Source organism: Microplitis mediator, chromosome 9 (assembly GCF_029852145.1).
Source record: "Microplitis mediator isolate UGA2020A chromosome 9, iyMicMedi2.1, whole genome shotgun sequence".
In the NCBI taxonomy this organism is placed as follows: domain Eukaryota; kingdom Metazoa; phylum Arthropoda; class Insecta; order Hymenoptera; family Braconidae; genus Microplitis; species Microplitis mediator.
Window position 1 is genome coordinate 16,115,755 of NC_079977.1, and position 72,089 is coordinate 16,187,843.

Here is a 72,089-nt window from a genome sequence, read left to right on the forward strand (position 1 = left end):
CTGATATCACGACAATTGATTAGGGGGTTAATTAGTGGTAGGTTTTTTTTATTGTTTATTTTGAAATAATTAGATGAGCGAGCACACACAAGGGTTATTCTATTAAATCACTTTATTTAATAATAACAACTATATATGTATTCTAAAGAGTGTTGTGGCTTTAGATATTTAATAATTTTGGGGAGCAAGACGTTCACGTATGAAGGTTGACTTGTAACTAACTAACTGATAGGGTGACTGTTTGTCTGTAAGTTTTAGGTACCCCTTTTGGATAAAGAATAAGTCTGTACTTGAGTAAAGAGGAGTGTTTAGATGAATTGCAATTGGTAAAAAACTTTGAGTAGGCGTAAAGGGTAGTGTCATAGAGAGGTGACATTTTAGAGAGAAAGACCCAACGGGTCAGCGAGCGTGGGACTTAGGTACCGAAGTAAGAGTGGGAGTCGCGTAGCGTTTTAGTTGCTGCGGTCATAAATAATATTTTATGACGGTTTGAAGGACGAATAAGTTGGACAGGAAAACTAAGAAAATATAAAGGTTTAGATGTTTACGTATATATAAAAAAAGGGTTTATGTGAGGACTCAAAAATAAATAATTTTACGAAAAGAAATTATATGTAGCTTTAGTGAGCGTGAGAGTAAAAGAGTTGTAAAATCATAAAATTGGAGAGCGTGTGAAACTAGGAAAAAAAAACTGCACATTTGGTTGGCAGATGTAAAAAAGATAAATTTTTCGAAAGAAATATTTTAGTTTTGAATTTTATAGTTATATTCGTTTAAAAGTATGTATTTTTCATAGTGTAAGTCTTGGTAAATCGTAAATTACTGTAAGCTAAATTATAAGTCTTGAAATACCATGCTCGAAAATACAATAAAATTCGTTGGTGCTTGTGACGTTCACTTTGATTTGACCCCCATACGAAAAATAACGTCTCAATATATATACTATTGGATGTATGCTATCAATTTATTCCGTGTATATTTTTTAAATGACGGTTTAAATTAAATTTTTTCACAAAATCTTTACCGCAAATAGAGCATGATTGATATTTTGAGTGGCGTAGTAAATGTTGATCTATCGATGATCGGTCTTTATAAATTTTATTACAGATTTTACATCTCCAATGTAACACTTGCAAATTTTTATTTTCTTTACTGGTCACGGTAGATTTTCCAGTATAAATATTGCATATGCAGCGCTTATCATCGAAAGTCAAAAAATTCAAATCGATGTCAGTAATATTTTGCGTATCTCGGGATATTGAACATGTCTCAAAAATAGTATTAGTAATGTAAAGTAGTATTAGCTGATGTAATAACAAGTGCCGCTCTACCTTGGTTTAAGAAAAAAAATTCACTAAAATTCTGTATATGAATAGCTTGACAGTAATCTTTATCAATGTAACTTTTATTAAGAAAAAATTTTTTATGTAACCATGACGGGCATTCACCTGGCAACGATTCAACCTCAGATTCAGCGCTACAATCCTCTAGTACTTTTTTAATTTTTTCAATAAAATTCTGTTTAAATATTAGATATAATATTGAACTGCCGCAATGATGATAAACTACAGTGTCATTGCTCCAATTGAATAGCCATTTATATGTTATATGATTTGAATACTCGATTGTCGGGTGAATCGATAAAAATTCACCTTTAAATACGGTTCGTCGCAAACTTGTTTGAGTGAAACTTGTGTTTACGTTTAATATAAGTTTTAAATTTTTTATATTTACACGGCAGAAATAATTGAAGATTAAATCAATAAGAGGTAAATACGTTTCATACCTGTATGCATTTCCGGTTTGTTTTATAATGTAACATAATGTTATAAACATATAATTAATATCTTCACTGACAACGCTGCTATTACTATCATCAAAAGACTCATTAAAAACCTTTTTAAAAATATTCAGGTAGTTTTCGTTTAATATATTTAATTGATTTCGATGATTAACACTAGAAATCGCGTCGATAACTTCTTTATTTACATCAAATGACGGTATTTTATTTTTCGTGATTTTACAATCAATTTGAAAGATATCGCGTGAAATACGATACAATGTATTATATTGAATGTTTATATTTTTTAAGCTATTACCAAAAATATCATTTATTAAACAATGCTCTTCATAGAGGAGTGTGCACGGTAAACTATAGGAAAATATGTGTGAACGAATGCCATTCACATAATATTGCCAAAGTATATTTCTCGAAAAGCTACTCAATGCGGGGCTTACAAAATCGTGCCAGAACTTGTTATGTTGTTCAACATTCGTCACTTGAATAACTGTTCATATTTAATAGATGGCTCTAATATATATGATTGGTGGTGAATTAAATGTATCTATCCACGAATCACTTTATTCTCATCACTCGATAACGACTCGTCTTCAAAAAAATTAAGAATCAATGAAATTGCCTCGTTGTTATATATTATTGGTTCGTCGATCGTCACACCACTAATTTTTTCTGTCACTATATAAAAAGAAAATATTACGTTACACAATAATTTCCGTAGAGAATTTAATATCAGACTGGTGGTTAAAAAATTAGATTTATTTGCGAATACTTGGTAAAAAGCTTGTTATTCATAGAAATACACGAGGGCAAAAAATTTGTATCCGAATATAGAGTTGATTTATTCAATAAAATTGTTTCCCTCTCTTTTTTTCCCGTAAAAGAAATGCTTCTGAGGCAATGTACTTTTTTAATAACCAAGCTATTATAAATATATATCACTCACTTTGATATAAAAAGTTTGCAAGCGTGGTGGTGATTTTAAAAGTCGTTGAAATACTGATACATAAATGCTCTGAATAACTTTGTTTTATATTGAGTCTATCAGCGTACACAACATGTTCACCAGGACGCCATCTCAGAGATTGTTTTTTGTGAGAGTATTCGGTTAAAACAACGTCATAGAGCAATGCAGAGAAAAAATAATCCGATTAAGATATGAATGATTCATAAGTTTATTTCCTGTGGTGCATATGATATTTGATCATTTTCTTAATTATCTCGGCGGTTGTTTAAAATAATGAGACTGAAAAAAATCTCCAATATGGATTAATATTACATTCAAATTAAGTAAAAGATGTAAACAGAATGTTCAAGGTGAATTATAACCGTTGATAAAATATAATGGCTGTTTATGACTATTTCTTTATCGTACATCCGGCGAGTTTTATTTTCATTTTTTTGTCATTCCTAACAGATTACTACGAGTTTCAAAACAATAATATTATTCTATGAACCGTACTTTTTTTTATCCATGGAGAGGAAAATCTGGTATGAGCGACTAGAAAATTCTAGTAAAAAAAAAGACTGAGTCTATATTTCTAAGTTGACAATACTAGTCGCTGCCTAGTAAAATCAATCACTCGAACACAATTGTATTGACTGTACTATAGTTGATGCATTTAAGTTTAAATAGTTCAAGACACCTGTGACCTTACTATATTTTTTTTGTTATTCAGACTGAATTTACTTAGTTTAGTCAAAAATTTATAGACTAAACTAGATAAATTCGTTACGCAAACAAAATATTTTTAGTTCAGCAGATTTTTTAGGTGCGGTTATGAATACTAAATAATATTAGTTGTTTTAAGTATCATCTTGAATTAGTAGTTATAATTTATTATTGATAAAATTTCATTTTGGTTCAAGTTTATGAGTATACTTCACAGAAATATGCTTTCTAAAACTGAATCAGCGTATATTCACTATTTGCTAGTGAATTTTGCTAATTCAGTTTAGAGAATGAATAGCAACTATAGAGTTGGCTAGCGATTTGTAGCAATCATACATCTAAGCAACTTAATTAATTGCTTAAGTTGAGGTATTTTAGATACTGCGACTCAAATTTCTCAGAGTGTGTAAAATTTTGGAGAGGTGCAGAAAGTCATAAAAAAATAATCAATTTCTATATAAATATTCAATTTACATTTTGACATCGATTTTCAATTAAAATGTTTAGCTTAAATACTTTAGGTGTCGGAAAATTTTAGTAAGTTTTAACAGTCACAGCAAAGAAACTAGAAAAGGATAAAAACGATACGTGGAAACTAGAAAGTCGAGTATTGAGAGTTACGTAGAATAATAAAAAAAAAAGGAATCATATTACAAATGATCTTTGTTAAAATTTTCAGACATCGTATGGCTAACATTGTAGTACCTAAATATGAGTGTTATGAAATGCTTTGAAAAATTTTAGGTTCTTAAAATTTTTAACAAGAACGAAATGTTTAAATTTTAGTATATAATAGGTGGAAGGATATACAAAAGATATTTAAAGTATAAATTTAATAATCATTAACAATTTCAACATACTTTAATACTTCAAATAATGTTTTTTGAGAAGTGTTTTTTTCCGGTGTAAAATTAAATATTTTGCTAGCGTAATTTATAAGAAAATTAGAAAATTTTTGAAGTATTCTATTTTATATCAAATACTCTATTGTGTTTATAAACCACTTGTATAAACTCTGAATTACAAGAAAAAATTTTTTTTTAATTTATTATCATTTTTAAGAGGACTTGAATGCTACCAAAACAAAAAACAGTAGTTTCGATAACTGTGGTACAATTAACTAGATAGATTACGTAATCTAACTGTACTTGTATAGTTACATTTACTATGAAAGATCAGTAGTAAAGGCTGACTATACTTTTGTTCCTTGCACATTAAGGTAAAGTACCTAGTAGTTGAACAGGTTTCGAAGTAAAACGTATTTGACCCTACTTTTAATACATAAAGTTGTAATTATTAGTTCAAATTAATGATTTTCATGAAAATATTAACAATTTTGAATTGATTGAAGCGCAAAATAACGCAGATAATTGAGTATTTATATTTTGACAACGTTTCTTAAGATAGACTATGAAAGGAGTAGTAGTTGATCGATCAACTCTGACAAGCCGCAGTAGTTGAACACTCCGGGAGCAGTAGTTGAACTAATAAAATATATGTCAATCGGCCCACCAAAATTTTTCAACGTTTTATTGAAATATCAAAAGAATTATAATATATTATTGAATAATATTAGAAATAATACTCTGAATACGTAATATGATGATTTAAAAATGAGAAATATTTGTATTTAATTTTTTAATTACATTTTTTTTTACTAATGAATTAATTATTATGAACTAAAAACAACACAAAAAATGAACTGTCACCTGAATTAAAAATCATAAATACTTTTATTTATTGATTATAAATATAATTTTTTTATTACAAGGACAGAACAAGAATTTAAACTTTAAGGATTACCACTATCAATGAATTTTTTCGTCTCAATTTTTCAAAGCCGGATGTCATCTATAAATCTTCAAAAATTTCCAGACTGATGTTTAGCAAAATAAGCCCAACTGGGCAAAAATTTTTTTTTCAATTGATAAAAAAAAATAGAAGGAATAGTCGGCCCACTCTAGGATTGGCGAGAAAAATTGCAGCATTAAATGAAGTTTTTTTTGAGAAAATAAAAAAAAAAATAAAACATGACGTACTTTAAGAAAATCACGGTTTTTTTTCGAAAAAACTGAAAATTTCATAGAGTTTATCATCATAAAATTTTTTTGTATTTTTTTTTTTAAAGTACATTCAATGACGAAAATTTTGAAAAAGAAAACGTCCCGATTAGTCAATTCTTGAAGAAGTTATAGCTATTTGATAAAATAAAAGCCTTATTTTCGAAAAACTCATAACTTTTTTTGGGTTGGGTAAAAAAATTTGAAAATTTTCTAAAAAATGATTTTAATCGGGTATAAAAGGAAAAAAAATTTTCAGCCAAATCGAAAGGGGTCGGGGTCAAAAGTGGTCGATTTGGCGTGGAATGCCCCATATATATATTTTTATTTGTTTTTCATCTATTATCTATTACTGATTATTTATTGATTATTTAGTTAATATTATTATTTTGTTTTCTTACATGTATATTTCATATATAAAATTCCTTTATTTTCCTTAATTGAAAATAGAGATGATACTCTTTAAAGGAATATGTTCTTATTTATTTACTCAATGTTATATCTAGAGTATAAAATTTAATTATTACATATATAACCAAAAATTTTTTTTTTTCTTTTGTTTGGGCTAAGACCCCCTTCCTCCTTTTAACATGGAAAGATACGAACCCCTAGCCACCCGAGCGTCACAGCTCCCGTTTGCTTTACAAAATGGACAAAGTGGGCTCGGATGGCCGGGACTCGCATCCTCCCTGATACTCCTGTGTAAAGAGAAAAGCAGGTCCGGTACCTTTGTTTATTATTTTGTAATTTTTTTTTTTTTATAATGAGTTGTGAATAGCTTAAGAAATATAATAGTTGTAACTAGTCTAAAATTCCTCTAGTTTCCAAAAGAGGAAATGGAGATGCTACTCCTAGGGTAATTTTTCGAAATTACTGTTAATTATTTCGCTATAAGTATAACTCAACTTTACTTTCTATCTATATTAATAATTAGCCCGACTTCATGAGGACCCTGTAAGGTTTGTTGTTTCTTTGGGTGCTGATCGGGATGTCTTTGGGTATCTCCTTCAGTAGCATCAGGATGGTGACGACTCGCAGACCGAAGTCATCCTCTCGTTGCAACAGGTTCCAAAGCGCTGGTTGGTAAGTAAAATAACGGATTCCCCTCAGATCGATGATCTCGATGCTTTCGTTAGCGTCTAGGATTGCGCTTACCGTATAGTTTGAAAAGTGGGACCCAGATACCACCAGTTTATTTATTTTAGTACGTAGTGTTCTATAGAAGCTACCTGGACGCTTATGAGGTTTCACAACGCTCAGGGTTCGTAGATTTATGTTTTCATTTGCTGGTAAGGTGATCCAATCCAGTCTGGTTTCCGAGATGATGAGGTGTTCCAGGCTTACTGCCACGGATACAAAGTTGTTGATCAGATCATTCCGGTGATGACCCAAAGATACTTCGAGGATTCTCAGTTCCTTATTCTTGGTGATCGTATCTGTATGTTGCCACCATTGATCATCATTGTAATTTCCCCAGCAGAAATGTAGTGTTTTGATAGAGGTACTCCCAACGGCGTTGATTAAAGGCAACATGTCAATATGTTCCAAGTACCGTTTCCTTGATCTGTCGCAGTCCCAGATGGTCAGTGCATTGAGCGTCTTATTCAGTGAGATGTTGGATCAGATGTTCGTAACTAATAAGATAACAACCCCTCAAAATGAGTCGTCGTAGTTTAGTACCGGATGTTTTTAATGAGGACCCCATGAAATATGTGTTGTTATTTACGCCAAGTTCTGTCAAATCAGGTAATGCCTCCAGTAACGCACTTAATTCCCTGTCTAAATGACCTTGTGATCTTCCGATAGCGAGAGATTTTAATCTATTTAAGCCTTGCAATTCCCCGATCAGGCCGCTGGAGATGGTGGCCCCGGATATATCCAAAGTGGTTAGACGATCGGGAATGCGATGCCTGATGAAGTTAGCAATCACTCCCGGTGACACTAGATGGCTTTCCGGCAACTTGATTTGGAACTTGAGGAGATTTAGCCGGTGTGTTTTAAATAACCCAGACAATAGTTCATCTGTATTTTTTGCTCCAGTGATGTTAAATATTCTGTCGATGTTGTTGATGTCGATTTCAAAGGTTCTCATCGCAGTTCTTATCACTCGGCACATACCCGGGGAATAGACGGATAGGGTGCACATATCGGTGGAGTCCAAGTACTTGAAGATTTCCATCCAACTATCCGTGTCCAGATATTCGTGTAGGTGAGAACCTTCTGAACTGCCGCTGGCTGATAGAAGGCCTGTCCTTAGTTTCTTAAATGGGACGATTCGTATTTTGCTCTTTTCGAGATTAAATTTATTGTCACGAGATTGAGTTTGAAGCCGCAAGGCTACCAAGACCGAGTAGAGCTTGATGCGCCCTACCGACAGGTGATTTCTTCCGGGGAAGATAACTAATTTCTGCACCTCTTCCGATTTGAGTTCTAGAATCTCCATCAGCTTCTTCTTTGTGTGGTCTTAGGCAGTCCGTATATGAACAGTTCAAGCATGGGCTGGTCGATGTCATCCCAGATTTCAGGCAGGGGTCTGGGTGTGCGTTCTCGGATTGTGATGTCGTGGTAGAACTCGAAGTCGCCATCCCGAGGGTCAATTGGATATATCCTTGTGCTATTCAATTTCTCGTGCAGTTCTTTTATCCGTTTTGTTGCAACCTCCTGCGCATGATGTTTGTACGTCTCCAGCTGTACCTTTGCATCGGTCATGGTCCAAGGGTTGGTACGTTTATTATCTATAATTAAAATTAACCTTGTATGAATTTTCCTTTTGTAGGGAAATGGAGACGCTGCTCCTCTTAAACGCTAAACTACAGCTAGTGGACCTAGTCTAAGGGGATTTGATAAGATATATTTAATACTAAAAGTAAAGGTTGTCCAAATTTTCCCTTGATAAGGGAATGGAGACGATGCTCCTTTGGAGTTTGTAAGTTGTGGTTATGGGGTTAAAATCCTGACTCAGCTTGCAGGTAAACTGCCCTATGGCTAGGAGTTGGCTTGCTGTTATCCCGAGCAATGGGCGCGGCGTTCTCGATTTCTTCCGGTCCCGTGGAGATCATGGCCTGAGTAGACTGGCGAATTTCGCGCATCGAAGAAACATTTTCCGCAGTTGTTCTCTCCTGAGTTCCAACACTTCATGTACCTCTGAACTTCCTGCATAGATGATAACTGTCAGAAAACTGGGTCTAGATATGCAAGAATCTGTTCTCGGCACTCTTTCCAAGTGCTGTATAATCCAGATTTGTGCCCATTTATAACCAGATATAAAGGCATTCTGCTGAGAACGAGGGGAAATGGAACGTCCGTAAACTAAAAGATGAATTTAGGGTGAATTAATTTAAAAGGAATTGACTCGGTCCACCATGGAAGGTTAAAAACGAAAGACCAAAGTTATGTGAGATATGGTTGTGAGTTTTGCTTTATAATATATATATATGTATGTATCTTATTCTAATTTTCTATAATCTTTGTAACTTGAAAAACAATAATATTCCTTTATTTTCCTAGAGGAAATAGAGATGATACTCTTTAAAGGATTTAAAATATTTAATCTAAATATTGAGTTTACTGGATACGCGATATGGGCCTATCACTAGAATAGAAGTTTTTCTATTGGTAACCTTTCTTTTTTTTTCTGGCTTCAAGATTTTTCGACAAATATTCCTAGTGATAGCTCCAAATCTGTAATAATAAAAACACATACGTTTCTAAAATGATTATTCTAGAAAGCAAAAGTGCTATACTACTAATTCCTACGATTGAATAGGTTAATACTTGTCTTAACAATGCATAAAGATATTCTTGATACTTATTTTTCTAGCAAAAATTTTCCTTCATTTTTCTTTATTGAAAATAGAGATGATACTCTTTAAAGGAATATATTTATTAACTAAAATTATTTTTATTCTAAATTTTTTTTTTTTTGGTTATATATTTTCTTATCATTTATTATCTATTTGGTCATTTATAGCTATAGCTTGTATGTATAGTTATTGATTATTTATGTATTATTTACTCAATATTATTATTTTGTTTTCTTACATGTCTATTTCATATAGAAAATTCCTTTATGTTTCTTGATTGAAAATAGAGATGATACCCTTTAAAGGAATATTCGTTAATGTTATTTCTAAAACAAATTCTTTTTTTTATCTACTATAATTTGTATATATAATTACTTATTATTTATTTATTATTCACTTAATATTGTTTTTTTTTTTTTTTTTTTTTATTATTTTATTATCTATTACCTATTATTCAACATATGTAACAAAAATTTTTTTTCTTTTTGTTTGGGCTAAGACCCCCTCCTCCCTTTTAACATGGAAAGATACGAACCCCTAGCCACCCGAGTGTCACAGCTCCCGTTTGCTTACAAAATGGACAAAGTGGACTCGAATGACAGGGCCTTGCACCCGCCCTGATACTCCTGTGTAAAGGAAAAAGCAGGTCCGATACCTTTGTTTATTATTTTATATATTTTTTTTTTGTTTTTGTTATAAAATTTTTTTTTTTTTTTTTTTTTTTTGTAACACTTAATTTGTACCAAAACTATATGCACTATCCTATGATTCCTCTATGTCTCTCGAGGGAGAATGGAGATGATACTCCTAGTGAAACCATAAAATAATACATCAACTATCTTAATTCTAAATATGACTAAATCTTATTTCTTAACTAGCCGGCCGCACTAGCACTCGGTAGGGTTTCTTGCTCCTCTGTATGTTGGTTGAGGTCCCTTTGATGGTCTCGCTGGATGGAGTTAGGATGGTGACGACTCGTTGATGGAACTCGCCTTCACTCGTTAGCAAGTTTAACAGTGCCGGTTGATGCGTGAAGTACCGGATTCCCCTCAGGTCAATAATCTCGATACTTTCGTTTGCGTCGAGGATCTCGATGATGGTGTAATATAAAAAATGTGCGCCGGTCACCACTAGATTGTTTATTTTTGTGCGAAGCATTCTATAAAAGTTGCCAGGACGTTTGTGGGGCTTCACCACGCTCAGAGTCGAGAGGTGTATATTTTCGTGTGCTGGTATTGAGAGCTGGTCAAGTCTCGTTTCATATATGGTGAGGTGTTCCAAGTTGGTTGCCATCGACACCAGGTTGCTTACGAGATAATTCCTGTGGGTACCTATTGATACCTCGAGGTTTTTCAGCTCCGGGATTCTAGTGATGAGATTTGGGTCATGGTACCATCCATCGTCCTGGTAATTTCCCCAGCGGAAGTTTAACGCCTTGATTTTTGTGCTCCCGATTGAGTTGATGAAGGGAAGCATATTTATATTCTCCAAATATCGTTGTCTCGATCGGTCACAATCTTGAATGGTCAGGATGTTGAGCGTTGGATTGTTCGTGAAAAACTTTGTCAGGTGTTCATGATTCAGCATGTAGCAGCCTTTTAATTTAAATTGTTGAATGTTACCTCCGGATTCTTTTAGTGATGACCCAGTGAAGAAGTTGTTGTTAGTAATGTGCAGTGTTGTCAGCTCGGGCAATTCTTTAAGAAGTGTGCTCAACTCTGTTTCCAGCGGCCCCTGTGATCTTCCAATAGCAAGAACTTTCAGTCTACTTAGTCTCTGCAGTTCCTGTATCAAGCCTCTGGAGATAATAGACCCAGATATATCCAACGACGTTAGGCTGTCAGGAATCCGGTATTTGATGAAACTGGCCATCACTCCTGGTGATGCTAGGTGATTTTCTGGCACGTTAATTTCGAACTCGCGGAGGTTGAGACGTCGTGTCTCGAATATCCCGGACAGAAATTCATCTGTGCTTCTGGCCCCAGTGCTTCTAAGTATTTTGCCGATGTTAGATGCTGTTATCTCGAGTGTCCTCAGTATCTCTTGTATTACTTGGCACATACCAGGTGAACACACAGACAGAGCGCAAACGTCTGTTAGCTCTAAATATTGGAAAATTTCAAGCCAACTATCGGGGTCCAGGCACCTGTGGAGATGGACAGAGTTTGAAGTATCGCTGGCCGGTGGAAGTTTAGCTCCCAGTTTTTTGAATGGAACAATCCTTAGGCTGTTCTTACCGATGGTGAATTTGTTGTCCCTGGATTGTGTTTGCAAGTTCAGCGCTGTTAGAACTGAGTATAGCTTGATGCGCGCCGTCGACATATTGTTTCTCGCTGGGAAGATAGCTAACTTCTTCACCTCCGTTGATTTAAGCTGGAGGATTTCCATCAGCTTCTTGTTTGTTGTGGTCCTAGGGATTCCGTAGATGAACAATTCTAGACTGGGTTGGTTATCTTCGTCGCAGATCTCAGGCATTGGTCTGGGTGTACGGTCTCGGATGGTTATATCGTGGTAATATTCGAAATCACCGTCCCTGGGATCTCTAGGATATATCCTTGTGCGGTTTAGTTTCGCGGAGAGCTCCTTCTTCATCTTCTTCGCTTCTTCCTTTGTCAGATGACAGTACTTTTCCAGATGCACCTTTGCATCCTTCATGGTCCAAGGGTTGGTGCGTTTCGGCATGGTTTCGGCTAGTTTCGATATTTTATCTCTAAACTAAGATTAGAGATTATAGGAATGTTCCATTACGGAAATGGGGTCGATGCCCCTCTTACTTACCAAAGTACTATTAGTGAATTTAGCCTAGGAAGGCTTATATGCTATATCTAACAATTAACCTTAACTCTAGCAGTATGTTCCGTTAAAGAAATGGTGTCGATGCTCCTATGACTTGCTAGGTTATTACTAATGAACTACCTATAAGGATACTTATAAACTAGGTTGGTTATTTTAGTATCCGGATCTCGCTTGCATGCAAATGGACCTGGAGCTTGGAGTTGGCATGGTATTAATCTGTGTACTAGTAGTCTTACCGTCAGTTTCGTCTGTTACCACGGAGGTCAGTGTCTTGATTGATTGGTGAATTTCCTGAACCAATGATTACTCATTTGACAAAAATTACAGTACTTTGTATTTTTATTGAAATTCGGATTTTGATTTGATCCTGGTCGGATATTATTCATTTTGCATATCTTGGCAGAATGTCCCATGTTGTTACATAATTGACATTTAAGGTTCGCGTATTTATTTTTATTATCATTATTATTTTTATATTAAAAACAGTCTTTAGCTACATGACCCGGTAAGTCCAGATTTGACATTTAATTTTTTTTTGTTCTAGACAGTTTTGAGCAAAATGACCGCGGTTTTTACAATTATGACAAATTACGTTTGTGTTTTGACCATTATTTATGTGATTATTATGATTAATAGGTTTGGGTGGAAGGTTTTCAGTTTGGTCATTTCTACTGTTATTAAAATTTTTTCCGTTATTGTCTGCAACATATTATACTGGTTTTTCAGGGATTTTTTTCTTATTTTCCGAGGTTTTTTCGGCGTTTGGATCGTATCTTATTTCTTTCCGGGCATTTAATTTTTTCTCGATTTGAATCGCACTCTTCAGGGCCTCTTCAACCGTCGCGCATCGAGGCATTCGTTGATCGATTTCATTAATTTAATTTCGGGTGAAGCATTCGGCTACCGATGTGTCAGTTTCATTCTTAAACGCTGTAACTTGATCGGCCGTCGCATCCGGATTATGATATTCGTACCATTCTGTAATTTCTTTAGCTTTCTTTCGTAGCCTATTCACGTAATTTATGACGGATTCATTTTCTTTTTGATAGATTCGGCCAAGTTCACCTTGGAGTTGAAATAGAGATTTAGTCGGAACAAAAACCTTTTTTAGTGGTTTTATTAAATCTTGTACCGTCGCGCAATCAGATTTATTTAAAGATTCTTTGACAATCGAACTTATTTTTGTCCCGTATAAAACTTTAACAAAATTTCCCTCCACGGCGTTAGGTAACATACCTTTCGCGTCTATACAACAATTTACGAAATCAATTAAATCATAGGGGTTACCGTCAAATTTTGGAACACACATAAGTGCGTCATTTAATGAAACCAACTGGTTAGCGGTTAAAGACATGATTTCTAAATTTATTTGCTCAATAATCAGATCGTTATTATTATCGTTAATCTAGTTAATGACTGTATCAGAACTCCCAGTGGTATTTACCGTTGTGACCGTATTATTAAGAGTTTCGTCGCCAACAGTGTCAGAATTATTTACTTCCGGATGTGATTCTTTATTATTATCGGACCCTTTAATTTTTTCGTCCTCTGAACTTTCGTCTGAAGTTAACAAACTTTTATCAAATGCACTTATAAATCCGGAGTCGGAAGGTTCTTCGAATTTAAAATTACGTTTAGTATTTTTTCGTGGTGGTAGGCCGTCTGAATGCGATGCGTTGCCCGTACTTCTTACCGAGTACCGACCAGTTTCTTTATCGAACATTTATAAACATTTCCATTAATTAAATCCTTTATTCAAAGATTTCAATCCCGGCTGAGCCCCCAAAAATGTTATGTCGGATTTGCAACAAAAGCAGGCTTTGAGTTCTGACTTTAATATGCCAACGCCTAAAAAAAAAAAAACACAAAAAAAATAATAATAAAAAAAACCTACAAAATTAAAAAAAAAAACCAAAAAAAAAAAAATTTTTGAAAAAGAAATTATATTTCACAAAACTTAACAAAAACATGAACGCATACACGTATACGAATAAGGGTAATGGGTAGAAAAGTAAGGAAACTATTTATAATTCATAAATCTAATAATAAATAAAAAATGCAAGGCACTAAGACAATATATTCAGGAATAAACAATAAAATATGAAGTGATTTAAGACGAATCACGATAAGAAATATAATTCAAAACTTGAAATACAATGTAACTATGTTTAAGTAAGACGGTAATTAGGTATCGTAATCCAATTGTTTAGTCTATAAGGCGCGTAAATTTTAAGTTAGTGTTTAAATTCAGTATATTTTAATTATGTTAATTAAAAGGCCATAGGAATATTAATGTAGAAGTTCAGTAAATGTTAATTATAAGGCTATATATATATAAGTATGAAATTAGATATAAGTACAAACAAAAAAAAATAGAAAACAAAAAAAAATCGATAAAAACAAAACAAAAAAAAATTATAAAATCGGAAAACAAAAAAAAAATTTTTTTATAAAATACAAACAAAAAAAAATTATTTCTCTACATATTCTTTCATTATGCAATCTTTTTTTTGCATACATAATTAATAATAATCATTATATTCTTATAAATTAGGCATCTTACACAATAAGTTTTTATTTTTCGCATTGGTTTATTCAAAATATACAACGTAAATTAAATGTTAAATACAATTAGTTATAAGATCAAGACTACGCAGGCGCAGAGAACTATTGGCGGCCATCATGAATATCAACGACCTAGGGTACGTTTTCCTTCACCCTCCGCCAACTTCGGAAACTCCCTAGAAACTAAGATCTACAATACAGACGCCATTTAAATATAGTGGAAACCTAACCATGCAAACCTCTCAATAAGACAATTTATAGATAAATTGAGAAAAATATTGATAGCCCGAACTGGGAATCGAACCCAGACCAATTCGGTAACGCGCCGAGTGCTCTACCAGTTGAGCTATCCGGCCCTATACTATATTCCGTTCAATTTGATCTATAACTTATTGAGCCACACCGTCCTTTGTACAGACACCTGAGACGATGAATTCCCGCATCTACAGGCTCTGTAGCTGATGCGACACCTATACTGCGCATGACGTCACAAGCAGCCATAACAACAAGGCCCAACAGCAAACGAAGAAATAATCAGAGGGGCCACTTAGAGTAAGCGTGCTTATTTTAACGTCCCTCATCTTCCCAAAAAGGAGAAAGGTCCCATTGAAACAAAAAGAGAGGAAAAATCAACGAATTACGACCTTTAAAATTAAGAAAAGGAAAGGTACCGGAACAGATATAACTAAGAAAATAATCAAAAAGTAAATAAATTCAATTTTTTTTTTTTTATTTTCTTTGCAAAATAATAAAATTTCTTTTTGTATTATAAGTTATACATCTATGCTTTTAAATCGGTCTATGACCCTGGCCGCAGTAAACGCAAGGCGCGACCGGCATTCGGCCAACCCTGCGCAGCTCCTCCAACACCGACTGGATCCTGGGTGGAGCACCATACATCCGGTCCTGGAAATGCTCTGGACATAAACAAATTACCACCTGCAACAAAAATATTATCACTAAATTAGAAATCTTAATCCAAAATTAAAGGAAAGAATAAATTAAAAAAAAAAATAATAAAGTCACCGACATCACCGTATCATGGCTGAAATGGCTCATCACTCTCCAGGGAGTACATTCCGTCAACCAGCTAGCCTCCTGTGACGTCATCGGCGACAGGACCCCCACAATTGGATCCGAGAACGGAATCACAAATTGATGGCCCTCCAAGAAAGTAACCTTGAAGGGAACTCGGAACGTGGGTTGACTACCCAAATATACCTGAGCCCCCGATAATGGCAACCTCAAGGGGACCGTTGGAGGCTGGGTTAGTATCGACCTCAGCACCGGAGCTGTCCCCGCCACACCGGAAACACCGCTAGAGGCAGCCGCTGGTTGGCTGGCTCTCTTCTTGCGAGGTTGTCCCTTGTCAGAACGTGGACCCCTTCGTTTTTTCAGGGGAACTGCCGGCTTCCTGCCTTGTGCTCCAAGCTCCCCGGAAACGGAAGGACCCTCAGGCTGGTTCTTCACTAGCTCCTCCAAGGATTCAACCGGACTCTTCGTCCCCGATTCTACGATCTGAAGAGATTCACCAGGACTCTCATTTCCAGTTGACTTTTCTTCGTCAACAATCACCAAAGGTGGAGTATCAACCACTTCATCCCGAACCGTCACCGCAAACGACGGACGTTGTCGCTAAAAACTATAATTAATAATAAAATAAATAAATATATATATATATATATATATATATATATATATATATATCTATATATATATTTATATATATATATATATGTATATATATATGTATGTTTGTATAATTATGCGTATGCATTAAAAATTGATACTCACGATATACTCCATAGTGTCAAGCCAGTACGAATTGATTGGAGGTGGCCTATTCTGCCACTCCAAAAGTTCCGGAGTTGTCAGCACCCCAGGATGCCGAAGCCGCTTCCTCTCGGACTCATTACCCTCTTCAAATTGAGGCAACTGAAAAAAAAAAAAAAAAAAAAAATATATATTAGAAAATGAATATTTTTATTCAATAAAATATATAACACAAAAAAAAAAGAAAAAATATATATATATATATATTTTTCAGTCAGGACTTACCATAATCTCGAGACCATTCGTAGAAGTCGATGGATACGGATCTACGTAGCCCATCACCACCTTGCTTGACTGCAACGATAAGTCCAAGGGCTCGTCCTGAGCCTCAGCCTCGTCACAGAACGCTGACTCGATCCTCTCATGTACTATCACCTGGACGCGTGGGTCTTCGCCAAGAAAGCCACCTACCAGGCGGTTACCCGGAGCACCACCCCCTTCAGTGACACTAAAATTCACTACTTCTTCCGTAATGAAGATGTCATCATTCGACTCGATCTCTTCAATTTTTATTTGATACATTTTTGTAAAAACTTTTTCGTTAACCGCACAGTTTAAAGAAAAATTGTAAGTGACGACTAGGAGGTTTTCAAACTCCGAAGAAAACTACTGAGGACCAAAAAGGGACGAAAAAGTGGGATCAAAATCCAATCAACGACCAGGAAATCCACCTATTCCCCCATAGAGAGGGATGGATCTCGATAGCCCGATCCGAGATCATTGTACTGCGACTTCCAAGAAAAGCAATAAAATTTGGAAATCATAACTAGGCGATCCCGTAATGATAAAAAGCAACAGGAATAACGGTCAACCAGCCAAAAACAATAAAAAAACTATAAAAAAGAAAAACATGAAAAACTAAAAGCATTTTTTTAATTAACTGAACAAAATTTGTAATACGAGAAAAATATAAAAAATTAAAACGACATCTCTCGAGAAAGAATATTTAAATACCGAGAAAAGCTCGAAAATTTCAAGATACATCTTATCAGATCATCTCGATAGATGAAAAGGGACCGAAACACCGAATGACCAACGAATACCACCTATAGATCCAATATAAAGCAAATCACATATATATATATATATATATATATATATATATATATATATATTGTAACAGATTTTTCACCACCGGGGATCTACTGGAGTGAAGTCGAATACACTTACGATTATTGGCAACCTTGTTCAAAATTTATACTTGGGCGCCAGGTGATTTTAATATCACCAAATAAACAATTATCAAAAATGTTGACTCAGGGTGGCGGATCGTGGAAAGGTCAGGCACTTAAGATTACGATAAATAATTGATCAGAATTAAACAAAATAATCAGTCGTATATTAATTGAACAAAATCATTGATCGGTATCACAAATCAGAAGTAATCGGTTTACAAAACAAAATAAATAAATGCCGTTGTCGGCTTGACTCGATATAAACAAAATTATCAAAAAAAAGTCGTAGTTGATCGAAAAACACGATTAGTTCATTGCTCGGAGAAAACACAGTCGGTTGACAAAATTAAAATAAAATCATTTTATTTTTCACACAAAATACTTGACGAATGACGTCAGAGTATTGTAAACGTAAGACTCGACTCGGTACGAATGAGACACGGATAATCCGTAATTCTCAGAATTGCTCGATGAAATAAAATAAAATATAAAATAATATTTTATTACGGTAACACGTTAAATTGCACGATCATATATTTTTTACGCGTAATTAATTATTTAATTAATTATTATTACGTACGCACTGCACATTTTTTATTAATTATTGCACTCGTACACTTTGGTCAGATTCGCGCCGATGCTTCGGCTTGTTCACTTGTTCACGAACTCGGTTATTGTCGGTCGCACTTAATTGTCGCGAATTATTGTTCGTTGATCAAACTCGGATTGATCTTAAATGTCGTACATCGTACGATTGTTCAAACGTCGGAATCGAATTCTGTTCATTTCGTCGGGTCGAATTGTTCAGATAAAAAAACGTGGCCGTTCAGTACGGCGTCTATCCCGGATCTTTCGTTTCAATCTAGACGTTGGGTCGATTGCTCGGTCGAAGTCGAAATTTTTGCTCATAGGTGTCACCAGAATTGGCTCACCGGATAACTATTTATTTTATTTAAATAATTTCAAACCTCGGGTCGATGTCGAATTTTTCCTCATGTTACAATATATATATATATATATATATATATATATATATATATATATATATGTCGGAAAGTCATTACAAGCTTGGGCGTTATCCCGAGTATTGGTCTCAATATTAATATCTCTCAATTTTATTTAAAATGTAAACGAATTATAATTATGCAACACAGTGATTTAATATTAAAAGTATTGTTCACGAATAATGATACTTAGACAAGTAATATAATGAAGATAGTGGCGCACAAATATCAAAATACACTAAATACTAATTAATGCAATAGTTGATTACAAAGGAAATTATAATAATTGTAATACACGACAGTCTCATAATATTCAAATAAAACCCGATCGAATAATTTACAAATACTACGGCAAACTAGGCTCGAGAACGATTCCACGGTCGACAGAACAACTTGAACTCGCACGACGAATGTTCAATCAGAACTGACCGACTCAACTAGTCTAAAAACTCTGTACTCTTCATTAGAAACCTTTTAGTCAAAAATGTTTAAAGAAGGACAACAATCTTATTATCTTACTATCTTGTCCTCTGTGTCTTACTATATCCATCCTGTGACCGTGGCTACGTTTGGTGAACAGATGTCACAGCGAGCCTAAGCTTCCCGTAATAAACATAATCTACTTAAGTTGTAAACAACAAGAGCTTAAATTTTATTTAATTGTTACTGTAAAAACTAGTCTCGACTGTTAGGAATTTCCCGTCCCATTGGAAAACCCCATTTTATTCTTCCATCTCCGACATATATATATATATATATATATATATATATATACAATAATGTAAAATACAAAATGTCAAGTTCAAACGCAATCCATATTAATCATTTGAATTCAGTTTTATTTATGCAGAATTGCATAAATTCAAGTCATCGAGGGCGATGACGACTTTAGGGGTAGAGGTGTAGCGAGTGATACATATGAATTGCGATTTAACTGCTAATTTAGGATTTGTTTTTTTTTTACTATTGAAACAGTAGACAAAGCCACACCCAATATCTTTGCGTTGAGATCTTCTCAGGTACCTATGTAAGTACATGCACGATAAGTAAGAAAACAGAGATCGACCGATATGACAATATACCTTTCTCTTTTTTTCTCCATCAAAAGGGGAGAGCCGATGCTCAAACCCAATTATGTCGTCTAGCCGTATACTCATCTTGCATCCACACTTACCTGCGTACACCTATTCACAATACATTTATAATAGAGTATGTGTGTGCGTACGGGCGTAGTACCCAAAAGTATGTATAGCTGTGACTCAGCGGGACACCTGCACGTGTGCACCGGACCTCTAATTAACTCAACGGTCATAAAAATTTTACGACCATCTAATTTACATATTTCGAAATCACTGCATACGTTCCCATGCTATGACTAAACGGATCTACGCACTTAGCCATTTGTTTTTCTATTAGAACACTTACTCATCCGTTGTTGTTGACAAAAACGATATCGTCCGATGTCCATATATGGACTTTTCTAAATTTTTAGAAAGTTATTCCCGGAATCGTGTACTTACTCATCATGTTAATGAGATGGACCCAACGATTGCACCAGAAATCTATGACTTTCCCATCAAAACTAGAGTATATAAACTGCCGAAAACCGAAGGCAGTCAATCGCTAATCACAATTAAACTCTGCCGGATCTCGAGTTGATCAAAAGTAATCTCTCCAAAGCTCTCCAGACTTTAACAAAGCACCGATTAGTTCTAACGGCTCAAGTCCGATTAGTACCGCGAATCAGAGGTAAAAATTTTAATCGTTGTCCACGTGACGGTCCATCGCCTAGGCAATCGGGTTCCTTGGCCAAATACCTAAATTTTAAACTCGCAAAAATCACGGTCGATTCGACTCACCCAAATCAGGATCATCGGTTTCGTGACGGTCTATAGCCTAGGAATCCAGACTCCTAGATCGTAATCCTAAAAACAAATTTCGATATCCGCATTCGTATTCGGTAGATAGGGAAGTGTATTCACTTGGCACCCCAGTAGCTCCAAGTCCGAATAGTGCAGTTAATTTCGCTGAGGTAAAATTACGACGTCACAGTGCAGTGTTCCGGCGAATGAAATAAAAACAATTTCGCGATCATAAATTCAAATTGGTGAATTGAGAGAGAGTGTGATCAGCGCAAATTTGCAAACCACCTCCACCTGAGTGGTAAGTCAAAAATATATATATATACATATTGTTAGAACCTATAATATACCCAATGTAAACCATATTACAATTTTATATCAGAATATACAGATTCTTTTCGATTTATCAAAAACATCTTCCTCTTATTTATACGTCTCACTCCAACATTCATAAGTTAACGGGTACAGTAAGACACAGACGTAAAGGAACAGGGACTTCTCGAGGGCCCATATTCACCAACCTGCTTCCCTCTCGCTTTAAAATTCCTGACCTACCCTGAAGCCACGCAGATCAACGATCGGGATTGTCTATCGTACTTCCGCTCGGTACGAAATAGACTTATTTAGTATACAAAACTTGCCAAATATTAAACTTTCTCACACTAGCCACGTGACGGTCCTATAAGGCTCCTTGGTTGAGTAGAAGAATAAATATTTTAGGTAGTTTTGCTAAATAATTAATTAAATATAACCCTTCACCCGTCGCCTTCACTTTCTCCGATCGTGACACGCGACTTACAATTTTATTTTCAAAAACTTTTCTCGTGAGGTCCTTCGCCTAGGCATCTGGACTCCTAGGTTGGATACCTAACTAAACTCCTTCACGTGACGTCCACCGCCGAGGCAAACGGAGTCCTTGTTCGGAAATAGTTAATCCTTTTTAATAAAACCCTTAAAAGGAAATATATATATTTATATATATACGATAATAAATTCACTCGACAGGAAAGCCGGCCTTTCGGTTCTGCGTGCAATGCGTTCGTGTGAATAGATTCAACCTGTGAATCTCAATTAAAACTGTCATAAAATATTGTAAACTCCTGTGTTCACAAATTCAAACTGGTGAATTTTGAGTGAGTGTGTGTGCAGGTATATCAACCCTTCTGGGTAAGTCTAAAATTATAATATTTACATGCAAGATTAAACTTGTCAATATACAACACATGTTTTTCTTTTTATACATTCGTCTTTTCATTTACTGTCCTTTTTCTCCAGCATTCAGGTGCTAGTAATTTGAGTCATAGTAAACCCTAAGTAAGACGGACAAAGAACACGGTCTTCTCGAGGACCCATATTCACCGACCCAATATCCCTCTCGCTCAAAAATCCCGGACCTATTCTAACGCCACGCAGGTCATTGAACGAGACGGTCTATAGTACATCCGCTCGGTACGAATAGACAAATAAGTTATAAAACGATAAGAAATTAAAACATTCTTATATCAGCCACGTGACGCCCATTCCTTGGTTGGATGACAGAATAAAATAATTTCATGTTATAACTTATAATTTAATGATCGGTACCCAATCACTCATAAGTTTTCACACTAACCACGTGACGGTTCAATCGAACTCCTTGGTTGAGTTATAGAACGAGGTAATTCGGTATTCCGATATTAAATAGTAAATCAAATAACCCTTTCACCCGTCGCCTTTACTCACTCCGATCGTGGCAGTCGAAAAATTTGGTGGCAGCGGTGGGATACGCTGGTGAATTGTTCTTTTCATTTAATTTTTCAAATTTTATTCGATTCTTATAAATCTAAAAATCCAACGTCCTGCCTTGTAAAATTTCCAAGTTAAATTTCAACTTGTAATTTTAAGTACCTATTTAATTCTCAAAATAAATTCTAAACATTCTCCAAATTAGAAAATTTTACATTCTGGAAATTTTAAAACTTTGAAATCAAAAATATTTATTATTTTTCTCAATGGAAATTTCTTTACAAATTTTTTTTTTGAAATTATGAGAGACAAACCCCAACGATGATCAACAATAGGAACAAACGAAGAAAAGAAAAACCCAACGTAAAAGAATTCAACTTAAAATCTAAAACTACTGATTAAATAAAAAGGAAAAGGAAGTCTAGGAGAACTTAACTCTATCAGTAAACATGAACAAAATTGAGATATAATTTTTCTTTCATTTATTATAAAAGTACAAATACGAATTACAAATATATATATGTATATAAAGAAAATTCTACCATGTATTAAAAATTAAGGTCATTGCTGTCCTTGGTGACCATTGCCGCAGTATACGCAGCGAGCCACTCCTGAGGAACATTGATCCCACAGTTCCTCTGTTATTATCCGGATACGGGGAGGCGAATTCTCCGCCAAACCCCATAAATGTACAGGACACATTGCCACGACCATCTGCAACAAAAATTAAACACCATGAAATGTAGATACAAAAAAAAAAAGGAAAAAAAAATATATATACATATATATATAATAAAATCAACGAAAGAAACTTACTGCCAACAAAGATTCAAAAATGAATTGATCCATATAGGGCCAAGGCATGGCTGCCACCAACCAGCTCGCCTCCATTGACGTCATCGGAGATAGTAGACCTATCAATGGATCCGTAAAAGGGATTGGGAAGGTGTGACCCTCCACAAACGTCACCCGGAAGGGCACGCTCACCGCCATGCTCTCGCCACACATCACTCAAACTCTGGAATGCTCCAAAAACTTGACGCCGATAGGACGATTCCTCACGGCAGGAGCATCACGGTTCTCCTCAGCTACCGGATCAGACCTCTTTCGTTTCCCCGACTGTTCCTAAAAACAAATGAATATATATATATATATATATATATATATATATATATATATATATATATATATATATATATATATATATATAAAGAAGTAATGAGAAATAATGATAAAATAATAGCTACCTGTATAATTTGGGCAGCCTCATCAGAAGCCGGCTGTGGGCATCGCACCCAACGACCATACGCAGTCTTGGGGCGAGCTGGTCGAGCTAATAAACCCCTCAATAGGGTATTCTCGGCCGACATCGAAGGAATCGGCTCCCCAACAGCCTGGTTTCCTGGCGGTGATAAGTCCACCGGCTCCAGTTGATGCTGCTGCTGCTGTTGTTGCTGCTCCAATAATTTCTGGTTCTGCTCGAGTAACTGCTGTAAGAAATAATGGAAATACCCAAGTTAAATAAATAAAAAGGAAAGAGACAGAAATTTTATATATATATATATATATATATATATAAAAAAAATAAATAAATAAATATACTTGATAATGGTATAATTACCTCAACTATAGATTGAACCTCAGGGTTCACTGGTCTATCAGTAGGGTGACTAGCCTGCTCCCTTGCCTCCACAGACGATGAATCTAGTGGGTCCACACCGAGACCACACCGAACATCATCCTGGATGATGATCTCCTCAGGCAATTCCAGAACTTCGGTTTTGATGATAAAAGCCATTTTTACTTTTCACTGGTTTTCACTTGTCACAACGAGAAGAAAACTTGATAATGATGCTTACGAGAAAATCACGGGTATTTAAATCCACGAAGGATTCAAGGATTCACAAGGGTAGGATCCAAGGAGAACCAATCGAAGTTTAAAATTTTCCCACTACCCCGAAATTGAGAAAAAGAAAACGCCTAAGACAACGCCTACAACGTAACACTAAGAAAATTACAAATGTGCCACCAACACCCTTAGATGCACTGTCCCTTAAGAAAGAGAGAGAAAGAGCCAACACATGTGCAAAGCCATCGACAACTTCCGCCCAAGGTCCAAGGATTCATCCAATCATCAAACATAACTGTTACAAATAACTTAATTTAAAACTATTGAGTAGTGATTCACGTTGACCTATACTCATTCACTTATATTTAAGCAAAATTTGCATAAATTAAAGTCATCGAGGGCGATGACGACTCTGGGGGTAGAGTTGTAACAATTGGTACACCTGAGTCACCACTCAATCGAACCTTAAGTTCAAAATTTTTCATTTTTATTTTTATATAAAATTAATCTAGAGAATTCGAAGCACACTCACCAGAATACAATGATGCATGGGGATACGTATATGCGTAATGTACATGTGTTTATATTTATATATGCTGCCCGTATATGGGTACTGACATATTTTGGGTTGGTCTGAATTCCCACAGACATGTGTGCAAGTATGAACGGTCAAGTTACAAGATTAAAAGACAAGCAACTAGAAAATAGTACGTAAAGCTGCACCGCTATGGCCGGTCCCTTACGAAGAACCTGCTGATTCAATGTTTTCCAGATGTCCCACGCGAGGATTTCTCTGGGTCTTCCGCGACCGCGAGTCCCTCGTCATCATAAAAGTCTTAATAAATATGTCAAAGCATTTCCTTGTTTTAGCTCGACTCAAATTTTTACGACTTTTCCAGTTAAAACATCTGTTACCAATAGGTCCCGCTGTTAAGCGGATCCTTACTATTTCTTTTCTAATGTACAAATCTCTCTCGAATTTTATTTTTCTCTTAATTTTTAATGACATTTCTCAGAACCGTCTAAGATACTGGTAGCAAGTGTCGTCATAAATTTGTCCGAGAGACGTTGTCTTTAAAAAATTACATGGTCCCCTGCAGAACCTCTCTGTTCTCTTTTTCTATCACCCAAATTTTTCCTCTCAATTTTTTTTTTTTTTTTAATTACATTTTTCTAGAGTACAAAAATATGTTGACCATAAAAGTCATCATATAATTGTCAAAGAGATGTCTTTTTTAAAATCCTACGATTCCCCGCGGATCCTCACTTCCCTCTTTACCACCATAGAAGAACTTTTCTCTGAAATTTTTAATTATATTTCTCAGCAAATGTCATCATATATTTTATCAAAGTTATTTTCGAGCAGCCCACCGCGGACTCATTTTTCTATTTCACATCCTGTTTACTATAAAATACCAAGAACTCCCGCAATAAATATGTCATTCTCAGCTGCCCGAAAATCAAACCCTTATATATAATTTTTCCTCTTTCTTTAACCCATACTTTATTTCATCTTCGGTCCTACTTTTCTTTCAAACATTTTCATATATAAACCCAGGAAAAGTACTCAAATTCCGTCATTACCGCCGCAACTAAAACCCTTGTCGGATCTATCCGCGAGTAAATTTCCAAAGTTCGTTCTCGTGACGCTCCACAGCCGAGGCAACCGGGGGTCCTAGATCGATAGTCGGAATTCAATTTTCTTTACTTTTGTAATTAAAACCTTTGTCGGATCCATCCGCGAGTAAGACTCACTGAGTCGACTTCAGAATTCGCTCTCGTGACGCTCTACGCCGAGGCAATCAAAGGTCCTAGACCGATAACCGAGTTTCGATTCTTTTATTTTAAATTAAAATTTCGCGACTTAAAATTTTATTTTTGAAAACTTTCCTCGTGAGGTCCTTCGCCTAGGCATCTGGACTCCTAGGTTTGATACCTAAAGTAAAATCACTTGAGTTCGCATTAAGATTAACTCAACTCCTTCACGTGACGTCCACGGCCGAGGCAATCGGAGTCCTTGTTCAGGAATAGTTAATCCTTTTTAATAAAACCCTTAAAAGAAAATATATATATTTATATATATCATAATAAATTTACTCGACAGCAAAGCCGGCCTTTCGGTTCAGCGTGGAGTGCGTTCGTGTGAATAGATTCAACCTGTGAATCTCAATTAAAAACTGTCATAAAATATTGTAAACTTCTGTGTACACTAATTCAAACTGGTGAATTTGGAGTGAGTGTGTGTGCAAGTACATCAACCCTTTTGGATAAATCTAAAATTATAATATTTACATGTAAGATTGAACTTGTCAATATATTACACATGTTTTTCTTTTAATACATTCGTCTCTTCATTTACTGTCCTTTTTCTCCAGCATTCAAGTGCTAGTAAACTAAGTCATAGTAAACCCTAAGTAAGACGGAGAAAGAACACGGTCTTCTCGAGGGCCCATATTCACCGACCCAATATCCCTCTCGCTCAAAAATCCCAGACCTACCCTAATGCCACGCAGGTCATTGAACGGGACGGTTTATAGTACATCCGCTCGGTACGAATAGACAAATAAGTTATAAAACGATAAGAAATTAAAACATTCTTATATCAGCCACGTGACGCCAATTCCTTGGTTGGATGACAGAATGAAATAATTTCATATTATAACTTATAATTTAATGATCGGTACCCAATTACTGATAAGTTCTCACACTAACCACGTGACGGTTCAATCGAACTCCTTGGCTGAGTTATAGATCGAGATAATTCGGAATTCCGATATTAAATAATAAATAAAATAACCCTTTCGCCCGTCGCCTCCACTCACTCCGATCGTGACGAACGCAAGTAACCATAAGTCACTCGGTAATTATTAGATTATAATGTAAAACTTCTTTTTTTTGTATATGAACAATTCTAGATGTAAGTTATAATAACCGTAAGGAGTGAACATAGGTTAAAGGATAAACATGACCTCAGTCGTTCCCCCGTACCCCTCTTCTCCCCGGAAACCCCCATGGCCGTCAACGAACCTGCTAGATGCATCGACACACGACTCAGTCCCAGACACCAACAACAACGAGGAAAGATTCATTGGGGCCACTTGAAGCAAGCGTGCTTGCCTTAACGTACCATCCTTTTCCCAAAAGGGGAAAATCTACAGGAGAAATAAGGGAGAAAAACCCTCGAACGTAACAAATGTTGTGATGGCTATCTTCTCATCTTTTCTGACCCATAGACCTACTTACTCTATCGGAGAAATTGTGACGTAATAACTTCCAGCCAGCCATACAGATACAAATTCGTTGCTCTTACCGGCCGGTAAAAGCGAATGAGTTTATTCAATAATAAATTGCAACCTTTACCTTCTCACACGACTTGATATGGTATTAAGGGCACAATCTTGATACAAATCTTAAAACTAAAATAAAACGAGGTCTTAAAAATACTATAAAGATCTAATATTTTGAAGTAATATTTGACAGTAATGAATGTGGAATTCTTGCTAATTATAACGCAAAGATCTCGTATACGATGAATACCAACGATGACCAGCAGCAGAAAACAGCAAAACAGAAAGCGCAAAGACATTAGGATCTAAACAGACTTATTGTCTACATGAGGAAGAGGAAAAGGAAGTCTAGGAAAATCTTATGACTACTAGTAATTACGCACAGATTTAAAATTTTTCTTTTTTTTTATTAATATAAAATACAAAAGACAGTTTTACAATGAAGTACAGAATACATAAAGAAAAGATATTCAAATTTATAATATAATGTATATATATATATATATATATATATATATATATATATATATATATATATATATATATATATATATATATATATATATATATATATATATATATGAATTAAATCATTTGACGACCATTGCCACAATACGCGCATCGAGCCACCCGCGAGGAACACTTGTCCCACAGCTCCTCGATTATTATCCGTATGCGGGGGGGGGGGGGAGATTTCTTTAACAGGTCCTACAAGTGTAGAGGACATATGGCCACGATCAACTGTAACAAAAAGAAAAACCATAAAATATTTATATATCTATATACATACATGTGTATTTATACGTGTATATTGTGAGTGCATATGTGCATAAAAATCAATAAAAGGAACTTACCGCTAATAAGGACTCGAAAATAAATTGGTCCATTAAGGGCCAAGGCATGGTTGTCACCAACCAGTTCGCCTCCAAAGACGTTATTGGCGCCAGCAAACCCATCAGTAGATCCGTGAAGGGTAATGGGTAGGTGTGACCCTCCACGAACGTCACTCTGAACGGCACGTTCACAGCCATGGTGTCGCCACAGATGACTCGAACCCTGGAATGCTCCAGGAACTTAACTACTTCCTTCTGTGGATGAGTCCTCGTGGCAGGGACACCTCGGTTTCCACCGGCTACCGGCTTGGACCGCTTTCTTTTTGTTGCATGTTTCTGAAAACAAAACGAGCACATAAATTCAGAATGTGTATGAAAATATACATTTAAATGAATAGAAAGAAAAACCCAAATAATAAAAGAGAAAACATCTTTTTAAATTAATAAATAAATAATAAACATACCTGTAGAACCTGAGGTGTCGCTCGGAACCCTTCCGGGGCTGGACAGCGCACCCAATGATTGTATGCCGACTTGGGACGAACTGGCCGAGCCAACAATCTCTGTATTTTAACGTCCCCCGACGACGTTGAAAGGACCGACTCAACCGCCTGGTCGCCTGAAACCGATAAATCAATCGGCTGCTGCTGCTGTTGTTGTTGTAGTTGCATCAATTGCTGGTTCTGCAACAGCAACTCCTGTAAAAAAAAAAAGAAAAAAAAATAACATGAACATATAATTAAACAAATAAAGAAAGGAGAAATAAGGAATTTGTGGTAATGACAATGCGTAATGCACTTACCTCCACTATTGACTGAACCTCTGGATTTACCACAGTGGGTCCAGGGCAGCAAATCCGCTGGTCTTCTTTAAATAAGCTCTCTGATGAGAGCCCTAAAGAGTCCACCTCGACGGACAACGGATCCACGGAGCCCTCCTCGAATGGAACAGCCAGCTGTTCAGATGACACGTCCTCCTGAACGATGACCTCTTTTGTCAATTTAAGTTTTTCGGTCTTGATAACAAAAGCCATTTTCACTTTTACTGTAACTTTCACTTGCCACGACAAGAAGAAAACTAGCGAATGATGCTCACAAGAAAATCACGGGTATTTAAATCCACGAAGGATACAAGGATTAACGAGGGTAGGATTCAAGAAAAACCAATCGAGTTTTAAAATTTTCCCACTACCCCAAAATTGAGAAAACGAAAACGCCTAAGACAACGCCTACAACGTAACACTAAGAAAATTACAAATGTGCCACCAACACCCTTAGATGCACTGTCCCTAAAGAAAGAACCAAGACATGTGCCAAGCCATCGACAACTACCACCCAAGGTCCAAGGATTCATCTAATCATCAAACATAATTGTTACAAATAACTTAATTTAAAACTATTGATTGGTGATTCACGTTGACCTATACTCATTTACTTTTATTTAAGCAAAATTTGCATAAATTAAAGTCATCGAGGGCGATGACGACTCTGGGGGAAGAACTTTTCTCTCAAAATTTTAATTATATTTCTCAGCAAATGTCATCATATATTTTATAAAAGTTATTTTCGAGCAGCCCACCACGGACTTATTTTTCTATTTCACATCCTGTTTACTACAAAATACCACGAACGCCCGGAATAAATATGCCATTCTCAGCTGCCCAAAAATCAAACCCTTATATATAATTTTTCCTCTTTCTTTAACCCATTCTTTATTTCATCTTTGGTCCCACTTTTCTTTCACACCTTTTCATATATAAACCCAGGAAAAATACTCAAATTCAATCATTACCGCCGCAACTAAAACCCTTGTCGGATCTATCCGCGAGTAAGATTCCAACGTTCGCTCTCGTGACGCTCTACGCCTAGGCAATCAGAGGTCCTAGACCGATAATCGGAATTAAAATTAAAAATCAAATGTCAGTGCTTCTAAATCTAAATCAGCGAGTAAGACTCACTGAGTCGATATCAAAATTCGCTCTCGTGACGCTCTACGCCTAGGCAATCAGAGGTCCTAGACCGGTAACCGAGTTTCGATTCTTTTATTTTAAATTATAATTTCGCGACTTAAAATTTTATTTTTAAAACCTTTCCTCGTGAGGTTCTTCGCCTAGGCATCTGGACTCCTAGGTTGGATACTTAAAGTAAAATCACTTGAGTTCGCATTAAGATTAACTAAACTCCTTCACGTGACGTCCACCGCCGAGGCAATCGGAGTCCTTGTTCAGGAATAGTTAATCCTTTTTAATAAAACCCTTAAAAGAAAATACATATATTTACATAGATCATCATAAATTCACTCGGCAGCAAAGCCGGCCTTTTGGTTCAGCGTGCAGTGTGTTCGTGTGAATAGATTCAACCTGTGAATCTCAATTAAAACTGTCATAAAATATTCTAAACTCCTGTGTTCACAAATTCAAACTGGTGAATTTGGAGTGAGTGTGTGTGCAAGTACATCAACCCTTTTGGATAAATCTAAAATTATAATATTTACATGTAAGATTGAACTTGTCAATATATTACACATGTTTTTCTTTTAATACATTCGTCTCTTCATTTACTGTCCTTTTTCTCCAGCATTCAAGTGCTAGTAAACTAAGTCATAGTAAACCCTAAGTAAGACGGACAAAGAACACGGTCTTCTCGAGGACCCATATTCACCGACCCAATATCCCTCTCGCTCAAAAATCCCGGACCTATTCTAACGCCACGCAGGTCATTGAACGGAACGGTCTATAGTACATCCGCTCAGTACGAATAGACAAATAAGTTATAAAACGATAAGAAATTAAAACATTCTTATATCAGCCACGTGGCGCCAATTCCTTGGTTGGGTGACGGAATAAAATAATTTCATATTATAACTTATAATTTAATGATCGGTACCCAATCACTCATAAGTTCTCACACTAACCACGTGACGGTTCAATCGGACTCCTTGGCTGAGTTATAGAACGAGGTAATTCGGTATTTCGATATTAAAAAATAAATTAAATAACCCTTTCGCCCGTCGCCTTTACTCACTCCGATCGTGACAATAGAAATAATTCTTTCTGTATATACGTTTCGAGGTGAACTTTCTTCTATATTGTTATGTCGGGTTTACAACAAAAGCGGGCTTTGAGCTCTGACTATAATATGTCAACGGTGTTACGGATGACAAATTATAAGCAAGAGACTCTACCTACTTTCAAATCGGACTTAATTTAATATTTGGTCCTAGTCTTGCGACTAATAGACCGGGGATCGGAAAAGTTCAATTAAGGAAATTTATCTGAATAAAATGTAAATCAATTTTGTATACCAGTCGAATATATTGTTACAATCCATGTAATGAAATGAGCATAAGGTTTACAAAAAAAATATTTTAGTGAATTCAAGAATTCTTCAAATTGTTAATACAAAAGTTTTGAAAATTAATATTACGTTTACAAAATTATTTTATCGATTTCAAAAATTATTTAAATTGTTAATACAAAAGGTTTGAAAATTATTATTACGTTTACAAAATTATTTTATCAATTTCAAAAATTCTTTAAATTGTTAATACAATGAACAGAAATTTTTGTAATTAACTGGTATACCGATATAACATAAGGGAAATTATATATTATAAAATTATGACTACTGATCCGACTTACTCATCGTTGGTATCATTTATTCTCAAATCTCGATCCTAATTCTGAAATTGGACTTCCTTCTTTCCTTTTGATTGGGTTGGTTTTCAAGAACTTGATTTTATTCACTTTTATTTACCTTTCACAATTAAGTGGCAACTTGCCTGCTTTAGCTTATCTATTACTCGTTTATTATTGATTAAGCGGCAACCTGCCTGCTCTAACTTATTTGACTTAATTTTTCTTACTGTTAAACTACCTGCTTTAACTTATTTAAATTTATTATTTTTACTGTTAAGCGGCAACCTACCTGATCTAACTTATTTAACTTTATTATTTTCATTGTTAAGCGGCAACCTGCCTACTTTAACTTATTTTGATATTACTCTGTCGGAGATCTTAAGTCGACTACTTTTGTTTTTGTTCATTTTCTCTAACTCCCCAAAGAAAGAAGAAGGTCCTAATTCCTTAGGGGGGAAAAGCCAAGACCCAATGAAAACTATTTCTTTCTGGTATAGTTCCTTCCCCGCTACTTAAGGCCCAAAGCTTCGGAAGGCACACTTTCCTCCACCCTTAGTGACTTGCCTGTTGGGCGTGTTCTTACATTCTACAACTTGACTAACTTTTGACCTCCCTGCCCACTTTGATTTAAATAAATGAAAATATATCCATTATTCATTTTATCATTATTATTTCATCAATTCTTAATTAATGAATGATTTTCGTTTATTCTTTTGTTTAATAACTAATTATGATATGCAGAAATTTATCTTCAAAATAACCATAATATTCTAATTACATGTTATGTCCGACTATTATTTAATTAATATTTGGTTGCGTAAATTGGGGCATTCGGACTAACACATGCAATTTTCGGCTTAAATGTTTAATTCAAGCTTTATTTTATTTTATTTTAGGTATACGTTTCGATGTAAGTTTTCCTTTAATTCTAAGTTGACAATCAGAGTTAGTTTCATAAGTCGATGGATATAAAATATGCAAATTGATACATACGATTCAGAATTTATAGCGTCCTTATTTCCAATTAAATTTTGAGGCTGATTGAAATTTTAATACTGATTTTGAAAGATAGAATAGTCACTTATAACCTTCTTACCTTTGCGGTGATAATTCTCGTTGATTACTTTTTTCCTTTTTCCTGGGGGACTCCTTCGTTGTAGACCCTTGGACTCCGGAAGTGTGTTCCTTGGACTGGTTGACGATTTCTCTTTCTCTCTCTTGTGCAAGGGATGTTTAAGCGAGGAGGGGTTGTCAATATCAACTAACTTATTTTTAATTAATAATACACAAAAACTGTTTTCACATTGGTTGGCTTTTATTTTTATATACTAACTTTAAATTTTCGCAATGATAAAATTTCTTTAATTTTTTTTAAGAGAAATTAGAGATGATACTCCTTAAAGGCTTTCATTTTTATGTTTAAACATTTGTTACACTTTCGTATACACTGATATTTTCTTATTCTCTATGTTGTTAATTTTATGCTTCAATGGAATAAAATTCTTTGAATTTTACTAAACGGAATTAGAGATGATACTCTTTAAAGGCTTTTACTTTTATTTTTAAACATGTATTCACTTTTAGTTACAATATTGATTATTACAATTTAATTGCACTGAACAATGCTATTAAGCACTTAACTACTGACTCACAACCAATAACACTATTTTTTTGTAGAAATTTTCTTTTTCTTTATATTATAAATTTTTCTTCTCTGTGCGATTTTATTTTTGCTCTCTTTGAGCGGTAAATTCATATATATATATATATATATATATATATATATATATATATATATATATATATATATATATATATATATATATATATATATATATATATATATATATATATATATATATATATATATATATATATAAATATATATATATATATATATATATATATATATATATATATATATATATTTATATATATCACTGCTATAACTTTTTCTTTACTTTTTATTTTTGTTATAAATCTATAGTATATATATTTATTTTAATGGTTTGCTAATTTTATTTCCCGAATAAAATTATGCAAGGTTTGTTTTTTTTTTTTTTGAAAGACACTATGTACCGAATTACGACTCTTTGCTGAAAACTTTGAATTCAGCTAATGACCGAAATGCAAGCCTGTGCTCGGTAGGGTGGTTTGCTCTTGAAAAATTATGTAGATGCAACCATGGGGGTCCGAGTTTGGGAAAGAGGGGGTTTTAAACGTCTTACATAGTAAGAGATGTCCCGTTGATGGAACTTAATTTAGCTCAATGTTAATTGTGGGTGTTGCTACGCATTAGAGTGACCGTAGTTATTACTAAGTGGGGACTAAGAATAAGCGAATGAAAGACGGGCGAAGAAATCTCTGCAATTGAACTACTCCTGGTTTATTATAAGAAAATGGAATATTTATTCCTTTGGAGCGTTCAACAAGAATTAAAAAAAAAGGTTGCGAAGTCGGACATAACATTCCCCCCCCCCAAGCTCAGAGATGACTTCTATTTCTTTGAGCTTGAAGTTGGTAAAGGAATGTTGAACTCTGCTCTTGATTTAGATAGCTCGAATAATCTAGCTCCATCCTTGGCTAGTTGATCGGCCTGTTCGTTGCCATAGATTCCCTCATGACCGGGAACGTGGTAGATTTTTATGGTTCTGGATTTCATTTGAGATTTGATGTATTTGAGTTCTTCTTTATAGGAAACCGGCTTTCCCGTGGAAGTAATCCAATCCCGTTTTTCCCAATTTTCGTACCAAGTGGTGAGGCCGTTGCATAAATACTCTGAATCAGTGAAAAGGTCTATTTTCGTTAGATTAAACTTTATTATAATTTTTAAGGCCTGAAGGATAGCTTCTAGTTCGGCACCATTGTTGGTATTTCTGTTGAAACACGGAAGTGATAGGTTTTAGGGGTGATTCGGTCCAAAGTATATCCCTAAATCTGTGGCGGTTTTTGAGAAACCATTGCGGAAACACGACCCATCCGTAAAGATGGTGATGCGGCCATCGATGTTTCTTTTAAATTGTACGGGGTGGAGAATTGATTTTCATCGCCGTAAATATTCGTGAACCTCTTTTATGGATGACGCTTGCTTAAAAACTGGGTCCGGATAATTGAGAATTTGGTCTCGATAATCCTTCCAAGAATGATATACTCCGGGTTTGTGTCCACTTAGAACCAAATAGAAGGGCATTCTGCTGAGCAAGGGAGAAAAAAAGATGTCCGTGGATTGTTAGATAAATTTAGAGGGGATTTAATTTAGAAAGGATTGGCTCGGTCCGCCATGGTAGTCTTAAATAACTTTTTCTAAACATAAACGATTTTATGTGAGTTATAGTTGTGAGTTTTTGCCTTATATTCTTATCTTATATCCTATTGTTGTGTATCTAATTCCATCTTAAGTATATATGTACCATGAGATATGAGCCTATCACTAGAACTGGAGGTTTTCCCCCTGGTACCCTTTTCTCGTTGAGATTACTGGTTTTGATTGGATTCTAGGATTCTTACAGGCTCCGAGGGTTTACAACCACTGTTCTTAGTGATAGCTCCAAATCTGTAATAAACAATTTTACGGAAAATAATAATGGTTGGAGTATATGTATTCTAATGAAAACATTATGTACTACTGGTTCTTATAATCTAATAGTTATTCATAATATTATTATTGCTATTATCATTATAGTCTCTGTATATCAAATTCCTTTATTTTTCCTGAAGGAAATTAGAGATGATACTCTTTAGAGGAATTTATTATTTTTTTTATATATTTATTATATATATATATATATATATATATATATATATATATATATATATATATATATATATATATATATATATATATATATATATATATATATATATATATAGATATATATATATATATATATATATATATATATATATATATATAGATATATATATATATATTTTTTTTTATTTATTTGCTTAGTGTTATTTTCTTTTCTTACATTCTACGGTTTATACATAAAATTCCTTTGTTTTTCTTAATAGAAATTAGAGATGATACTCTTTTAAAGGAATTATTATTAATATTATTATTATTAAATTTTTTTTTTTTTTTGTGTATATTTGATATTATTGTGATATATATATATATAGATAAACATAATATTTTTTTTTATGTTAAGGAGTAGGGCCCCCTCCCCCCTTTTAACATGGAAAGATGCGAACCCCTCGTCACCCAAGTTCCAAAGTTCCCGTTTGCCTCACAAAATGGACCAAGTGGCCTCGGATGGCGGGACTCCGCACCCATCCTTATACTCATGTGTAAAGGAAAAAGCAGGCCCCGTACCTTCATTGTTTTTGTTGGATTTTTTTTTTTGTAAGTAAAAAGAAAAAAGGTACTAGAACTAATCTAAGATTCACCTAGTTTCCAAAGGAAAATGGAGATGATACTCCTAGGTGGCTTATACAATATTACGTTTAATAATTTAATCCTAAGTATAACTAAACTTTATTTTATATCTATACGTTTCTGTATATAAAATTCCTTTATTTTTCCTTAAGGAAATTAGAGATGATACTCTTTAAAGGAATTTGTTTTTTTTTTCTAATATCTAGCCCGACTTCATTAGGACCCGGTAAGGCTTGTTGCTTCTTTGGGTGCTGGCCTGGACTTCCCGAGGTATTTCCTTCGCTCGCATAAGGATGGTGACAACCCGCGGACTGAACTCGTTCTCTCTTTTCATCAGATTTGAAAGAGCCGGTTGATGAGTGAAATGGCGGATTCCCCTTAAATCGATGGTCTCAATGCTGTCGTTGGCATCAAGGATCTCGATGATCGTATAATATTAAAAATGTGGACCAGACACCACCAACTTATCTATTATTGTACGTAGTGTTCTGTAGAAGCTGCCTGGACGCTTGTGGGGCTTCACCAAGCTTAAGGTCGAGAGGTGTGTGTTTTTGTTTGCTGGTATAGTAATTCGGTCGAGTTTGGTTTCATAAATGGTAAGGTGTTCGAGGTTAGTTGCCATAGAGATGAGGTTGGTAATTACGTCGTTTCGGTGGTGACCCAGGGATACCTCGAGCATTTTTAATCTTCCGTTCCTGGTGATTATATCTGAAGGATGCCACCATAGGTCGTCCTGGTAGTTTCCCCATCGGAACTTCAGCGCCTTGATCTTAGTACTCCCAATAGCGTCGATAAGCGGAAGCATATCAATGTTCTCATTGTAACGTTTCCTGGTCCGGTCGCAATCTTGGATGACTAGTACGCTAAGGACCGTGTTATCCTTGAAATACCGAATTAGCTGTTCGTGGTTTAAGAAGTAACAGCCTTTGAGTGTCAACCGTTGTAATTTTTCGCACGCCCGTTTTAGGGATGATCCCGTGAAATACGTATTATCGCTTATACCAAATTCTACCAGCCCGGGCAGTTGTTGAAAGGTCCCGCTCAGCTCGTTGTCCAGTGGTCCTTGTGATCTTCCAATGGCAAGGGCAGTTAGGGACCCCAGCCTGGGCAATTCGTCGATGAATCCACTGGAGATGATAGCCCCAGATATGTCCAGACTAGTTCGACGTTCTGGAATTCTGTATTTTATAAAGCTGGCAATTACCCCCGGAGATGCTAGTTGGTTTTCTGGTAGGTTGATGCTGAACCTGCGGAGATTTAGCCTTTGCGCTGTGAAGAGCCCGGAAAACAGTTCATCGGTGCTTCTTGCCCCAGTGAAGTTAAGGATGCGATTGATGTTGTCAGAATTTACTTCAAAGTTTCACAGTACGTGCCGGATTACATGACACATACCCGGAGAGTAAGCAGCTAACGCACACATATCTGTTGAATCGGGGTATCCGAAGATTTCAGTCCAACTGTCAGGATCCAGATACTCATGTAGGTTGTTTCCCTCGGACCTCTCGCGTTCTGATGGTAGTTTAATAATCAATTTCTTGAATGTGACGATTGGTATTTTACTCCTCCCCATAGTGAATTTGTTGTCTCGGGATTGAGTTTGGAGATTCAGCGACGTGATGACCGAGTAGAGTTTTAGCCGCCGTACCGCCAAGTTGTTTTTCCCAGGGAAGATGGAAAGTTTCTCGATCTCCTCCGGCTTGAGCTGTAGAGACTTGGTCAGTTTTTTCTTTGTCGTAGTTCTTGGCAGACCATAGATGAGAAGTTCGAGCATGGGCTCGTTCGCCTCGTCGTGGACTTCGGGCATAGGTCTGGGAGTCCGGTCACGTATGGTTATACTGTGATAGTACTCTATGTCACCGTCTCTGGGGTCGATAGGATAGATTCTGGTTGCGTTCAGTTTGCCGTTAAGCTCCATTTTGCGCCTCTCATCTTCCTCCTGCGAGAGATGTCTGTATTTTTCCAGGTGGATTTTTGCCTCCATCATAGTCTGGGGATTGTCGCGCTTTGCCATGGTTGTGGTGGGGCTTTTCTACAACTTAAATTAAATGTTATATGAGTTTTCCTTTAAGGAAATGGGGTCGATGCCCCCTCTGATTTGCTGAACTACAATTAATGGGCCTATTCTAAGGGGGTCTGTTAAGATATATTTAATAATAAAAAGTAAAAGTTGTCCAAATCTTCCTTTGATAAGGAAATGGAGACGATGTTCCTTTGGAATCTGTATGTTGTATTTCTGGGGTTAAAATCCAGACTCAGCCTGTAGGTAAACTGCCCTATGGCTAGGAGTTGGCTTGCTGTTGTAACGATCGATACATATAAATTGCGATTTAATCGTCCAAAACAATAGTTTGTATAATTAATTACTTTTCTATTTATTTTGTTTACAGAAAATAACTCGACTACGCCCAATAATTCGACCTTTTTCTGGTATCTATGTTCGTGTATGCACGATGACCGTAAACGGACAGGGATAAACAGATGGGACTACGTTGTACCTATCTGTCCCTGTCTCTTTGTAATCTTTTCTTAGTCTAACTATGATGCTTAGAAGTATACTCATCTTGCATCCACACCTACCTGCGTCTCCTTGCAGCAATACATTTACAATAGAATGTGTGTGTATGTGTGTGTAAGCATAGCATCAGATAGATGATCGAAATTATGATGAAATCATCGTCCACTTTACTTGGGACGCTTGCACGTGTGCACTGGGCCTTTGATAAATCCGTGGTAAACAACTTTACGAGCTAAATGATTGACGTTACTTATAACTTAAATTTAATATTTCTAGTCATATTTTGATTTCCAAACCTCAGAAACTATTGCTCAATAGGCTTACTCAGTTGTTTTTGTCACATAAGATGACCTCCAAATCCGGAATATTCACGCATCATATTTTTGTTTATTTTTGAGATATATCTAGACACCCTTTTACCAATACCGGACTTATAACATTGATTGCTCAACATGCTTACGCATTTGTTTTTCACATGCAAACCCGGAAGACTTACGCATCATGATTTTGACGCATCTCAATTCCCTAGACCCGGATATTATAGCTAACAAAGATGACCACCGAATCTGGTACCCTTGCGTAATACTTCATTAGATCATCATCGATGAGCAAAATCAAGAAGAAATCCATAGGAACCAATACACTTCCCCCATTCAAAACTAGGGTATATAAACTGCCGAAAAACTAACGAAGGCAGTCAATCGCTAATCTGAAGTAATCTCTGCCGGATCTCGAGTCAATAGCTAAAATCTATCGCCGGTTCTTGCTCTGAAATTCTATCAACCTAAAGATTAGTTCTAAACAGCCACATCCGATTAGTGCCGCGAATCAGAGTCTGAAATTTTAATCATTGGCCACGTGACGGTCCACCGCCTAGGCAATCGGGCTCTTTGGTGAAATACTTAAATTTTATACTTGCTAAAATCTCGGTTGATTCGACTCACTCAAAACAGGATCATCGGTCTCGTGACGGTCCACAGCCTAGGAATCCGGACTCCTAGATCTAAATCCTGAATTAAAATAAAATAACGCGCGTTCGTATTCGATAGATAGGGGAGTGCATCATCTCGGTACCCTAGTAGCTTCGAACCCGAATAGTGATTTTAATTCCACTGAATCTAATTCACGAAGCCACAGTGCCGTGTCCCAGTGCAATTAAAAATAAAAGACATAAACTGTATTATTTCGCAATCATAAATTCAAATTGGTGAACTGTGAGAGAGTGTGATCAGCGAAAAATTTTAAACCACTATAACCTGAGTGGTAAGTCTAATTAAATATTGTTGAAAGTATAACACACCTATGTAAAACAACATATAAGAATATACAACTCTTTTCCTTTTATAAAATATATCTTTTTCTTATTATACCTCTTGCTCGAACATTCACAAGTGAACGGGTACAGAAAGAGACAGACGTAAAGAACAGCGACTTCTCGAGGGCCCACATTCACCTACTTACCTTCCATTCGCTCTAATATCCCGGACCTATCCTAAACCACGCAGGTCAACAATCGGGATAGTCTATTGTACTTCCGTTCGGTACAAAATAGACTTATTTACTATTTTGAAATATTACCGAATATTTAACATTCTCACACTAGCCACGTGACGGTCCTTTTTGGCTCCTTGGTTGAGTAATAGAATAAAAATTACGGGAAGTTTTCTAGTAAATAATTAATTAAATATAACCCTTTGCCCGTCGCCTTCACTCTCTCCGATCGTGACAGTCGAAAAATTTGGTAACAGCGGTGGGATACGCTGGTGAATCGTTCTTTTATTAAAAATTTATAAATCTTATTCGATTCTTATTTTAACCCATTTAAAATAAAACATCCTAAAACAAAATTTTATTAATTATAAACTCACACTAGTTGATGTACCTAAACAATTTTTAAAATTCAATTATAACTTTTCAAGTCTCGATCCTCGAACGCAGGTATTAGATGATAATTCAATCTATTATCGATAAATTCAGTTATTAAAACTCAAAGTCAATTTCAGTAAAAATTAATTTGTGGATTTTGGAAGGATAAGTCAATTTTATATAATACTGCCGAGTTTTACGTACAAACCACTCGCTACCTTTTGCACCCGAATTTACAAATTATTTTTGTTAAACTTTGGTTCATTTATTACTCATTCATCACTCATCTCATTAATTACGGTTGCTTAGAATTGCGCAGACTTCTTGTCGAATTCTATTCAACCCTATATCGATTGCCTAGATTTGCGCAGACTTATTATCGCATTCTATTCAATCTATTATCGAATCAATTGGAATTGCGCAGACTTCTTGTCGCACTCCAGGCGGTTCATTCATCATTCACTAACTCACTCATTTTCAAGGTAACAAAAATTTGTAATATTTCGTCAGATCAGTTATTCTAGTATTCTTACTTTTAACTGATCAGTGGAGCAAATTGTGAGAGGTGCCTTGTGCGCACAACTTAGAACTACCGAATGAAACGAGGTAAACGCGCTGGTAGAAAGTACCAGTTGCGAAAGTTAATTGCTATATACCATAGGGGAGAGTTACCATACACTCCCGTAACAATACCATTATCTTTACAAAATCCAGCAAATATTTTATCAAAACCGGAAATAAATTACTCACACTCGAAGGAGAAAAATATTTGTAGTTTTACAAAATAAACTTATCTCACTTTTATTTTTACACATAATCTAAACATTATCAAATGAAAACCAGAAAACGCGCCGCACAAAAATATCAGTTACGGAAATTAACAGTGAGATTAGAAAAAGGGATAGTGAATCCACATCCTGTAAAAAGAGAAAAATTAAATAATACAGTACAACTTGAGAAAGTAGATAATTCACCTGACAGTAGTATCAATAAAAGTCCTGAAACTAAGGATAAACAAACACAAACAGACACATACACATTCGTTACTTATATACGTATATGTATAAATATATCTTATAAGACTAGTAACATTCAAGTGAACATTACTAATCTACTTAATTAAATATCTATGGAAAGGAAGTAGAATAGGATGGGTACAACTAGTTAAACATAAAAAGACAAGATTACAATAAACAAAATTTTATTAAAAAAAAAAAAAAAAGGGAGAAAGAAACATAAATTACATCATTACATAACTTGAACCATACAAATAAAATACATATATTTCTAAATCAAGCCCATCCAATCATCGAAGACCTTGACCGCAGTAGACACAGGGAGGTCTCAGGAAACAAGCCACGTCCCGAAGTTCGTCCAGCAACAGGCCGACTCTGACCGAGGCGGTACTCATCCGCTCTTGGTAATGCGCAGGGCATAAGTTTATCATCAGCTGAAATAATAACAAACATATATTAAATAAACAAGAAGAACATACAAAAATCTAAATATATGAATCCCTATATATATATATATGGGATGGATACTTACAGATAAGACCGTATCATGCCGGAACTGATTCATTAGCCTCCATGGGGTGTGCTCCGTGAGCCATCTGCCATCGTCAGTAGTCATTGGGGACAGGACCGTAATCAGTGGATCCGGAAACGGGATCATGAACCCATGTCCCTCCAAAAAGGTAACTCGGAATGATATCTGAACCAATCCTCTGTTACCGGGGTAGATGGTTACCCCCGACAACGGCAGCACCACAGGGACCACCTCTTCCTGCTGAGGAGAGGCCTCGAAAACCTCCGGGACAGGATGCTGCACCTCTTGATGCGGATCTGAAACTCTTTTTGAGGGCTGTTGGTCCTCCAATTCCTGAGAAGGTTTCCTATTCTGAAGAACCCTTCGACTTATTGATGCCGGTATAACCTGTGGAGTCTCCACCGGATTGTCATCCTCCTCTTCGCTCACGGAGGCAGACTCAAGAACAGTGTCGTGCACTGTCACAGTTGATCCTGAATAATGCTATATATATATATATATATATATATATATATATATATATATATATATATATATATATATATATATATATATAAAAGAAAAAAAATATATATATATATAAATAAATAAAATAAATATTTTTAATTTTGCAAAAGGAAAGAAAAGGAAAACAAACTCAACATACCCTATAGTCTGTGGTCTCCAATCAATCGAAAGCTCTCGGAGGAGAACTATTTGCCCACTCCAACAATTCAGGAGAAGTAGGGACCCCTGGATGCCAAGCCTGTGTATCCTGAACCGGTGTAGACGTTGACTGCTCCAGAAACTCTTTTTTCATCTCAAGTTCTCCAAGAGCTTCTTCTACATCCTGACGAATAACAGTATCGTCTTGGCACTCAACATCTTCGATCTTGACACGGAACATTTTTTATTTTTTTTATTCACTTTAAACACTGTTCGAAGTAAAAACTTTGAGTGACGATTGAAAGATTTTGATCAACGAAGAAAACTCTGCAAGACCAGAAGATCAAGAAAAGTGGGATCACAAGTCAATCAAAACCCAAGAAATCCAAAGATTTCCACAAAAGAAGAAACAGGATGACCCCAATAACCCGATACGAGTACATCGCAACGAAACCTCCAAAAACCTATAAAATTTTAGAAACTAATCGATTCTGTAACTACGACCAAGATCAAACAGTCGAAATAACGTGATATTACAAACTATAAGTTTTTATTTGAAGATATGAAGCAAGACACCCGCCAACCAATTAGATAAAGGGAAGGAAGGTCACAAGAAGATTCAAGAACGCAATAACTAACGCCAATAGACAATAGGGGACCAAAATGAAGAACTACCCACGACAACCACCCGCAAGAATAACTCGGAATTATTTTAAATACACAGTACACAAAGGTTAAGATTAAAACGCAATTCATAATAATCAGTTCTAATTGCTTTTATTTATGCAACTTGCATGAATCATAGTCATCGAGGACGATGACGACTTTAAGGGTAGAGGTGTAACAATCGATACATATAAATTGCGATTTAATCGTCCAAAACAATAGTTTGTATAATTAATTACTTTTCTATTTATTTTGTTTACAGAAAATAACTCGACTACGCCCAATAATTCGACCTTTCTCTGGTATCTATGTACGTGTATGCACGAAAATTGATTTCTGTTCGTAAGATATGTGTGGAGTTATTGATTAAATGAACGATTTAAGCTTTATCGCGATAAAGATTACTAATTTCTTGGCTATAATTTTTATTGCTCTCATGGTCTAGCATTCCAAATACCTTTTTAGCTACCGTTCCTACCAATCCTCACCATATGTTTCTAGCGTTTCTGTGTTCCCCTACAGGAGTTCGATCTACGATCTCCTTTAGGTGAGCAATCAAGTGAACGCTTTCGCTTCTTATGTATTCTATTGATGGTTTTTGAAGGACTCGGGAGCATAGGGCTCCGGTAAAATAATTTTTTTCGAAGCAATCCGGAAACATGGATTCGTACTCGATTTGTTCTTCCGAGGTATCCGTTAGGAGACCTCCTACATCAATGGTAACTAACATATTCCATTTTTCCCGTATGAGGTGGATATTGTTGAACCTCTCAAAATAAATTCCGGATTTTCGTTCGAAATACTGGATCTCATAGGTTTTATCTGAGTTTATAAATTTCCATAACCCAAAAATTACTACCAAAGTTAGGATTCGGATGGCTAGCATCCGCAACAGAAGATTTTTTTTTTATGAAGCCCGAGATTTTAAAGTTTTCTTAGCTATCTCATGAATTGAGAAAGCTAGTTTTATTTTTGACGGGTGTTTTGAGAACCTATGTCCCTCATCTGTTCCTAAGATTACGGTACCATTCTCTAGGATCTTTATTATTTCGTAGGGCCCGCGATAATAACTATCGAGTTTTCCTTTTCGCGATTCTTTTATTACGTATGCAAATTTACCTGGTGAAAAATCTACCTCGTGTAGAGTTTTATCGTATCTGTCTTTTGAGTAAATTTTAGCGTCAATTAGGTTTATTCGAGCTATAGCTCGAGCCTCGTTTAGTCGTGTTAGTAAGTTCCCGATTGATTTGGGGTAGGTATCTATCTGTGAATAGTCTGGGAATGAAGTCGGTGAACGAGCATTTTTCCCATAAATTAGCTCGAACGGTGTAAAATTAGTCGCAGTGTGCACTGTTGTGATGTAGTTAAACATTGCCATAGCCAAATATTTGTCCCAATCCGGGAATGATTCGATGAATTCCTTTAGATATTCGACTAAGGCATGATGTGATCTTTCTAATGCTCTATTAGACTGCGGGTGATACGCAGATGTTGTTACTCGCCTAATTCTTAAAGTTCGAGCTAGTTTATTCAATAGTTTGCTTGTAAATGAAGTACCGTTGTCGGATAGGATTACTTTTGGACAACCGTATAAACTGATAGAGTTATTAACTAAGGCTTCAGCTATGGTTTCAGTTCGTATGTCCGGTATCGCAACAGCGGCACAAAATTTTGAAAAATTGTCTTGTATAGTAAGTATATGTCTATTACCGTCAGGAGTTAGTTCGAGTGGTCCTACCGTATCAATTGAAATTTTCTCAAACGGTTCAAAGGGTGTGTCAGTGATTATCATAGGTTGCCTGGTCTTTATTCGCGATAATTTTTCGTGCTGGCATACGTCACAGTTCTGCATGAACTTGTGTATGTCCTCTTTCATTCCGGACCACTAATACCGCTCGCGTATTCTCCAAAAAGTTTTTACGACGCCTTTATGGTCTCCAATTAAACTAGAGTGATGCTCGGTAGTTATCGGTACCTTTTGATCTTCGATTGGGCATACTATTTTACCTTTAGTGAGTGTGAGGTTAATCGGGCAGAATTTGAATATTTTGCACAAATAAGGCTCTATTCCATCTCCGATCTCATCACCGTTTTCGGCTATTCTTAATGTCAATATTTTGTATTTTTCTAAAGTCTCTCTTAATCTATACAGGGCGTCTGATATCATTTCTGGAGTAGTTTTCTCAAAATGACGGGATTTAAAAAATACCGTAAAGACTCGACTCTTTCCGTACTGAGTTACAAACACCTGTCCTACTTTAGGCTTATTTATTTTAAATTCAGCGTCAGAAATATAATTTAACGCTTGCAGTAACTTCGGTACTGGTTGCGTGAACTTACAATCTGCGGAAAGGAAGTAAGCGATGTTATCTTTAACATAGGTGAGCCCGTCCCGACTATGGAAGATCTTTAAGAGAGGTTCCCCTACTGGTTTAGAGCTGAATGGGTTGTTCTTACTCAATTCTGAACCAACAGAGGTCCTACCTATATCAGGTAATTGTTCCGTTTCGAAAGATTTGGTTATATTATGCGCCGTGACTGTGTTGGGCAACGGGTATTTCGGGTTTGGTTTTAGCGAATCGGGTTGTTCTAAATCTTTACGTGTTTCCGGTTTTTCAGTTTCTATTGGTGTTTTCTGTTTCGGGGGTTTTGACTCTAGATTCTCCTCGGATCATTCGGTTAGACTCTCGGGAGTTACATTTAAGTCTAGTGTAAAGGGTGACCGTGGCGAAAAACAGATCTTTTCTCCAGCAGGAGTTCTTAATAGTTTATATGCCCCGTTATCCCAGTACATTTCTCCGAAAGAGGACATGAGTTGTCGGTTGAGAGAAGGTGTTACCTCTCCGAAAGGTAGCACCGTTACTTGTTGGAGGCTTTCGTTCGTAGCCTTATCGATAGAGTCAATCTCGGATTCTTCTGCCTCATCTTCCGATTCATTGACTTCCTCGTTGTCCGCCTCGGAGGCAGATTCCTCACCGTATTCTTCTTCCGAATTTTCTGACTCTGTTCCCCTTAGGGTACGATCAAACCGATGGAACGATCTTCTGATTTCCTTTACTAAATGTTCTCTCGATAGAGCCCTCTCCCGTTCCTGTTCTTCCCGCAACAACTCCGCGGCTTGCTCTTGTTCTTCCCGTTTTCGTATAATCTCGTCAAATTTACTAAAACTTTCTTGTAAATTAACTGGTACGACTGTTTCGGGATTTGAATCTCTTTCAACTATCTCCGCACCGGTGTTCTCGGGTATTGGAGGGCTATCGCTCTCGGTTTCGTCGGTCTCAGTGAAATTAGGTTCTATTTCTACCACGGAGGGTATTTCCTTAGGAAAGGCCCTGGGTGGCGAAACTGTGACCTTTGATAATTGTAGGTTGGATTTACTGAGTGTTTTGTCTGCTGACGACAGTGCAGACGTCTCTGATTCTTTATAGTTAGGCCTTTTGTAAAGGTGGTCAGTTGATCTTGACTCACCCATTCTTTGTCTTAATCTGGAGGCAATGGTTTCCCGAGGTACCGGAAAGACGGGTTTCTCCTTCCCAGAAGGGTTGGTTTTATTCGTTTTCCTGGGTCTACCTGGTTCTCTTTTAGTTGGAATATTCTGAGGATTATCTATCGGGCACATGCTAACTTGACTTGTGGAGCATGGTTCTATTAAACGAGTTGGAGGATTATTTGATAAAGCATCGGCTAGTCGGTCGCCAACTTTTCTTTTAAGAACGACTTTAAACCTATACCCGTTTAGTTGAGATTTCCATTTAACCTGCCTATCCGTTAGATGTACGCCGTCTCTCAACCAAGAGATACATCCCTCATTAGTTTGTACAGTAAATTCGCGTGCATACAGATATGGCCGAAACTGTTTGATGGCAAATACGAGAGCCAAGCATTCGCGTGCCTGTCTGGTGTATCGAGTTTCCACGTCTATTAATGTAAGCGACCCATATGCTATCGGCAAGAATTGTACGATTCTCTCCGTGTTGTCTATATCCGATTCTACTTCGATTTCCTGACCTAGGATGCAACCCAATCCTACCTCGGAAGCATCGACTATCAAAGTAAACGCTTTATCCGGGCTAGGGTGAATCAGTAAGGTTTGTTCGCAAATCGCGTCTTTGATATCATCGAAAGCAATTTGGGCTTCGTCAGACCATTTGAAAATTTTGTTTTTCTTGGTAAGTTCGGTTAGAGGCTTAGTTCTTGCCGCGAAATTTTCGATAAATCTTCGCAAATAGTTCGCTAGCCCCAAAAACTTTCTCATTTGAGTGTGGTTGGTAGGCTGGGAAGCGGCTTTTAACGCTGAAACTTTTGCTGGATCAGGTTTAATCCCTTGGGGACTGATTATGTGCCCAAGAAATGTCACCTCTTTGCATAAGAACTTACATTTTTCCGGTTGTAGGGTTTAGTTTGCTTCTCTGAGTTTATAAAGGAATTTTCTTAGTCGGTTGTTATGTTCGCTAAGGTTTTTAGCGAGAATCAGAAAATCATCTATCAAGTTTTCGAGTTCCCCAGCGTTTTTCATATCTTCTGTCTCGTCATCTACCATTCTTTGAAAAGTTGGAGGTGCTACGGTAAGACCAAAAGGCATTCGGACAAATTCGTAATGTCATTCTGGTGTGGAAAAGGCTGTTTTTTCCCGATCTTCTGGGGCCATGGGGACTTGATGGAACCCGCGTGCTAAATCCATGACGTGAAACATCGTTGCTCCGCTTAGTCTGAGCAACATGTCATTGATGTTGGGTAGAGGATATGAATCACCGACAGTTTTCTTATTCATAGCCCGAAAATCTATGACCATTCTCCATTTTTTTCGTCCTTGGGCGTCCGCTTTCTCAGAGACGATCCATACCGGCGCGTTATATGGAGATCTGGATTTCTGAATGACGTTCGTTTCAACTAATTCTTTCACTTGACGTTTGGCTTCGTCCTGATGTTCTTTGGGTAACCGAAACTGCTTGATTTTAACGGGTTTATCATCGGTTAGTGGAATTCGGCAGAATGTTGTATTTGAAAGGCCCAATTCGTCGCCCGGAAGGAAGAATCTGTCGTGAAACTCCCGAACTAGCTCTAAAATATGTTGTTTTTGCTCGGCTGTTAAGTCTTTCATAGGAATTCTCCTCAAAATTTCTCTTATACGATCAGGGTTCTCGGATTGTGGGTTAAATTGCTCATCGGAGGATTCACTATCGCTTTCACTCGGTATGTAATGCGGATTTACTTCGTATTCCTCGATAGGAATCGGTCGTATTTCGAACTCGGCTCTACATTCATTAAAATTGGTTATCATGACAATTGCTCTATCGTTTTTTATTTTTACCGCGGCATCCCCTATGATGACTCCAGGAAAAGGCTGGACTTGGGGAAAGTACCCCTCATCTAGGAAGTTGGCTTCGACGGCAATTGAATAGCAGATAATCGTTCTAGGTGGTACCGTAATCCATTGATCTCTATCTCCGTTAACGAAAGGTATCGTTCGCGCAGGTATGTCTATCAAAGTCAGCGAATGTTTGCTGTAAGACAGTTCCGCTTTTTCTGTTTTTAATATGTCGTTCCCGATTATACCCATACAGGCGATGGGAAAGTTATCCTTTACGATATGGAATTCGAATTCTTCAAAAAGAGATTCCGACTTAAAAATTCTTAACGAAACTATTCCTAAGGTGCTTATAAGCTTAGTACCTATTCCACTGAATTCTAATATCCTACTCGTGTCTCCCGGGAGATAGGGCTTCAGCGCATTTAATTTTATCAAGCTGACGTCGCCGCCTGTATCGATTAATAGTTTTTGTTGATTTTCGTGCAGATCGCTACATGATATTTTGATAGTAGGACCTGGATTAAGATTTAATACAACCTTGTGGTTTTGTGTATTATATACAATGGGAATAGGACGAATAGGCCTATTTCCCCAAACCATAGTGTTGGTGAAAAACGAAATGATTGCCTTGTTACTATCAAAGAAATCATTACCGATTACTGCGTCATATTTATTAATGGGGACCGTTGTAACGAAAAAGTTGATATTCAGATCCCAGATTTCAAATGCTGTTATACCTATTATCAGGACGGACTCGTGAGTAATTCCATTAACTGATTTCGAAGTTTCGTAAACCTCGACTTCCCCGTTTAGTGTAAATAAATTGATAAAGTTATGAGAGGATCCTGTGTCTAGCAACACGGATAAAGGCTTCTTAAAATATTTTGTATTATTCAGAGTGATTACCGGCCCATTTCCTATTGCTCCGGAGAGGGTTTTACATTGAACTTCTTTTGCAGGCCCGCTGCGTTGGTTGGGCTCTGCGCGCTGCGTCTCTGAAGGGGTGGGGTAGTTTGGTTGCTCGACATCCCCCCCGTGTATCGAGCACCGTTGGCGTTTAAATGACGGCTGTCTAGGGTTTCGACGCGTCGTAATAATTCGTCATATTTTTTTCGTAAAAACTCTAGTTCAGTGTTTTTATTGTCTGGCGCTTGAACCGGCGCCTTCTCGTGGAATCGGACACGTTTCGCGATACGATACCCCTCGAGCTTTGTGATTGGTTCCGATACATTGCCGAGGTTTGTTTTTGGAGTATCTCCCGTTTCATTTATCGGAGGGTTGGCTTTCCGATTTAGTTTGGGGGAGTAGGAAAAAGATTCGGTCTCTTTGTTAGGATCTGGGGCGTACTTGGGTGTGTACGGGGCGCTATGTTCTCTACGAAGTCTTTGTTGATTCTGAAAGTCATCGTAATCTCTGAAAAACTTAGAGTTCTCCCAAGCGTCCGCGCGAGCGTTTTCGCTCTCGTATCTCCGTACCCGATTCAAGTTGCTGGTATAATCTCCCGTGAGTTTAATCATATCCTTCACTTCTTCGAAAAGTGGGGTTAGTGTGATAGCTTCATCTTTTATTTGTTTAGCGAACATAAGTCGAAGCGGTTTTGGCAAATTTTCGAAAAATATTTCTTTAGCGTCTGCACATGCAGACGCATAAGCTGCGCGTCCATTCGCCTCTTTGTCTTTAACTGCTTTTAGGCGATGTAAAATATCTTTCAAGCGATAATAGAAGTCTCTACGGCCTCGTCGCGTTCACGTTGGCACCGTGCCAGCTTCCGGCTTAAGAATCTGATCGGGTTCTGCGGCCTGAACTCTTTCCTAAGAATTTCCAATACCTCTTTTACCGTAGCTAGTTCTTTAGCTTCTACATATCGCCTCGCTCTCCCCCTTAATCTGCTTAGAATATGGGCAACGTCTAACTCCTGATTATTATGAGGTAGCAGGTGGAGTTGCTGTGTAACCGACCGATCAAATTGCTCGTACGTTATTTCGCCTTCACCCGAAAATATAGGGATAGTGACCGAGAAATCCCTTGCTGGGGTGTAGAATCTATCGATAGGGTCTATATTTACTGTAACGTTCCCGATGGGAAGCGTGTTATTTGCTGCGGCGGCTTCAGCATCCCGTTTTTGACGCGCTAAATCCCGTTTTTGCTGTTCGAATTCTCTTTTTTATTGTTCTAATTCGCTTTGTTTTCGCTCAAGCTCCTGCATTCGGGAGCAAGTTCCTCTTCCGTCATTTTATTCGGCATTAAAGATAACTTAGGGTGTTTATTGCTAATTCCTACCTTAATCTTTCCAATCCTACATAGAGTTATTGAAATTATCACTTTTGTTCCCACTTAAAGGAAAAGAGTTGTTAACTCAAAAGTGATATCTTAATGCTTGGAGATGGTTATACATACGCATATTCTAATTAAATTAAAAGAGAAATTTTTCTTCTTTCTTATAAATTATTTTAGCTAATTAAGTATTAAGATCCGAAGGGTTCGAGTAACTAATTAATTAAAGGCTAGTACGATATTTATTGAAAACTTTCTGCCTTTAGCAAAAATATATATATATATATATATATTGTGACGTTATTTTTTTGGACGAGGCTTGGATTGAGTTGACGTCACATGCACCAACTGATTTTGGGGCATGACCGAGCATGGTAACTCAAGATTTAGAATTTAGCTACAGTAAATTGCAATTTTTATATAGTTTTTTTTTGGTGATCGAGTTATAGTTTAAGGATAAAATATGGAGTAACGTTTGGCTACAGAAAATTTATATGAGAAATTTATTGTGGGATATGGGTTGAGATTAGAGTTGGTAAAAGATAAAGTTCGAGTTTTAGAATTCACAGTTTTTGGTTTATTGAATATGCGGAAAAGTCGGAGCAACCGTAGAACGGGGCTCAAGTAATTGCCACCCGGTTGTATCTGATGTCAGGATGCTTGCCTGACCCTATGAGACTTCCATGTGGAGTGCAGAGGTCTAGTTGAAATGCTAGCGCTCCAAAATAAGGACTATGGACTAGGTGTAAGAGATCAGTTATTGTTATTATGATTGGCAGGACTCAGCGATGGTTTAGTGACCACTATCGCTGGTGAAGCCGCTATTTCTGGTCATTTTTGGAGTTTTGGGTTTTGTTGGTAGGCCTCAGTGGACAGCTTTGACCAGTGTGCTGCTGAGGGTAACCATTGGTCACTTAGATTTAAGAATTTAGTCTGCGATCTCACCGAAGCCAAGTCCAGGAGAGCGCACACATTGGGATATCCATACTTAATATCGAGTTGGAGTTATGGAGTAGAGTATAGAGAGCCGGCATAAATGGCGATGTTTTTAGTTTGGGGAGTACAGTAGGGGATTCGACTCTGGTCGCTCGAAGCGAGCAGACGTGTCAGGAGTGATGCTTCAGAAAGCTACAGGTTGGAGTTATTATTACAGAAGTATTGTTTAAACAGTGTGAAACGTTACTTGATATTCTATTCATCAGTAATCAGGTATGAGATAATTATTATAACTAATTAATCGAGTTCGAGTTGGAATCTTGAGGTATTATGCTACGGTTTTTAGTTAAAGAAAAGATGTAAGATCTGTGAAAAGTATGAGAAAGTAGTTACAGTTTAGAGTCATGTTCGCGATCTATTGATAATATTATTTTTATAAAATAATTATAGAGAATATGTTAGTCAGTAAGGTAATTATTGTCTAATTAACGTCAAAATGAGATCCAGGTACGTTAGTCGTACGATTTTGCTAAAGGAAATATCTAGAGTAATGAATTTGGATTATGGTTCTCGTTCACCGAGTACTATTTGAGTATCGGCTGGCTCCAGTTATTTAATTTATTTTTAATTAATTATTTTTAATTAATTTAGTTATCAAGTATTGACGTGCATCATGTAGATGCCAAGTTGCCGTCCGGATTTACTGGATCGTTGTATTTTTCGGATTCAGTATTTGGTTATAGAGAGTAAGATTATTTGTACGATGTCCTAGTATTTGTTTTGTTTTATTGTTGAATAAAAATTGCAAATCATTTAATAATTTACACGAGCTTGGGATGATTTAACCCGGACCACTCCCTCTCTCCATAAACCTACACACTGAGCGAACACCACGGTATACCGTAAATCTGTTTTCAGTGCTCCAGTCTCTGTGTTCTTTTGCTATTAAGTTTTGAATTTTACTTCTGCGTGGTTTTGATGATAATTCCACAGATCAAAAATTATCTAATTTATTTGTGCGTGGTTTTAATGATAATTCCACAGATCAAAAATTATCAAAATTTCCGTAATTTACTGGTTTGGTGATTCCAGTGATAAAAATTACCTGGCGCCCTATTAGTATCGAGACTGGAGGCTAAGAACAGAGAACGAAGTTGTAGCGCAAAGATTAGCGTATAATTTTTGCGTTATAATATATATATATATATATATATATATATATATATATATATATATATATATTGTGACGTTATTTTTTTGGACGAGGCTTGGATTGAGTTGACGTCACAAGCACCAACTGATTTTGGGGCATAACCGAGCATGGTAACTCAAGATTCAGAATTTAGCTACAGTAAATTGCGATTTTTATACAGTTTTTTAGTTATCGAGTTATAGTTAAGAATAAAATATGGAGTAACGTTTGGCTACAGAAAATTTATATGGGAAATTTATTGTGGGATATGGGTGGAGATTAGAGTTGGGTAAAAGATAAAGTTTGAGTTCTGGAATTTTCAGTTTTGGTTTATTGAGTGTGTGGAAAAGTCGGAGCAACCGTGGAATGGGGCTCAAGTAATTGCCACACGGTTGTATCTGATGTCAGGATGCTTGCCTGACCCTATGAGACTTCCATGTGGAGTAAAGAGGTCCAGCTGAAATGCTAGCGCTCCAAAATAAGGACTATGGCTTAGGAATATGAGATCAGTTTTTGTCTTTATGATTGGCAGGACTCAGCGATGGTATAGTGACCACTATCGCTGTGGAAGCCGCTATTTCTGGTCATTTTTGGAGTTTTGGGTTTTGTTGGTAGGCCTCAGTGGACAGCTTTGACCAGTGTGCTGCTGAGAGTAACCGTTGGTCACTTAAATTTAAGAATTTTAGTCTGCGATCTCACCGAAGCCAAGTCCAGGAGAGCGCACACATTGGGATATCCATACTTAATATCGAGTTGGAGTTATGGAGTAGAGTATAGAGAGCTGGTATAAATGGCGATGATGTTTTTAGTTTGGGGAGTACAGTAGGGGATTCGACTCTGGTCGCTCGAAGCGAGCAGACGTGTTCAGGAGTGAGGCTTCAGAAAGCTACAGGTTGGAGTAATCGTTACAGAAGTATTGCTTCAAACAGTGTGAGACGTTACTTGATATTTTATTCATCAGTAATCAGGTATGAGATAATTATTATAAATAATTAATCGAGTTTGAGTTAGAATCTTGAGGTATTATGCTACGGTTTTAGTTAAAGAAAAGATATAAGATTTGTGAAAAGTATAAGAAAGTAGCTACAGTTTTGAGTCAGGTTCGCGATCTAATGTTAATATTATTTTTATAAAATAATTATAGGGAATATGTTAGTCAGTAAGTTAATTATTGCCTAATGAACGTCAAAAATGAGATCCAGGTACGTTAGTCGTACGATTTTTGCTACAGCAAGTATGCTAGAGTAACAAATTTAAGATTATGGTTCCCGTTCACCGAGTACTATTTAAGTATCGGTTGGCTCCAGTTATTTAATTTATTTTAATTAATTATTTTTAATTAATTTAGTTATAAGGTTTTGACGCGCATCATTTAGATGCCAAGTTGCCGTCCGGATTTACTGGATCGTTGTATTTTTCGGATTCAGTATTTTGTTATGGAGAGTAAGATTATTTGTATTATGTTCTAGTATTTGATTTATTTTATTGTTAAATAAAAATTGCAAATCATTTAATAATTTACACGAGTTTGGGATGATTTAACCCGGACCACTCCCTCTCTCCATAAACCTACACACTGAGCGACACCACGGCATACCGTAACTCTGTTTTTAGTGCTCCAGTCTCTGTCTTGTTTTGCTATTAAGTTTGAGCATTTTAGTTTAAGTTTTGAATTTTATTTCTGCGTGGTTTTGGTGATAATTCCACAGATCAAAAATTATCCACCTCATTTATGCGTGGTTTATGAAATAATTCCACAGATCAAAAATTATTAAAATTTTCGTAATTTACTGGTTTGGTGATTCCAGTGATAAAAATTACCTGGCGCCCTATTAGTATCGAGACTGGAGGCTAAGGACAGAGAACGAAGTTGTAGCGCAAAGATTAGCGTATAATTTTTGCGTTATAATATATATATATATATATATATAGATCCGCGTTGAATTCTCTGAGCAATCGACAAAAATAAAAATAAAAGTAGCGTTCCGAGTACAAAATTTTTTTTTTATTTCATATTTACTTTTAAAGTAATATTAAATGTAAGTTGAAAACATACGCTTTATTTTTAAGGAGAGTTAAACAAAAATTTTGACCCGAGCTTTATGACCCTAGGTACCTGGCTGGTCAAAGGACGTCTCTGACGTCAGAAGGCCTGAGTGCTGTCTGACTGCAAGAGATTATATTTATTCTCACGATAAGAAAATATATATGAATATAAATATGTATCTGCAAAAGTATATTTTTTTTTGTGTCGAAAATATAGTTCCTGTATTTCTCTTAAAGAAAATGGAGATACAACTTCTTAAAGGAAGCTATTTTAATTCTAAACATTTCTTATGAGCGAAAATACTCTAAAATAGAAGTACAGATAAAAGTAAAAGGAGATTAAATGGATGAAATGTATTGTATTTTCTAGCACTATCGTTAGTTGGTCCCAACAAAGCATATATATGTGTATATATATATATATATATATATATATATATATATATATATATATATATTGAAACGAAGTTGAGGTCCACCCCTCTAATAGGGATGAATCAACCGTCCGTTACCCATTTAAATTAAATGGGCCCGTGTCCCTTTTAGCTAGTGAGCTAATAATTCGGTAACAGATCCTGGTGTTACCCGGTTCGTAAGGACCAGACGACCGGTTGGCCATAAATTTATATATGCAAAAGGCATATAAAGGATCGGGAGTCATGGGGCCTTTATAGGGTATTAATATACCAGAAAGAGAGATAGACTACAGGTAGTTGCAAATAAGCCAAACTAGTGAGAAGCACAAGAAATTATAGTGGTATAATAGCAGTATTATTATACTTACCTGTGAGGTGTTGATTCACTGGCGTTGGTGATTGAGAGCAATAAATAATTAAGACAATTGTGAGCTCTGTATCACAATTGTCTGGTGTAGCTACAAGCAGTTATTGTAGATAAGGATCGCGGCAGGTACGCGCTTCTGTAAGCAGGTATTACAGGGTAAATCGCGGCAGGTACGCGCTTCCACAAGCAGGTATTGTGGGATGAGATCGTGGCAGGTACACGCTTCTACGAGCAGGTATCGTAGGAAAGGAGTGCAGCAGGTATGCACCTCTACAAGCAGGTATTGTAGGAAAATGTCGCGGCAGGTACGCGCTTCCACAAGCAGGTATTGCGGGAAAAGGACGTGGCAGGTACACGCTTCTACGAGCAGGTATCGTAGGAAAAGGATGTAGCAGGTATACATCTTTACGGGGTTACCGTCTTCTACAGGAAGGTATGTAGGCTAGGAAGTGTAGGTAGTTCTACGAGAGAATAATCATTGAAGTTAATGATTATTTGAGCAATTAAAAAGTATACTTAAATACTACTGAATACTTAGTCGTAGACAGGTAAGTAAAAGTTAAAAGAAAAGGTTAAAAGAATAAACAGTATTTATTATAAATCCATAGTAATGGTAAAGTTGAGAAAAAGAGAAAAGCTGCTTAATTAGCGGCGCGCAGGCCTTCTTATAGATTCACGTCGATGCTCATGCGTCGACGTGATGCGCATCCCTTCCATTTACAATTCAAATGGAGAGGGATTATTAAATAATAATAATAATTCAATACAGTTCAGCGGGTAAACCAGGTAGCTACCCTAGGTAACGGCCTATTATCATGGTGCGATAATGAGGGTTCTCATAAACCTCGTTACACCCCCGGGCCAGACTGGAAGTTACTCAGTGACTTTCAGTCGAAAGCAATTTAAAAAGTACCATGATGATAGGCGATTACGTACAATCAGTCTGTAAATAATAGCAAGATAAATTAAATAATTAATTATTATCAAACATAAATTAAAGATAGTTAACAATAATTAATTGCAGTGTCACTTAGTACTTAATACATCAGGTAATACTTGCAGGATTCATTAATATCCTTTTTAAACAAAATAAAAGTAAGAATACAAAATAATAAACGAGTTACAATAAATTTCAGGTAATCCCGGTATGAAGCTATTTGGTTATTTTAATCTTAGGATTCATTAATATCCTTTTTCTTTTTAAAATTAAATAATAATTGAGTCTTAATAAATTATCATATGTTTAACTTAATGTCTCGATATAAAAATATTCATTCATTTGTAAACTAAATGTTACCTTAATAATAAATGATTTAATGTAATATTATTTATATCCTTCTCTTCATTTTTTTTTTTTTTAACATTTATAAACTCTATTTTATACGTTATTTTAAACAGTCTTAAATTTATTTTAACATCATAAATATATTTATTTGGTATGATATATTATACTTTGTGATTTATGATATATTTTTTTTTTTTTTTTTTTTTTTTTTTGATAATATCGGTAATGATATGAATAGTGTTTAGATCGGTAATTAAATGTAGGTCATTTCGCATTCTGAGGTATAAAAGCAGATATTTTGCAAAAGAAAACTTGAGTAAATAAATAAAATAATAATATAAGAACTTTTTTTTCAAAATTAGGGCTTCAGTAATCAAAAGAAAATAAATAATAAAAGATATTTTTTTTTTTTTTTTTTTTCAAAGGAAACTTGAGTAATTAAATGAGTTGATAAATAATTTTTTTTTTGAAATAATAATATGTCTCTCCTCTTTTTTTTTTTTCTTTTAAGTTTTGGGTGAAGCCCAGAGAATAGAGGATGTTGAACATAAAAGTAATAATAGAAATGAAACATAAAAATAAATAAATAGACTCACTGAACATGTTACCTCAGGTGCGAGACACTTGGTTTGATGCAGATGATGGTGATTATGGTGGTAGGATGTCCACGGCTCCTCTGTCTTCTCGGCTCAAGTTAACCCGAGTTCTACAGGCTCTGCATTTAGGGTCAAAATATGGATGCTGTGTCTTGCATGATAGACAAAATTCTTTCATTAGTTCAAAACCGGCAGATGATGATGATAGATATGGGCAGGAGTTGTTGTTGTGTCCTACTCGTAGACAACTGGTACAATAATCGTCTCCAAATTTAGCATTGGAACATTCTTGATGGGAATGTCCCTTTCTTTTACATCTGAGACACCCCGTTGATCCAGGAACAGATGATAGTCTGGTCTCGGCTGTTTGAGTTCCCACTGTTCTAGTAGTAGGTGGTAATGCTTCAACCTTTTGGCATAATTCACGCCAATAGGTTCTCCAGGTGTCTTCCGATACAGTGTCACGCAGGTCATATTGGCTCTCGTGCGTAGATTCTCCAATTTTGATTGTTAGTGGTACGATAAACGGTACCCTTGTAAAGTCAGGTAATGTTGTGATAATGGCTGGTTTTGGCGCTGGTTTGAAAGATATATCGCTGATTTCAACCAATTTACTGTCAGGTTGATCGTATACGATAGTACGCCGATGGTCTCTGGTTACATGAAATCGATATAGTAGATTTGGAGTAGTTGGTATATTGGGACCGATAAATGCAGGTGCCTTGAACACGGGGTTACTCCAATAACGTCGTAGGCTGGATTGATGTGCTCTTTCTTCGGTCATTTTTCAGGTTTGGTCGGCTTACAATGAGGTCTCTCGTTCGATGATGGCACAGGTTGTGAAGTGTCTCGCCCCTTGGTGCAGTTCAGGTGGTCGACTCTGTGAAATTACAATAATATATTAATTACTCAAGTGTGACGTGTTGATCTTCTAGGCACTTTTAAATCTGACAATTTATAAGTGCCAATAATTTTATTATTTTCATCACAAACAGTAGCCATGCTTGATGATATAAATTTATTTATAAAAAAGGGTCCCTTTCTAGGTGGAACGAGCTTACCAGCGATTCCTTCCGCTTTCCGACTCAGAGTTTTTGATTTTATATAGACTTCCGCGCCGACGGTTAAATTAGTTTCAGGTCGCGGAGATTTTCGCGCGGTAGTTTGCGCATCTTGTGCTTTTAACATTTTTAATTCAACAAAGTGTCGAATTTCATCTAATAAATTTATGAGTCGCTCGCGCTCCACAGATTTATCGATTTCAGGTATTAAGGATATGTCGCGATGCAGTTCAAGGTATCTAGGATCTCTGCCAAAATTTAGGAAGGCAGGACTGCAGGCGAGGGAGCTGTGAATTGAGGTGTTATAGGCGTATGTTAACTCAGGTAGCCACTCATCCCATTTATTATGTTTATCAGTCAGGTAGGATCGGATCATTATTTTTAGATTTCGATTTATTCTCTCGATTGGATTTGATTGAGGAGAATACGGTGGAGTGAACTCGTGTGTGGTCTGAGTTAAATTTAAAAATGAAGTTACATCTTTATTTGTGAATTCGGTGCCATTATCAGAGATAACAACACGGGCAGGTCCCCATCGTCTAAAAATATCGCGTAAAAATTCTACGGCCTTTCTACCGGTAGGTTCAGATGTTGCTCGAAGTTCAAGGTAACGAGTATATGTGTCGCATAGTACAAATAAATGTGTTTTGCCGTGAGTTGAACGCGGTAATGGGCCGACTGTGTCGATCGATACACATTCCCAGGGTTCAGTGATAGGTCGATGACCTTCGGGAATGTTAGGAGGGTTGGTGTCAGGTTTATGTAGGAGGCAGGTTTTACATTTGTTGACAAAGTCACGTGTGTCTTTGTACATTCCCGGCCAATAGTATTTTAGTGTCAGGTGTTCGTACGTCTTATTAATACCGAGATGTCCGGACGTATTTGTGTTGTGTATTTCGGTCAATATGTCTTCCCGATTTTCTTCCGGTACAACGAGCTTCCAATTTTCTGGTGATTCTTGTAAATAATTAAACGGTGTTCGATGTCGATAAAAATATAATTTTTCATCGATTATTTTCCATTGTGGGAATCGATTTGGAAAGTCAGTCACGTCTTGAATTTTTCGATTGTACCAGTCGTAGCTGATGGCTCGGTACAGAGTACGGTGTGGACAGTTATCGATTTGTATCGTTGCGTCATCGTAAACTCGTGATAACGCGTCCGCGGCTTCGTTTTCAGTACCTTTACGATGAGTCATGGTAATTGGGAAACATAAAAGTTCCATGGCCCATCGCGCAAGTCGTCCGCGCGGGTTTTTAATGTCTTTTAGCCAGGTTAAACTGGCGTGGTCAGTTATTACCGTTACGGGATATCCCTCTAAATATCCCCTTAATTTTTTAAGAGCCCACACGACGGCAAGGCATTCGCGTTCTGTAGTGGTGTAATTAGATTCGTGTTTGTTTAATGGTCTCGATATTGCGGTGATGACATATTCGCGATCTTCTCCCTGCTGGGTTAATAGCGCGGCAATACCAGAGTCACTTGCGTCGGTGTAAAGTAGAAACGGTAATGTGTAGTCAGGTACTGACAAGGTCGGAGCGTCAAGAAGAGCTTGTTTTAGTTCTTCAAATGCATTTTGTTCTGTCTCCGTCCATTGCCAGGGTATTTTATCACTGGTCAATTTATTTAACGGGTTTTGTGCCCGAGTAACGTCTTTTAAGTGTCGACGGTACCAGTTTACCATCCCCAGAAATCTCCGTAGTTGTTTGCGAGTTGTTGGAGGTGGATATGTGCTGATCGCAGCAGTTTTTTCTGGATCCGGTGAAACTCCTTCACGCGAAATAATGAACCCTAAGAATTTTATAGATTCTTGACAAAAGTTACATTTTTCACGTTTTATGTCTAGTCCGATTTGTCGAAAGGTTTCGAGTAATAGGCCGAGTATTATCAGGTGGATATCGAAAGTGGGTGTCGCGATTATCCAATCATCCATGTATGATTGGATAAAGTTTTCCCAATAGGCCGGTAGCGATTTTTGTTGCAAAAGACGTCGAAACGCCTTTTTGACCTCGTCCATTGCAGCTTGGTACGTCGCGGGGGCAGTTTTTAAACCTTGCGCCATTTTTACGAATTCGTAAAAACCTTTACCTTCGACTGCAAATGCTGTTAAATGACGGTCTTCCTCGCGTATTAGTATTTGATAATACGCGTTGCTACAATCGATAGTGGATCGGTATTCTCCCTCGCGTATAACTTCGAGAACGGTATCCATGCGGACCATGGGATACGCGACAAACTTAGTTACCGCGTTTAGCGGGCGAAAATCGATACACATTCGCCAATGTTCCGGTTTACTTCCGTCGAAGGGTGGAAGTCCTGGTAATGACTTTTTACGTACCATTACTGGTTGACAGCACCATTCACTGGTGCTTGGCCGGATTACCCCGTCTGCTAGCATATTATCGACAATCATATGCATAGCTTGTCTCACGATTGGTGTCCTGCGGTAGTTTTTGACACGAATGGGTTTTGAATCGGTTAATTCGATTTTATGTTCTACGACGGTGATAGTGCCGAGGGTTGCGTTTTTCATTTTTTCGAATTCGCGATCAAGAAATTCATTTAATTGGTCATGTTCAGTAGTAATAGTTCGATAAATTAATCCCGGTAATTTGGTAGTGTGACTGTGATAAATGTCGTCAGTGTGTTTCCAAGTCCACGTATAATTAACAGTATTGATTTTTATATGGTGTCGTGTCATGAATTTTAATCCGATTATTATTTCGTCAGTCATGTCTTCAAAAATTTCGAACCAGTCTTCGATGTCAATTTTATTAATAATAAAGTTCAGGTAAACTCTCCCGGTACTACACGTAGTCGTATTGTCCGCGAGTATGAACGTAGAATTATTTTTAACAGTCTTGAATTTTAAAGTATTATGAGGAATTAATTTTATGATTTTTCGCGAGATGAAATTTTTATTCGCGCCGGTATCAAGTATCGCGATGAATGAACGCGTAATGAAAGTAAGAGTGCAGTTTATTGATCGACTTACTGCGGGTGGAGGTGGCGTGTCAAGTGGTAGATCCACAGGTGTATCGTAGTCATGGAGCTCGGATATGCTGGTAGACTTGTCAGCGGTTCTTTTCTTTTTTGCAGCGAAATTCACACAAATTAATTTACAACCCGAGTCATTATTTATATTAACGTCAGTCAGACAGTGGTCAGGAGAGCAGATTTTTTCTGCACTGATTAGACAACCCATGTCGTCAGTTAAGTCGTCAGTTGAGTCGTCTGATGTGTGTGAGTCAGAGTTGTAGTCGGAACTGATGCTCCCGGATATCAATTTATCATCCTGGGATAAAGGATGACCGATATTGTTGCACGGCGCATCATTTACTCCAGGAGTTGTTGTAATTGGTTGAAGAGGCGTTAAAGGTGGTGGGTATGCGTTTGCCCCTTCTCGTATATCGAGCATACCACTTACTCGTTTTTTGAGTCACATTCGCACTCTGTGACTAGTACTCCCACCTTTCCGCATTTTATGCACAGATCAACTCTTGGATTGGTACAATCGCGTATAGCATGTGAACCCTTCTCTCCACAGTTTTTGCATATATATGTGGGTGAGATAGTGAGGCTATTTTCCCCTCTGGGGTTCTCCTTAGGTGACCTGGATCTACGTGGAGTGCTGTTGAGCCGGTCCTTAAATTGTACCCTTCGTGGTGTTCTTGTTTTTTCAGGTGGTGTATAATATTGAGATAATCGCCCAAGACTTTCATCTTGGGAATCTGAGGTTTCTGATGGCGATTGATCTTCGTGTATTCTTCTTGTAAATTTGGTGGATTTCTTAGATTCAGCAGCTGCCTTGGCTCTCTGAGAAAGTCTTTGTAGAGCGGTTCTTACAGCTGAATTTAATTGAGAATACGTCTTGGTATGTGGTGCTAGTGAGTCGAGTTGTGCTTGAATGTCATAAGCTAGTCTTGCTCTTATTACTAGCACTTGGTCTTCTTCGGATGGTGCTTTGGCCATTTCTTGATATTTCATCATGGTTTCTTTGATGAATTCCCTTGGGTCTTCGCGATGCTGTTGATACGTGGTCATGATTTCCTGGCTTATATCCAGGTCAGTTTTACCGAGTGTAAAATACTCGATGTATGATTTTGCGAAGTCTTCCCATCGGTGCCATGTGTGCTGGTATTGTCTTACCCAGTACCCCTCTGCTTGATACATGGCAGTTTTAGCGAGTGTGAGATGTTCAGTTTCTGTCAATCCCAATTCTTTCCCGAAGTCAGTTAACGCACGTAGATATTCCCGGGCTTTTAGATTCGAGCTGGGGTACGTCAATCCCCGTTGTCTTAGTGTAGCTTCCGCGGCGGCTATATTTTTAGCGAAATTCCGTTGCTGGTTGTACTCGGTTCCATGCGCTGATTGATTGATGGTCATATGTGGGCCGTCATTTCGCGGTTGTTGGTGGTAGCTGGAGTTCGCGTTTGGCGCGATACCGCGAGGGGAGTTTGGTAGTGGTGGTGGACCCGATGCGTGAGAAGTAGGTCGTGAATTACTCGCGGCAGCGATTTCTTGGATGATTTCGGCGGTAATGTCGGCAGGGTTGATGTGTACGTTAGGTTGTCTGTCTGAGTTTATTTCTTCTAGGAGTCGAAGGTCTTCGAGTCCTAGATCGCCACGAGTGCGCGCTCTCTTTAGCATGTACGTGGTACATCGAGCGTATAGACCGACAGTTTGATTGGTCTCTTTTATGTGGTTATTTACTACGGTCTGGCTTTGTCGCATCTCGTCCATGTCTGTTTGTAACTGTCGTATTTGTCTCTGAGAGTCATGGTAGCCCCTTATACATTCGTCTATCTGTACGCTCATCTGTTGCATAATAGCGTCATTAGATAGGAATCGTCGGTCAATGACAGTCGTCAGGTTGTGGAGGTCGAATGGAGAAGGTATTGATGACGATAAAGTTGGTTGTTCGCGCCCATTTGGTGTTATTTGTCCTTGGTCAGTCGCGATTACTTGTACATTCGCGTCGATAGGGAATTGTAAATTATTCATCGCGTTGTCCGCATTATAAGGATCGTTAAGATCGCGATTCATCTCGTTAGATGGATTTTGACGATGTTCCATATTTATAAAATAGGTCACGCGGTGTTCAGTCGACGATAAGTTATGGTATATTTTCATTAATATATTTTTTTTTCAGTTTATATTTTATCACGTAATATATTTTGTTATCAATACACCGGCTGGATTTATTTATTTAGTTATAAACTCTGTCAAATGTATTGTTCAGTTGTGTTTATTATTCCGGTCACGTAGCGTTAAGTGGTATCGTCAGGTGTAGGTATGAGTGTGTTTTTATCGCGGCGTTTTTATAGTTGTGTGGTACGGATTTTATTTCCCGCGTGTTGCTATCCCGGTAATAGTCGAATAAAGTTGTTCTTATTTTATTTTATTTTTATCAAATAGTGAAATGTATAAAGTTCGGCTACCATTTATGTGATGATAGCTTGCATACTTACAGGTTATATACAGGTTATTTTATGTTCGTGTATTTCCCAAATGTATATTTTTCAAATAATAATTTTTTTGTAAATAGATAATATTTAAATATTAAATAAGGAGTCCGGGTTTTAGGATCTGTTAAATTAAATAAACAAATTAGAATTAAATAAGCGAAATAGTAGGTTAAACCCACGTGGTAAATAAAATAATTGTTACCTGATAATAATAAATTATAATCAGAAGGATTATAATATTCAATTGTTTTATATGATATTTAATAATATTTAAATAATAATAATATTCGATGTGAACGTATTAAATTATTCGTTGCAATAAATAGAACGCAGTTTCTGATACTGTTGTATACCGGTGAATACGTTAAGTGTGGTATAGCGTATAAAGTAATAGATATAGCTATACTATCGATTAGTTGTGATTCGAGTTAGGATGGTGTGAATACTCTTACTTTTATTGGGTATAGGCAGACGCAGGGGAAGCGGGAGTTGAGGATTGGCGCGTGAACTGTGGAGCATGCGCGCTCGTGGTTGTACTTTACTTTCGCTTTCGCTGGGGTCGCTATACTTTGAAGCGACTGTACTGTTGTTGCTTGGTCGTATGTGTGTGTCCGAGATTCACGTACGCTGAGCCGGGCTGCGAGAGGTATCGCTGTTACACTGTTGCTCTGGTTATTGGCTTCCGTTTCCGGTACAATATCTCCTTTTAGTTGATTGCAGTTCTCTCGTTATCTGCAAGATATCGAAAAACAGCACTTAATATGTTCACAATTTTCTTTCAGGTTTAATATTTTATTTTTTTCTTTACTTTAATTATAAATGTCTTTTTAAATCTGATATTTATATTTTATTGTTAATAATTTAATTAGAATTTTCTTTTGTATTTTATTATTTAATATTCGAGTTTTTTACTGAGTCGCAAAATATTTATGATGCAGTTTTTATTTTTGTTATTACCTCTCAGAGTTTGTACAGGTACTTTGAGGTAGTTATTGGATAATATCAGATTTTATTTATTGTTAATATGTTTTTTTAAAATGAAATATGTGAAGTTAAGGTTTTTACTGGGGTAATTAAATATTACTCCAGTCTTGTTTCTCGACTCTCCTTTTTCAAGGGATTATTTTAGTCGGTCATCGTTATATTTGTTCAAATAGCCGCTGGGCGGGTAGTTGAATAAACATAGAAAGAGATACTAGATTATACACCCTGGATCGATACAGGTGTTCCTGAGAGTTATCCCAGCTCACGAATTTAAATATATGTTTAATTCGTACTTACGATTATAGCCGCAAAAACCAGGTCACAAAAGTTTATAAATGTTGTCAGTTAGTTGAAATACTATTGCTCAGGAGAGCTTGTAGCGATTATAGAAAATGAGTCAAATTATGAGAGACAGGTACTTCTGAATACGATATGTACTGTATGGAGTCAGGTCAGATTATGAGGTGGTGGTAGCGACGCGCTTGATCTGTGATCGTGACGTCACGTCAGGTGAGAAGCGGGGGGTTAATGTATAGTCTGTCAATTATAATTTTCTAGTGATTTAATATACTAAATTATGTTAAATGGTTCTCAACTACTTTTTGGAGTAATTCGCAGAATTTACTTTTTATTAAATTTTAATTCAACATTTATTTTATTTTATTTATTGTAAACTTTAGTGAGCGTTGCGTCAAGTATGTAAATTCGTGGTTTTTCAGAGATTGATTTTTTTAATTAGTTATCTAGTCTCTGACACCAGATAACTTATGATTTGATTTTAAATAATCAAAGATGATTTATATTTTTTTATAGATCATTATATGATCTGGACAGTTCTAATGACTGTACTGGAACCAGAGTTCCGTTTTACCAGGTCTGCTGGCCAGAAGGGCTTATACAATTATTTAAACAGATTTTAAATTAATATTATTTTATGTTTGATGCCAGAAGGGCTTACATTTACAGATTCCTGGTAACTGTGCGCATGCTATGATCACGTGCACGGGTTCTTGATATTTTCCGACGAATCGGTTTCAATGCTCCATTATTTATTTAAATAAATGATAATTAATTTAATAGCATTTTATTTATGTGGTGAAGCCACAAGGTTAAAAATAGTTTTATTAGCCACCTTGAAGAGGTTTTATAGTTCAGCTATATAAACAATATTTATTTATACAATGTTTAAATGACATAGCAATTTTCAGGATTATAGTCTGAAGCGGAGAAGCCGTAAACAGACAAGGTCAAACCATTTGATTAATTAATATCTTATGGGTAATCAAAGTTATTTATAGAATTATTAAATAACTATGGAAAATAGAATTATTACCAGAGTGGTACAATTCGGTAATTATTGAGTGTCGAGTTTTTCAGGTTTTTGAAAATAATATTTCGCGCGTGATACCGCGAGTCGGATCACGTGAGATATTGGAATGCGACGCTGAGAGTTCCAGGAACTATTTTTTTTTTTAAAGCGTCTCATTTTTGAAATTTCTTTTAGATGATGTCATACATTCTTTCGTAGAATTTTGAGATTATTTATAATTTTATCATAATTTAATTATTGCTCAGAAGGAGCTGATTGTAAGATTTGATTTATTTAATAAATTATAGAGATTTTAATTTCTTTTGTTTTCAGGTAATTTCAATTAGAGGATTTTCATATTTTAATTGAATGATTTTAATTTTATTATCAGATGATTTTAATGTTATACTTAAATGGAAAATTGCTATTGATGATGAATTTATCAAATAAATTATATTATTTTAAACAGAGTATAATAGGGAATTTAAGTAATTAATAAATTTTTTACGATGCAAGTGAGGCTTGCATAAATAGGTAGTTTATACAGGTAATTTATAGAGTAATAAATTATGTTTAACACTGGTTGGCCAGGTGATTTTACTGATTTTAAGGGTTTTTAAGTTTTGCGGTTGAAATGAAGCTAGTGAATTTACGTTTTAAACTTTAATAATTTTTCCTGTAGTTTTAGCAATGATATATATGATTTTATGCAGGATTTTAAATATAATCTTTTGGCGTGGCTATGAGTTAGTCGTAAGTTAAATTGAATGAAGTTATTTTCAGGTATTTGATAGTTTTAATAAACAAAGGTAATTACAGGTATGAAAGTGAAGGTAATTAAATTGTAATCTAATAGTTATTGTAGTCTTTTAGCCAACGTGGCCCCACATTGGGTATCACTGAAATGTGAGTTGAATTGAAGCCAATGTGGGAGTAATGATTTTAATTTTTAAATGATTCTAGATTTTGAGTTTTATAAAGGGTGATTAATAATGTATTTTTAAATTTTAATGAAATACAAGTAATAAAAGTTTAGTAATTAAATGTAGTCTAATAGGCCATGTGGGCCCCACGTTGGGCGCCACTGAAACGAAGTTGAGGTCCACCCCTCTAATAGGGATGAATCAACCGTCCGTTACCCATTTAAATTAAATGGGCCCGTGTCCCTTTTAGCTAGTGAGCTAATAATTCGGTAACAGATCCTGGTGTTACCCGGTTCGTAAGGACCAGACGACCGGTTGGCCATAAATTTATATATGCAAAAGGCATATAAAGGATCGGGAGTCATGGGGCCTTTATAGGGTATTAATATACCAGAAAGAGAGATAGACTACAGGTAGTTGCAAATAAGCCAAACTAGTGAGAAGCACAAGAAATTATAGTGGTATAATAGCAGTATTATTATACTTACCTGTGAGGTGTTGATTCACTGGCGTTGGTGATTGAGAGCAATAAATAATTAAGACAATTGTGAGCTCTGTATCACAATTGTCTGGTGTAGCTACAAGCAGTTATTGTAGATAAGGATCGCGGCAGGTACGCGCTTCTGTAAGCAGGTATTACAGGGTAAATCGCGGCAGGTACGCGCTTCCACAAGCAGGTATTGTGGGATGAGATCGTGGCAGGTACACGCTTCTACGAGCAGGTATCGTAGGAAAGGAGTGCAGCAGGTATGCACCTCTACAAGCAGGTATTGTAGGAAAATGTCGCGGCAGGTACGCGCTTCCACAAGCAGGTATTGCGGGAAAAGGACGTGGCAGGTACACGCTTCTACGAGCAGGTATCGTAGGAAAAAGATGTAGCAGGTATACATCTTTACGGGGTTACCGTCTTCTACAGGAAGGTATGTAGGCTAGGAAGTGTAGGTAGTTCTACGAGAGAATAATCATTGAAGTTAATGATTATTTGAGCAATTAAAAAGTATACTTAAATACTACTGAATACTTAGTCGTAGACAGGTAAGTAAAAGTTAAAAGAAAAGGTTAAAAGAATAAACAGTATTTATTATAAATCCATAGTAATGGTAAAGTTGAGAAAAAGAGAAAAGCTGCTTAATTAGCGGCGCGCAGGCCTTCTTATAGATTCACGTCGATGCTCATGCGTCGACGTGATGCGCATCCCTTCCATTTACAATTCAAATGGAGAGGGATTATTAAATAATAATAATAATTCAATACAGTTCAGCGGGTAAACCAGGTAGCTACCCTAGGTAACGGCCTATTATCATGGTGCGATAATGAGGGTTCTCATAAACCTCGTTACAATATATATATATATATATATATATATATATATATTTATATATATATTCATGAATAGGACTAGATCTAAGATTTCAAAACACAAAAAAAACAACAAAAAAAAAAAAAAAAATTTTTATAAAAATACAAAAACGTATATATACATGCGACCACATATACATGCATATATATATATATATATATATATATTCGAAAAAAGGAGAGGAGAATTTTTGTGATTATACATGATCACTTTCCTTTTATAATATAGTAATGCAAGTGACAATAAGTTACTTGTTAATTATTACGTTGTGTTATAAAATTTTGTAACCTTAGCTATAAGAAAAACATTGACGGAAATGTAGATCGAGGGATAACCATGACCCTGTCATTTTCCCCGGACCCCTCTTCACTTTGGAAAACCCCCATGGTTAGTCAATGAACCTGCCAGATGCACCGACATACGACTCAGATCCAAACACCAACAACAATGAGGAAAGATTCAGTGGGGCCACTTGAAACAAGCGTGCTTGCCTCAACGTCCCATCTTTTTCCCAAAAGGGAAAATCTACAAGAGCGATAAGGAAGAAAAACACTTGAACGTAACAAGTGTTGTGATGGCTCTACTCTCGACTTTCTTTGACCATGGACCCATAGACCTACTCACACTATCGAAAATTGAGATGTAACAAACTACCACCAGCCATGCAAATGAAAATTCACTGCTCTTCCCAGCCCGGTAAAAGCAAATGAATTTATTTAATGATGAATTGTGACCTCTACCTTCTCTCATTCGAGATTTGGATGAAGACCACAATCCTTATGCCCAAGAAATATCAACCAACGGAGTCCAAGCAGTGGAAGACCGAAAGCTCAGCAGCAAAACTAAAAGAACGAATGCAATAGCTTACAAATAAATAATTATTACTAAGCAAAAGTGTACATCAAACACAAGCCAACGATGTCCAGCAGCAGGAAACGAACGAATAAAAACAAACACCAGCAGAAGAGCTTAACTTAACATGCTTAAAACCTACAGTTATCAACTAATTAAGGAAGGAAACGGAAGTCCAGGGATACTTGATATACCAGTAAAAATATACGCTAATTCAGAGATATTTTTCTTTATTATTATTTATTATTATAAAAATACAAACCACCAAAATTATAATAATACATATATATATCCATATGTAGGAAAATATATTCTAAAAATATTGCTGGCGACCATTGCCGCAATACACGCAGCGGGACACTCGCGAGGAACATTGATCCCACAGCTCTTCGAGGATTATCCGGACACGGGGAGGTGATGTTTCCGCCAGCTCCCACAAATGCATGGGACACATGGCCACTATCAACTGTAACAAAATGAAAATCATAAGATATATGTATATATATGCGTATGTGAGTATAAGGAAATAAATAAAAAGAAACTTACCGCCAGCAGCGACTCAAAAATAAACTGGTGCATTAGAGGCCAAGGCATAGCCGCCACCAACCAGCTCGCCTCCACCGACGTCATGGGTGACAATAGGCCCACCAGTGGATCCGTGAAAGGGATCGGGAAGGCATGACCCTCCACGAACGTCACCCGGAAGGGCACGATCACTGCCATTGTGTCACCACAAATAACCCGAACCCCGGAATGCTGCAGGTACTTCATTATTTGAGGACGAATCCCCGTAGCAGGAGCGCCCTGACCGCCACCGGTTACCGGATCGGACCGCTTCCTCTTGGAGAAATGTTCCTAAAGAAAAACAAACAGCATAAGAAAAAAGGGAAAAAGAAAAAAAAAGAGAAAACATACAAAATTATATCATATTATGTATATACATATATGTTATGTATGTGTGTATATATATTATATAAACATAAATAAATAAATTTACCTGCTGCACCTCAGGCGCCGATTAGATTTCTGCTGGAGCTGGGCATCGCACCCAGCGAGTATAAGGAGCTCTTGGACGAACTGGCAGAGCCAACAAGCCTCTCCATAGGATATTCCCTGATGTTGAAGGAACCGGCTCCTCGATAGCCTGATTCTCCGACAATGACAAGTCCACCGGCTCCTCAGCCACCAAGGAAGAGACGTCAAGCGGGTCTAATTCACCAGGTCCCTCAGTGGAGCGCCTCCTTGGAGCTGAATCAAGTAACTGCGGCTCCAACTGTTGTTGTTGCTGCTGCAGTAACTCGTTCTGCCGGAGTAACTGCTGTAAAAGGAAAAATAATAAATATATAACCAAAATAAATAGAGATAAATAGATAAAAAAAATGATATATATAATAATTGAAAGGAACGAGAAATTTTTCTTTAACATAATTGATTGATAACAATAATTACCTCCACAATGGACTGAGTTTCAGTCCTAGCTTGCCCATAATCAACGTCACCCTGAACAATGATCTCTTCAGGCAACTCGACGGCTTCAGGTTTAATGACGAAAGCCATTTTCACTTTTCACTTTAAAATTCGTTCACTTGTCACGACAAGAAGACAAAACTTGAGAATGATCCTTACGAGAAAATCACGGGTATTTAAACCAACGAAGGATTCAAAGGTTCACAAGGGTAAGACTCAAGAAGAACCAATCGAGTTTCTAAAATTTTCCCACTACCCCAAAATTAAGGAAACGAAAACGCCTAAGACAACGCCTACAAGGACAACATCAAGAAATTTAAGCCTAACTAAAATATGTCACCAACACCCTTAGATGCACTGTCCCTTAAGAAAAAGAGAGAAAGAGCCAACACATGTGCCAAGCCATCAAGAAACTACCGCCCAAAGTCCAAGGATTCCTCCAATCATCAAACACAATTGTTACAAATAACTTAATTTAAAATTGTTGATTGGTGATTCACGTTGACCTATACTTATTCATTTTTATTTAAGCAAAATTTGCATAAATTAAAGTCATCGAGGGTGATGACGACTCTGGGGGTAGAGATGTAACAATCGGTACACCTGAGTCACCACCCAACTGAATCTTAAGTTCCAAAATTTTTATTTTTCTTATTTTTATAAAATTAACCCGGAGAATTCGGAGCACACTCACCGAAATATAATAATACATGAGGATACGTGCA